The sequence below is a fragment of the Camellia sinensis genome, chromosome 13 (assembly GCF_055761805.1).
Source record: "Camellia sinensis isolate YWXY chromosome 13, ASM5576180v1, whole genome shotgun sequence".
NCBI classification, from domain to species: Eukaryota; Viridiplantae; Streptophyta; class Magnoliopsida; order Ericales; family Theaceae; genus Camellia; species Camellia sinensis.
Window position 1 is genome coordinate 66,541,954 of NC_138973.1, and position 72,089 is coordinate 66,614,042.

Sequence of the window (72,089 nt, forward strand, 5' to 3'; positions counted from 1 at the left end):
TAATTACGAACAGGATAGCGTAAACGCTTTGAATTAATTATACTAAAAAATATTATAAATTATTTTGGTGAAAAAAATTATGTATAAGTGTTTGGTTTGAGTTTTTTAGATTAAATTTTTAAAAAAATGAATTTTTTTTTTTAGTGTTTTTTTTTAGTGAATATTTTTAAAATTTGAAGCATTTTTTTTTACTTTTTCAGATGCACTTTACTTAGATGTATCTAAACAGCAAAAAATTTCTGAAAAAATATTTTAAAAAAATAATAAATACATAAAAATACGAAAAATATACTAAATTCTTTTTTTTGTATTTTTAGTATTTAGTGAATTTTTAAAAGATTTTTTTTCATAAAAATTATACTTTTTATGTGTATTTATGTTAGGTGTGTCTAAAAATTAAAAAAAAATTGCTTAAAATATTTTTAAAAATTTAGTAAAAACAAAAAAATATGAAAAATAAGAAAGTATAATTTTTTAAAAAGTGTTTTTGAAAAACAAAAAACAAGCAAAGTGATATTTTTTTTACTATGTGCATTTAAAAGTATATTACTTACAAAAAGTCTCACAATAATAATGTGACAATGACATTTTAGAAATGACAAATTAAATTGTCCTTATACTTTAACCATCGTGCCATTTTAATTTCTGTAATTTCAATTTACTTGATTTTGCTCCTGAACTTTCGATTTTGTCTTAATTTAAGTCTAACTAATTAAAATTGTTAGCATTTTTTAATGTGTTTTTAAAGTTAAATTTACAAACATGATTAGCTCAATGAGTTAACCGCAGCCAACTCAGTGATAATTGTCTATTAAAAACTCTAAAGATATAATCAATTAGCCCCAAAACAACATAAAATTTAAAATTAATTGTTAAAATTGAGTCAATTGAAAATGTAAGAAAATGACACAATAATCAAAGTATATGGAGCACTGATGTAATTAACCCTTTTAAAAATTATACAGCACTTTAATGAAAATTTTTGTTTGAAAATGAATGCACACAAACTTGTTATGCCATTATACATAAATTTTTTTGTATAAATTTTGTATTTATATATCTCTACTCTATTTATTTAATTGAAAAAACGACATGTAACATTAAAACTATTAATTTGATGAAGCCCTTCCAGTTATGGTGATTTTTGTATTTTCTCATAGTTGAGATATTCTTTAAAGTGGCAATCAAACTTTAAAAAAAAATCGTTTAAAATCCGAATTCTCTAATTTGCTTATTTTATTATTATTTTTCTCAATAATTAAGTAAGATGCTCGAATTAATTTACACATATTTTAATTAATCTCATTATATTTCGATTAAAGACAAATCATTCACACAAAATTTAAAAAGTCATGAGAAATAAAGGATCAAAAAGTCACTATCCTGTTTAAGTCATATCATCTTATTTAAATCACATCACCTCTCTACCACATCATTTCAAATTCAAACTATATATCATAAAAACTTAAAAAATACACTTATTTAAAACATCCCAAACCACCCGGTATATGCTTATTGGTCCCTAGAAAAGCAAAGAAAACGAAAGAAAACAGCCAGAGAACAAAAACTGTACCTCGTTTTCTCATTCGCTGGCTACTTCCAATTTGGAGTCTCTCTCTCTCTCATATGGACGACATGTTCGGGTCTTCCCTCTTTATGCAAGTGAAATTTTACCCACAACTGGGTGGTCCAACTCAACAGAACACCATGAAAGAATTTAGTTGCGTTTGATAGAATTTTGTAAATATAATTTGAAAATATGAGTTGTATTTTAAGTTTATGAGTTGTATTTTAAGTTTGTGAGTTGTAGAATTATGATTTGAGTGTAGAAAATTTTTTGACTATGGTTTTTGAATAGAATGTTGAATTAAGTTTTAAATTGAGTATGGAATTAAGTTTTGAAAGTTTGATTTGATATGTAAAGTAAGAAAATTTGTTTAGTTATGAGTTTTAGAAAAAGTTTTCAAAACTTAATTCAAATTATTATAACTCATAACAAAACACACTGCTTTCACACTATTAAAAATTTTGATCAACACTCATAGTCAAATTCTTTTTAAAATTCAATTAAATTTTTTTATTATTAACAAAAAATAACATTAATTAATTTTTTAATTAAAAATACTACAAAGGAAATAATTTTTTTTTCAAAATAAATATTCAAAAAATTTAAATCATAAATATTTAAATAATTTAAATAATCTAAAAAATTTAATAAGTAAAAATTTAAATATTTAAAAAAATTTAAAAATTTAAAATGTTAATATTTTAAATTTAAAAACAACTTTACACTCAAATCGTAACGAAATGCATAAAACAAAGCTCAATTAAGAAATTATTTTTAAAACTCATAACCAAACACATAACTCAAAACTCCATATTATTTTCACAACTTTACACTCAAATCGTAACCAAATACATAACAAAAAAATTAAAATATTAAAAAAAAATTATAAAATAGAGTTTGAATTTATTTTTATAAAATATTTTAAAATTTAAAAAATTAAAATCGTAATATTTTGAAATTAAAATATTTAAAAATATTCAAAAATTAAAAAAATCGCAACATATTTAAATATTTAAAATCTTAACAAAATTAAATTGTTTTTAAAATATTTAAATATTTAAAATATTGATTTGAATTGAGTTTTGAAAAAAAATTTAAATTATGTGTTTATTTATGAGTTTTGAAAAGTAATAATTATGTTTTACATTAAATTTTAAAACATTAATATAAAATTATAATTTAAAAATTTAAAACAAATAATATACTTAAATCCATAGGTGGAACTATAATTACAAAGTCCTACCAAAGGGAGCCTTTGATTTTCGTCCGTGTGTTTCTATTGAGTATGACATATTTGAATTCGAGCGAAGGGTCCACTTCATTAACATATTATTATTAATGTTAGCTTCTATTTATCATACTCAGTCAACTACCAATTTTTATCTTCCTTCGTTTGTTTCGCTTCCATATCTTCCATTTTCATGTCCACTGACTTTTACCCATTCAATTTCTCCCCCAAAAAACCTCTGCCAATCGTCCAAATCTCTCATTCATTCTTCCATTTCAACTGGGTAGTTCTTGCATTTGCATATTAAGGTACCGCCCACCAGGTATTCGATCATTTTCCTCTTCACAAGAAGAGCTACCCCAGATTTTGATCACCATCAAATCAAAATCCAGGTTTTTGTCAAATTGTGATTTTGTTTTCTTTTTAGGTATTTGGAGGAGTAATCTTTTGAGGGGCTGTGGTTGTTTTATCAATTTTCATTAGTGTTAAATACATCTTGTTGGGTAGTTTGAGACACAAGAATAGATAAGGAATTCAATCTTTTTTTTTGTTGGGGGGGGGGGGGGGCGTGAAACTTAGTGAGGAGTGTTCTTATATGGCTCATTCTGTTTATGGTGATTCGTGGTCTGATGAAGGTTCACACCATGGACAGGGTGTACAACAAGTGCCATTTAAGACCTCAAATGCATCTTTAAAGGTTTTAATGTTACATGGAAATTTAGATATTTGTATCAAAGAGGCTGACAACCTCCCTAACATGGATTCGTTGCACAAGAAAGTAGGGGAATTGCTTAGGAAATTCCCGGGAAATGTTAGCAACAAAATTGAAGGGAACGTGAACGTGGCTCGTAAGATGAGACAGCTGATCCATATGTTACAATTTCAATCTCCAATGCCGTTAATGGAAGGACTTTGGTGGTGTTTGGCGTAGCTGTTAAAACAGATTATAGATTATAACTTAACAGATTATAGATTATGACTTTAATCAGAAGCGGTTAATCTGTTTGGTATAGCTGTTGGATTATAGATTTAAGTTGCTGAGTAGTGTTTGTTAAATAAGCTGTGAAGTAGCTTTTTCAATTAATTTTTATTTTTTATTATTCACTATTTGTCTACATTTTTCATAAAAAATAATAATAATATTTAATAGTCCATTTGAGTCTTTTTCTATTTTTAAAAAAATAAAAAATAAAAAAATCTAAGAGTATAACCGTGAATTAACACGTCCACAGCAGAAGCTGATAATCAGAAACAAGGGGTGAGCAGCTTCTCAGAATCAGCTTTTTTGACTTAAAATAAGTTGTTAGAATCAGAAGCTGTTTGAAATAAGTTTAACCAAACAGTCCAAAATAACTTTTTAAAAGCCAGAAGCCATAAGTTGGCTTAAAAAAGCTGCACCAAACACCCCCTTTGTGATTAGTAATAATGAGAACCCAGTTTGGATGCAACATTTTAATGTTCCCGTTGCACATTATGCTGCGGAGGTGCACTTTGTTGTTAAAGACAATGATGTTGTGGGCTCTCAAATTATAGGTGCTGTTGGGATACCAGTGGAGCAACTTTGGTCAGGCACAAAACTTGAAGGTACCTTTCCAGTTGTTAATGAGAGCGGTAAGCCAAGCAAGTCTGGAGTTGTCTTGACTTTATCAATTCAATACATATCAATAGAGAAAATGACACTTAACCATTGTAGGGTAGGGTCACACACTGAAAATCATGGAGTACCTGGTACATATTTTCCCCGTAGGAGAGGTGGAAAGGTTAGACTTTATCAAGATGCCCATGGTGGTTGCCTTCCAAATTTGAGACTTGACCATAACATACAATGCGAGCAAGGGAATTGTTGGCGTGACATTTTTGACGCAATTAGTCAGGCCCGTCGTTTAATATACATTACAGGGTGGTCGTTGTCCTACAATATTAGTCTTGTTCGGGATAATGATAATGCGTCAAAATTCAGTCTAGGGGAACTTCTCAAAACCAAGTCACAAGAAGGTGTGAGGGTACTGCTCCTTGTATGGGATGATTCTACTTCTGGCAGCATTTTGGGTTATCATAAGGTAATAACCAAACTTATTGTGTCATACATATTTGGACTCCATTGGCATGCTAACCATTTTGTAATTTTATCTTTACTGTTAAAACCTACCATCACCTACTCCACCTACTACACCTACCACCACCTACTACACACCTACCACTACCACCTACTCCACCTACTCCACTACATCTCCTATATAAGGAGTCCCTCACCATTTGTAATAGACCTACTACCACCTACTACACACCTACCACTACCACCTACTCCACTACATCTCCTATATAAGGAGACCCTCACCATTTGTAATAGATAACATACAACAATCAATAATACAATCATTTCTCTTTATACATTAAATTTCTACATGGTATCAGAGCTATAAGATTTAGGCCTATATTCCTTTCTTTCCGACGGGCAGCCGGCCGGCAACCATGCCTTCGCTGCCCGCTAGAGTTTTTCAACACCTCCACCTCCACTGCCTCCCATACCAGATCCTATGCCGAATGGCCTCGATTCAAAGCTCTACATGGGTACACATAATATCAGAGCAAACTTACATCAGTCTATGGTTCAGCAGCCTGCTGCACCAAGAATCAACTCGATAAGGTCTGATGCAATCTGTTATCAGGCTCGTGATTGCAGAGATCTTCAGATGCAAACACAGATTCCTGATTCTTTTGGCTCTTGTTCCCATCCACCAATTCAACCTGTTAGTAGTGCTCAACAGACAGATGGTGCCACATTCAGTAATAAGGCTTATCATCTGCGACCGCCACCCCAACCAGCACCATCAAATCAGTTCTCTTACGTTCAAGCAGATCAGCGAATGCAGACACTGAGGGAAGCCCAACCCCCTTCATACCCTAACAGACCCCATTTTGTGCAGAACACAGATTGTGGTAATTTTTACAGTGACCATGATAGAATGGAATCAGCTGTGGATCTGAAGGAGAAGATGAACACCCCATCCAATGAGAAGAAAGACCCTGCAAAGCCACCTGCCAAGGCACAGGTTGTTGGTTGGCCACCAGTTAGGTCATACCGAAAGAACATAATGACTCAGACGACTACCACCGAGGAGGTTTTCTTGGCCGAATCCTTGCGCATCACCTTCTTCGGGTACTTGTTTCCATGATGAGCGTGGTCTTTTGTTAATGGCAGCAGCAGCATCTTCACGAAGGACTCTCTCTCTCTCTCGGGTTCTCTCTCTCCCAAGACCCCTTGTGTGCGTATCCCTCTTAGCCACTGATCCGTGCCTTCTCCCCATCTTGATTATTTTTTATTGATCTCCTCCTTCCACCAAAGAGAGAACCCATCCTGGCAAGAGAGAGCACATGCATATGTGTGTTGTTTTTCTCTCTCCCATGTGACCCACCCACTGTGAAAGGTCACCCAATGCACACCATCATTCAACACGATCCCCGAAGACATCATGTTGTTCCCCACTTTTTTTATTTTATATATATATATATATATATCTCTTTTTATTATATTATATTAAAAAAAAAAAAAACCCAACACAATTTACCAATTTGCACAACAAACCATATTTTATTCATCTCAGGGATCAACCCCGATCACAATTTTACAAAAAAAAAAAAAAAAAAAAACAAACAAACAAACAAACAACACATCCACAGGCGGGATTTTTTCTTATCTACTCTGCCGCCGGTCTCTTCTTCTTGCCTCCGTCCTGCGTGGCCCTTGACGGTGTTGCCTCCGTGCTTCCTAGACCACCAAGCAAGTTGCCTCCTCCCTGCTCCTCCACTACAGCATACGGTGGACCTCCAAATCGGAACATCACGGTGGCCTTCCGCTTCAGCTCCTTATTTTCCGCCTTTAGCACACTTATCTCTGCTCGCGCATCCTTATACATGCGTTGGAGCAGAGCCAGTTGGGCGTTTAACTGTTGCACCTCATTTGTCCTACTCTGAAGCCGGTGCGACAAGTTTGTGACCGCCGTCATGGTCTCCACACTTGACTTCAAAGTATACTGATTGGCCTCAATATCAGTTTGCACCGCCATTTTTTGCTCCACAGACCGCATCGGAAAGTTCAACGGAGCAAAACCAGAGGTGTTTGGTTGAGGTTCACTGGCCACCGCACCAGTTATTTCTCTTGTGGACTCGTTCAGGTCTGGAAAGAGCGTGAGCAGACCACGAGAAGAGGAGGCCATGTTCTGGGTAGCTGGACGGGAAGAAGAGGCCATGTTTTTGGGTTGCTGAGTGTTTCAGCGAAGCAGCGATTTCCGACTGGTACTTTCAGAGAAGGATTGGTTACAGAGTGTTTACAGAGTATTTCAGAATGCAAATGTTCGGCGGTTTCAGACTGGTTTGCACAGCCTCCGCCTCAACCTTGGTTAAATAGCCAAGGCAGACACGCGCATCATGCGTCGCTCGGCGCTCGACGACAACATGGACGCTCCTTTTGATGGCACGCCTTTTGATGGCACGCCTTTTTATAGATTGGGCACGCCTTTTGATAGCACGCTTTTTGACAGATTGGGCACACTTTTTGAGGGTGCGACTTTTTAGGGATCCGACAAGACTCTGTAAACTGTCCCGACATTGATTCCGGTTAGCTCCTTCATGGGTCCGACAAAACTCTGTAAACTGTCCCGACATTGATTCCGGTTAGTTTCTACAAGGGTCCAGCAAGACTCCGTAAACTATCACAACAACTGTCACAACATTTTCTGCTACAACGGTCCGACATGACCTCATAAACTGTCTTCTACACCAGTCCGGCATGACCCCATAAACTGTCTTCTACATCGGTCTGCCATAACCATACAGTCTTCTACAACGGTCTGACACGACCATACAGTGTCTCCTATCCGTTTTTTATTTTTCAGATTATTTTCTTGTTTTGTTACTCTCTCCAAACTCAAGTTGGTTAGTTCCTATCCCCCTTGAGTTTGCGGGGGGCTGTTAAAACCTACCATCACCTACTCCACCTACTACACCTACCACCACCTACTACCACCTACTACACACCTACCACTACCACCTACTCCACCTACTCCACTACATCTCCTATATAAGGAGCCCCTCACCATTTGTAATAGACCTACTACCACCTACTACACATCTACCACTACCACCTACTCCACCTACTCTACTACATCTCCTATATAAGGAGCCCCTCACCATTTGTAATAGACCTACTACCACCTACTACACACCTACCACTACCACCTACTCCACCTACTCCACTACATCTCCTATATAAGGAGCCCCTCACCATTTGTAATAGATAACATACAACAATCAATAATACAATCATTTCTCTTTATACATTAAATTTCTACATTTACTTTGGGAGATTTTCCAGTAGATGATTAACGGATCTTCATCTTTTATGATTCATGTGTCATATTGTTGTTTTAAACACAAGTCAGATAAAGGACTAATTTCCTATGTTGGAGCTTATAGCTCAATTGATTACTTTTGTGGAGCACAAGGTAAGGGTTGCTCATTGTATTTTGTTTAGTTTGGCATCAGTACACTTTAATGTTTTTGTCATAAGGCCTTCAAAATAATTTAATTCATTACTTTATATTTGCATTGATTTTTTCTGTAGGTTTCTTTGATTAAATTTGTTCTCCATGGTTGTTTCTATGGGAGGATTGTCTGCTATCATGTGATGATGTTTGACAGCGAGTTCTTAAATTTTCATTGACTTTTATGTGGATATTTTTTATGACATATATATATATATATATATATTTGGAGCTTAGCTTCTTGTGTACCTCGTGCATTTCTGGGTTGTTTCCTCCTGGTGCTTTGAATGATCTTGTTTAATCATCAAATCTTTTTGAAACCTGAGGTGGAATGTTTTAAATTTTGCTCAAAACATTATCACATTGTGCCACAATTTATTGACACAATGGAGTATGTACTATGGTCTTCATCAAAATTTTCATTCTACTTATCATGGGTGGATGTGGGCTAGTGTAGTAAATAGAGATATGAATCTTCTTAGTTTGACTAACCAAATGGCCTTTAATAGAGTCGAGTGAAGAAGAAGGAATCATGTAGCCGACCCCATTTGATGGGACTTAAGGCTAGGCTTGGTTTGGTTTGGTTACCTATCATGGGTGGATAGCAGTAATATTTATCATATTGGGCCCTATTTTGGGTGGTATAATTTTAATAATTGACAAATTCAAGTCATGGTTTAAGAGTTTGTTTCCATCATTGAGTGAAGTTATGCTTTGAAAGTTTAAAATGGGCTTACAGTTCCTATAAATGAGTGTCCTTGTTCTTCCTTGTTTCCCTCCTCACTTTGTATAATGCTCTTGTTTTTGTTATCTTGGCATTCAGCATTGTTGAAATTATAAGATTGGATTGAAGTCTAACAATCTTGTATGACTTGATGTTTCAATTTGTCAATTGTCATGGTTTCCATGCAAGTGTTTATTAACACCCTATATTGTTATTTATTGTTTAAATAAGTTTATCATACCATATTGTGTTTATAGATCTTATTATTTGTGGATAAACCTTTCTCAGCTGGAGTTGTAGTGTACTAACTGTCTTCTTTCATGACATCTGCTAAGTTCTGTTCCTTAAACGTGGTGTCCACATTAACTTTTTAATCCTACATTGCTCATTAACTTAAGTAAAACATTTTTTACAAGATATTACTTTTTTTTTTATTAGGATGGGATCATGCATACCAGTGATGAGGAGACTCAGAAGTTCTTCAAGCATTCTTCAGTGCAAGTTTTGCTTTGTCCCTGATCTTCTGGAAAAGGAGATAGCTGGGTCAAAAAGCAGGTCAGATCTGCAATCTTTACATCTTACCTTGTTGTGATATGTTTTCTGAAGAATTGGATGCAGCTTTCTTCTAAGTTCCGTGAGATGATGCTAATAAGTTCTAGGAAAGTTGAAAAGAGTTCTTGAATTTGTATTTGTAAAAGTGGTGGTGAAGTAAGGCAATTTGTGTTGCTAAATATTGTCTTCAGAAGAAGACGTGTAAATTTTAACCAATCATGTTAAACTCGAGTTACTAATAGTTAGCATAGTTGAATTTGATGTTATGGAACTGTATTTGTTTTTGTCAGTTACTTTTTCATATTGCTATATTGTAGAGAATCATACCTTTTGTAATGCGTTATTTACAATTGTCTACCAAGGTGTTAGATCAAACAACGATTTAGAATTGCTAAAACCAAAATTTTTAATGATAATCTTGATATACCTTTTCTAGATTCAGGATCTGCTTTTAATGTCTTATTGGTCTGGTTATCAGGAAGCAGGAACAATCTACACCCATCATCAGAAAACTGTGATTGTGGATGCTGATGCAGGTCATTATAAGAGGAAGATCATAGCATTTGTTGGGGTCTTGATTTATGCAATGGGAGATATGACACTCCCTATTAAAACCTATCACCTACTTCACCCACTAAACCTAACCCACTACACCACTACCACCTCACCTACTCCACTAAACCTAACTCACTACACCACTACCACCTCCACTTCACCTACTCCACCTACCACCTCCACTTTACCTACTCCATCTACCACCTACTACCACCTACTCTTCTATATATAGGAATCATTGTAACATTCAATAAATCAATCAATAATACAATCATTTCTCTTTATACATTAAATTTCTACATGGTATCAAAGCGGGTTTAGAACCTAGTATTTTCGCTTCCCCGGCGGGCGGCAACCTCACCTTAGCCGCCCGCCGGACCTCAACCTAGTCCGCTAAAATTTTTGTCTACACATACCCAGACTGTAACTTCTCTTACCTCTCTGTTCTGTCCATTCAAAGCTCAGAAGCGCCGGAAAACCCCTCCGGAATACCACCGCAACAACCGGTGGCGGCCAACTTAACCATCGCAACAGCCAGCGGTTCCTCCAGCTCAAGCGGTAATGGTGCAAATTGCAGTAGCAGCAGTGTGTTTGCAAGTATATTTGCATCATCAACACCGTCAGGAGTTTCACAACCTTCGCACTCACCATCTTCATTCTCCGATATGCTCTGTGCTGTGGCTGGTCCAGAGCACCACCAAACAGATCTCTCCAACAACAATCCACCGTCGACGGAGCTCGATTCACGTCGATTCCCTTCAACAACGATCTCGCGTCGATTCCCTTCAAAGAACACAACACTCTCAATCCTAAGCAAAAGCTGGATTTGGCTCAACGGCTTAAAAAAAAAAAAAAAAAAAAAAGTATGGTGCAGACATTACGGTTGTGGTTCTTGATGAAAAGCTGAAAGAATCCTTGCCAGAGCCTGATACCCAACTCTCCAGCGCATGGGATATATTAGATATATTCGATATATAATATATATACATATACAATTAGATATATATATATACTAGATATATAATATAGTATTAGATATATATACTAAATATATAATAGATATATATATATATTAGATATATAATATATATACCAGCTACTCTTTCTGGTTTTGCGAAACCAATTAAAAATAAAATAAAATAAAAATAAAAATAAAATAAAATAAAATAAAAAAGAGGTTACCCACGTGATCACCAATGCACTTTCCTTCTCTCCCTATTTCTCTCATTGATGGTCTAACTTTTTATTTTTTTATTACTATTATTATTATATCACATAATCCATGCACTCCTGTTCCCACTCCACTTTCTTTTCTTTTTTTTTTATATTTGTTTTAATCCATCTTTTGCAAAGCCACCGAAAGTTTGCACACCCATCATCATTTTCTTTTATTTTATTTTACCCCATCATCCCCCACTTTTTGCACACACTCATACTTCTTTTTATTTTTAAACCAATCTTCTTTCTCGTTTTCATTCCCCCGATAATTTATATATTTTATTAAAAAAAAAAAAAAAAACACCAAAACAAATCACACATTCTCATGTGCTTCCTACCATTCGAGTTTACACAACCCATTTGTTTTATTCATATCAGGGGATCAACCCCGATCACAATTACACAAAAAAAAAAAAAAAAACACAAAAAAAAACAAAAAACACAAAAAAAAAACAAAACAAAACAAAACACAAACCAACAACAACCCACACGATTTGTTTTCTTTTCTGCAGACGGCCACACACCGACATCCCTTCTCTACTCTGCCGCCGGTCTTTTCTTCTTGCCTCCGTCCTGGGCGGCCCTTGCCGGTGTTGCCTCCGTATTTCCCACTCCACTGGGCATGATCACTACTCTCTGCTCCTCCACTGCAGAATATAGCGGACCTCCAAAACGGAACATCACGGTGGCCTTCCGCTTCAGCTCCTTATTTTCCGCCTTTAGCACACTTATCTCTGCTCGCGCATCCTTATACATGCGTTGGAGCAGAGCCAGCTGGGAGTTTAACTGCTGCACCTCATTTGCCCTACTCTGCAGCCGGTTCGACAAGTTTGTAACCGCAGTCATGGTTTCCACACATGACTTCAATGTATACTGATTGGCTTCCACATCCGACTGCACTGCCATTCTTTGCTCCACAGACCGCATCGGAAAGTTCAACGGAGCAAACTCCGGGGCGCTTGGTTGAGGTTCCAGTGCCACCGCACCAGTTCTCTCTCTTGTTGACTCGTTGAGGTCGGGAAAGAGGGTGAGCAGACCGCGGGACGACGAAGCCATTTTCTGGGCAACAGCGTGTTACAGAATATTACCGAGTTTCTCTCTCCGACAACGAAGAGTTTGTTTTTCAGAGTTTTTTCTCAGTTTCTTGTCTCAGCCTCTGCCTCGGCCTCCGCCTCCGTCTTGGTTAAATAGCCGGGGCAGCCACGCGTATCGCGCGCCACTTGACGCCAGACGACAAACGGGCGCGCCAGCCAAGGCACTCACGTGCCTCGCCATCATATCTGGCACACCTTTTTATGGATTGATGGCACGCCTTTTTATGGATTGGACACGCCTTTTGATGGCACGCCTTTTTTGACAGATTGGGCACACCTTTTGAGGGTGCGACTTTTTATGGGTCCGACAAGACTCTGTAAACTGTCCCGACATTGATTCCGGTTAGCTCCTTCATGGGTCCGACAAGACTCTGTAAACTGTCCCGACATTGATTCCGGTTAGCTTCTTTATGGGTCCGACAAGACTCTGTAAACTGTCCCGACATTGATTCCGGTTAGCTCCTTCATGGGTCCGACAAGATTCTGTAAACTGTCCCGACATTGATTCCGGTTAGTTTCTACAAGGGTCCAGCAAGACTCCGTAAACTGTCACAACAACTGTCACAACATTGTCTGCTACAACGGTCCGACATGACCCCATAAACTGTCTTCTACATCGGTCTGACACAATCATCCAGTGTCCTCTACAACGTTATGACACCACCATACAGTGTCTTCACCATCGGTCTGACACGACCATACAGTGTCTCCTATCCTCTTTTATTTTTATGTATTTTCTTGTTTTGTTACTCTCTCCAAACTCAAGTTGGTTAGTTCCTATCCCCCTTGAGTTTGCGGGGCTGTTAAAACCTATCACCTACTTCACCCACTAAACCTAACCCACTACACCACTACCACCTCACCTACTCCACTAAACCTAACCCACTACACCACTACCACCTCCACTTCACCTACTCCACCTACCACCTCCACTTTACCTACTCCATCTACCACCTACTCTTCTATATATATAAATCATTGTAACATTCAATAAATCAATCAATAATACAATCATTTCTCTTTATACATTAAATTTCTACACTCCCAAACATCCTATCTCTCGGACATTACAAACTGTGCACAAAGATGATTATCATAATCCTACTTTCACGGTATTCATTTGATCAACATTCTTTATTGCCATAGGCTTTTATCAAGTTATGGATTTTTATTGTTACTGTTCTCCTTTAGTTATATGTGATTTATCTACTAACATTCCATTTGTTTCAATGAAAACATTTTCCTCCATGGAAAACATTTTCTTTAAAATGACTTGTTTTCCTATGTTTGGTTGCGACAAGCCAGAACACATTTTTCGTTGTTTGGCTTGTACAAAAAATGATCAATATTTCATGGTTCCAAATAATTATATAAACCAAAACTTTCATTCACGAAAAGAAAAGTATAAATAGAGTAAGAAAATCTACCCCAATTTTTTTGGGTCGCTAGAAAAGATAAGAAAAGTAAAATGAGAAAGGAAAAGAATGACGAATATAAATAGAGTAGGACAAGTATCTGGGTTGGTGATACCACTTCCATTTTAACTTGTGATGTTAAAGATTCATTTTCTCTAACCTTTCCTTTTCCCAATATTTGTTGTTACTTGAACAGGGGCCTGTTGCTGGCTGTCCAAGAGAACCGTGGCATGACTTACACTGTCAAATTGATGGTCCAGCAGCATATGACATCTTCACCAACTTTGAGGAGCGTTGGTTAAGGGCTTCAAAGCCTCATGGGCTTCAAAAAATGACAAAGTCGCATGATGATTCATTACTCATAATTGATAGAATTCCCGACATCATTGGAATTACAGATGTGTCTTGCCTAAATGAGGATGGTCCAGAAGCTTGGCATGTCCAGGTATGTTAGTTTATGGAGGCTGTTAAATTAGATATTCAAAATTATTAAACTTTGATACTCAATTTTTATTAACTAACTTATTTAAAAATTATAGGTTTTTCGTTCAATTGATTCCAATTCTGTTAAGGGGTTTCCAAAAGACCCAAAAGATGCCACAAGCAGGGTGGGAGAAAATTTTGGATTGTGATTTGCCCCTTGATTATTTTTCCGTCAATCTTGTTTATGAGGTGTGCTTTTTAATATCTTCCCTTCATTGTAACAGAACCTGGTATGTGGGAAGAATGTCCTGATAGACATGAGTATACATACTGCATATGTAAAGGCAATCCGTGCTGCCCAATATTTCATTTACATTGAGAACCAGTACTTCCTTGGGTCATCACACAATTGGACTAACCACAGAGACTTAGGTGAGGAATTGACATTCAGGGTAAACTGAAAGGGAAAAAATAAGGATATGTTGTTACTATCACATATCAAAAGTTGTACTGTGAAAATTATATATAGGAATCCGGGTATTCAGTAACTCATTTATTGTCATTTGTTGTGGAAATTATGCACTATTATCAGCTGCTTGTAATGGTTAATATCTAACTCATTACCGTAGTTTTCATTTTCTTCATTTTTCGTGCGCTGGTTGATTGCTGAAACAAACATGACAAGGGAAATAAAAGCATTATAATCTTGAGGAAAGATAGGGTGGCTGTTGTGAAATTTCAAATTTTCTAGACGTTGAAAGTGAGCATTTTGAGGATGATATATATGTTTCTTATTATCCACAGGTGCAAACAATTTAATACCTATGGAAATTGCTCTCAAAATTGCAAATAAAATCAGAGAAAAGGAGAGATTTTCTGCATATATTGTCATCCCAATGTGGCCAGGGGGTGTTCCTACAGGTGCTCCGACTCAAAGGATTCTTCTGTGGCAGGTAAACTCCAACTGCTGTGTCTAACATTGCCTTAAGCATCTATCGTTTGCTGAAACCATATTAAAGAGTGATCATGCTGCATCAAAAAGATTTAATGTTGAGAAATTGTAATGTAATTTCTTATTTTTGTGGTATAATTATATATGACTGAAAGGATTCCTTGTCCCCCCCCACAAATTGGATCACCCCATATGTTCTATATATATATATCCCTTTTGTTGTAATTGAGAATGGCACCATTATATAGATGTTAGTAGAGATCAAAATGGTATCACTTTGTCACTTGTGGAATCCTAAACTGATTCCTGCTTATGTGATATATACCTTCACGCGCTGTAAAAGAGAACAGTTCACAACTGTTGTGAAGTATAAGTGTAAACTGTTATGTGAAGTGTACATAAATTTTTTATTTGAGATTCATGAAAATTTTGCAACAAGCTTTGTTTTTGTATTTGGAAGAAACCATTTACATATATTGAGCTCAATAAATTCCATAATTTGGTCAGAATTTGAGAAGGAAGAAAGTGGAGGTGAAGATTATATTGCCCCTCGTAAAAATATTTATAAGGGGGCAAAAGATATAAGGTTAACAAATAAAACTTAGAGAAAATTTTTAAAAAGTCCAACCTAAGGAGGGTATAAGGCATCATTAGGTTGAGTGGATGTTTTATGTTGGTGAGAGAAGTCCACCATTTTTGAAATAGTTTGGTGAGAAGTCATCTTATTTGTTTTGAAAGACATTTTATTTCTAATTTTATCCCTTAATTTATCTGTTCACTTTTTTTTTTTTTACTATCTGTTCAAATTATTTTGACTATCGGTTCAAATTTATATTTATTTGTTTAATTTTTTTTCTATCTTTTCAATTTTTTCCCTATTTGTTTAATTTTATGATTTTTTTAGGTCAAATTTTATTCCTATCTGTTCAATTTTTTTCCTTGAATTTTATTTGTTGAAATTTTACGTGCTCAATTTTTTTTTTTTTTTCTATCTGTTGAAATATCAAGCCAAACCAAATCCTATTTGTTCAAAAAAATTTATCTGTTCAAATATTTCTTCTCTTTATTTGTCTCTTTGTCTCTCTCTATCTCTGTCTCACCCATCTGTTCAAAATCATCATCGACAACAACAAATCTTATTTGTTCATCATCAACAACAACAAATTATCAAATCCTATCTGTTCATCATCATCGTCAACAATAACAATATCAAAAAATAAGAAAAATAAAAAAATAGATTTGTATGTGCCTCTTCCAAGTACTTCTTCGACCTCTTCGCCACACTTTTCGTCTCTCGAAATTACAACCAAATAGAGAGAAGAAAAGCAACCCAATGAGGAGAGAAAGAAGAACATACCTACCTGTACATGGTTATTGGAGACTAGAGAGAGAACAAAAGATGTATTGGTTCATCCTCAAATTACAACATTATTAGAATGCCTTTAACCCAATTGATTTTGTTATATAAATATATGAAAAATTGTGAAAAATGTCACCACTACCTGTTGTGATTAGATAAGGGAAAAAAAAAATTCCTAACCATGTACAGGTAGATTTTCCCTACTTCTAATATATAAAACCATATATAGGTAGATTTTGCCTACTTCTAATACATAAAACCATACTTATATATCTCTGTCTATATTATTGATTTGGTTTTGAGACTAGTTTCTCTCATTCAGTTGATGTCAAACCCTAGAAAACCAAAGGCGAGATGGAACCACCGCCATTATCGCCGCCTCAAATCATCCAAACGATCACCGTTGTGGTTGATGATGATCGCGATTTCATTCAGAGTTGTGGTTGATGTTGGACTGTGGTGACAATCTGTTTGCAAATCAAAACCCTAACCCGAGAGAGAGAAAGACGATGAGTGTGTGTGTGTGTGTGTGTGTGTGAGAGAGAGAGAGGGGGGAGGGAGGGAGGGAGGGAGGGAGGAGGAGGGGGGGAGTGCGAAACCATAACCCTCTCGATCTGCCGGATCTCAGCCAAAGCCATCGATCTCTATGGTAGAAGGAGGTGCAGGATCTCAGATCTGACGGACAACAACAAATCTGACAGACCTATTTTGCACAGCACAACATAACACATAGCAAAATGTTACCGAAAAAACAAAAAAGCTTCAAAGAGAACAACAATGACTACCTCTTCCAAGATCTTGACACTATGCTTCATCACCACTCTAATCTTCTTCTCATCATTTTCATCTTCATTGTACGATGTTGTTGCGAGTGTGGATATGGTGCGGTGGAGGAAGAAGAACAGAGAGATCTGAAGTAGATCGAGTGGTAAAATGACCTAATCATCGCCATTTTCTCTCAATTTCTCTTGATGCCTTACACACTCTTTTGCTTGAGCTCGTCGACGGTGATGACGCTGTCATTCGCGTTGATGCGCCGGCGCCGACAGCTGCGACTCTGGCGGCAAAACCTTTGCTCATCCCTCCTTCTTCGCTCATTTATCTGGGTTTCAAGAACGAAATAGATAGAGGGAGAGAGAAGTGATTTAGAGAGAGAGAGAGAGGGTTTCATTATTGAGAGGAACAACACGCATGATCTATATATGGGTAATTTGGTATTTTTTCAAGAGCGTGTCCTTATGGACATAGTAATTTACAGTATAGACTTTTAGACTGAAGAAAATAAAAATTGGACTTCTGGACCGAAAGCCCTAAAACTTATTCCTTTTCTTTTCATCTTTAATTAATGTTGTATGCTTGTAATATGTATAACCAAATGCTAATGTATTAAATTTTTTAACAACTTATGATTGGTTGTTTTAAAGTCACTTTGAAGTACTTAGAACTTGTGTATGTTATTCTAAAATGGTTTATTTTTTTATTCTTTTATAATAACAAATGTCTTTTAACACGGTTTAGATACGTACTAGTGTTGGATAACATATTTATGTTCTAAAATGGTTTAGTGTTGAACAATACCTGATATAGGCAATGCCACATTTTCTCCATCAAATTCTGTAAGTTTATATATAACATTTGTAGTGATAAATTCAAAACACTAAGCTGAATGCACTGGCATCAGTACGTACTGTATTAATGGCAAACACGGTATGCTGACCGGTATGGGATTGATGACTATGCTTATAAAACTCATTACTTTGTTGCACGCTGTACCTAAACCTGGTTTGGTATGAATTCCTTTCTAAATGAAGGGTTTTCTATTTCTTTTCTTTTTCTTTTTCTTTTTTCCTTTTCAATTTTCAATTTTCTCCGGACAATATACATGTGATGTGACACAAATTTATCTTGAAGTCAATTATAATCTATTTGTGAGAAGAAGTATAAGAGGATATGAAATTTTTTTAGATAATACTACATAATGTTTGGGCTTTTTGCTACATCCATCTCATGAACCTGCTGATATTGTTGAGTATGCAGCATAACACAATGCAAATGATGTATGAAGAAATTTACAAGGCTTTGGAAGAGGTAGGGCTTGAGAAGAAATATGAACCTCAAGATTATTTGAATTTCTTCTGTCTTGGCAATCGTGAGGCTCGAGATAGGGAAGACACTTCAGATGCAGGAAATGCTACTACCAAAAACCATTCTCAAGTAAATCTCTCTCTACTCCTACCTATATTTTCATATAAAACAACGCCCAATTAGTACACAATAATGCGTGTTTGGGAAGGGAAAGATTGGGTACCTATATTTTAATCTCTCTCCAAATATTATGCTTCCTGTTTTTCCAATCATCTTTGTCCATGATCCCCTTCCATTTGAATGTGTCCTGTTGATACTCAGGAACTGACCCGAAAAAACCGACGCTTTATGATCTACGTCCATTCAAAAGGAATGATAGTCGATGATGAGTACGTGATACTTGCGTCTGCAAACATCAATCAACGTTCCTTGGAAAGCACTAGAGACACGGAGATTGCGATGGGTGCGTATCAGCCTCACTATACTTGGGCAAGCAAACACTATACTCCACGTGGGCAGGTATGCTTTCACCAGAATGAATTTCGTGCAATTATTTTGCTTTGACGTTGGTGGCTTTCAAAAGACAACACTTTGTCTCATGTCAGATAAATCAAACATAATACCATCCTACTTTATATTAAATGTCTATTATTATTAGGTGAAATAATTTGAGTTAACATAAATTCAAAGAATGATACAATCTTTTATAATTATAAAAAAAAAAAAAAAAAATGAGCCTACAATTTTGTGGATTTGAACTCATGAGCATTGAAGAATATTTATGTTGTGGACATCCTGAGATTGCTAGACTTGCTTGAAGTGTGTCTTGAATCTGTGTCTACTCTTTCTTTCCTTTTGTTTTATTTATTGGGTAAATGTTTTCATTTCAAATTTGGCTTTTGTCTCTTTGACCAAAATAACCAAGTTGAAGCTGAAGTTGACATATGTTCTCTCTAATTATGCTTGCATATCAAAGTTTTGGGGGTAATATTGAGTCACACACCTCAATACTCGTGCTTTTGAGACATTTTTCTGATACAGTTTTGAAAAGTTCAGATTTGTGACTAGACTGAGCTTGCTTACATATTATGGTCCGCAATCTATGGACTTTATCTTTTTGTTTTTATTTTTATAGGTAGTGTTGGTATTCAGTCATGAACTTTTATGCAAGTTGGTATTCATTTATGCATGTTTAGCGACATGAATTTGTGACCAGCTGCTATTTTTGTCTGATTGCAGGTCCATGGGTATAGAATGTCACTGTGGGCAGAGCATATCGGTGCTCTTGAGGAATGTTTTAAGCATCCTGAGAGCCTTGAATGCGTAAGGAGGGTAAGATCACTGAGCGAGTTGAACTGGAAACAATATGCTGCCGATGAAGTTACAGACATGAAGGGTCACCTTCTCAAGTACCCGGTTGAAGTTGATCAAATGGGAAAGGTGAAGCCTATTCCTGGTTGCGAAACATTTCCAGATGTGGGTGGGAACATCATTGGGAGTCTTGGGCCTATTAACATAAAAGAAAATCTCACAATCTGATCAAATCAAGCTTTCCCTAGCCACCTCCCTTTTATCAGTCATCCACTTTGTAGAAGAATCTAATATAAGACTAAACTTCACTAGATGTGTATCTATTCCAGATCTGATTGAATCATAATTTTGTTTGAAATTTTTGTTTTATCAAATTTCACAGTTTCATAATTTTTGTTTGAAATTTGTGAAATTCACATTTTCATAATTTTTCCATGTAAAATTTCAATATATATATTTTTAATTTGGGAAAAAAAAGTTGTAAAATTTCACTTTTTATTTTTATTTTTTATAATAACGCATTTCAAATTGATTATGGATCTTCTCAAATAGATTTCAAAAATAAAAATTTTATGAAAACAGTTGCGTAGAATGAAAGTTATGAGATTTCAATTTTTTAAAAAAAGGTACTAATGTTACACGTGCATAATTTGTGTTTTAACAAATGGGTTATTACCAGAAAGGACTATGTATGAGACTCTTTTTTGATCGGCAAACAACAAAAATTTTATTGATGACGATGAAAGGTATAAGATGTACACACAAACATCAATAAAGAAAGGAGGGTGCACCACGCATCACAATGGGTTAGATCATTCCAACTACGTTTACACTAAAAAACCCATCCTATCATATCCTAAGCATCTCCGATAGAAAGCAACAAACAAAAAAGAACAAAGAGAACAATCAGCAATACCAGGCTCTAACAAAAGCCAAAGAACAGACCAAAGTGCCACAATTTCAAAAAAACAGATCAGCAATAACAAACTCCATCAGCCATACCTTAAACCATTTTGTAGTCTAGATAATACTAGATCAGCACAGGCAAACAGGGCACAACTAGATCAAACCTCCATAACAAATCACTATAGCACAGAGCAAATCAGCACAGACTCTAGAAAATATCAGTAATCACAGGCTCAAATGAAAACATAAGCAAAAGATTAGCCCAAGTCGTCACAGATACAGAATAGACAGAGCCACAATACAGCAGCAGCAACAAAGTCCTGATCGGCCTAAGATTGAAATAAATCACCAGGACATTGCAGAGTATATACCAGACCCCTGAGGGTTGCTGCTGCTCTCCATGGACAAAGTTGCTCCTACTAACCTATACACCTAAAATCAACAGAGGGCATAGCAGATTGGTCACCCCAACAGCAGCCAAAAACAAAAAGGGCAATATGTTCAAACTCTCTTAAGCTTAATAAAATTCACACTAGCCAAAAATACAATAAAATTGATTTAAACCACATTGCAATTTTCATCTTCCTAAACCAATAGACTTTCTCACCTGCTGCAAATTATCCACAAAATCATGAACAGAATAAAACTTGCCCAAAGAGTGATTCTTCATCCATATTGCTACCCTTATCTTGATAAGATCAGCCAAGACCATATAAGTTGGTTGAGCACCATTGAAAATTATGTCATTTCTATGCTTCCAAACTGACCACAATACTGCACATGGCAAAGCTTTCCAAATCTGCAGTTCACCCTTCTTGAATTTCCATCCATTCCACCAATTTAGCAACCTTATAATGGATTCAGGAGTTACCCATTGACACCCCCACCAGTTAAGTATCTCATCTATATTTTCCAAACAAAAGGGCAGTTAAGCATTATATGATCTACTGTTTCTAGTTCAGACTTACAAAAAGCACAGGCTACATCTACACCATTATGTAGGACACCAAGTCTTTGAAGCCACACTGAGGTTTTTAATCTGCCCTTCCAAACCAGCCAAGTGAAGAATTGTCCCTTTGAAGGGGCATGATTATTCCAAATAAGGGGAGGTAAGGCTAAATCTGAACCCCAAAGTGATTCACACTAGTTGAACATTGATTTGACTTTAAAAATAAGTGAGTCCTTTGCTCTAGGAAGCAACACTGGGCTTGATCCCAACATACTACATAATCTTGCAACTTCCTCCTCCTCCCATGCCAAAAGTTGTCTCCTAAACCTTAGGTTCCAGTTGCATGAACTTAGTTTATTATTGGCAAAAAACTTCAGTGATTCATTCTTGTCTAAAGACAGATTGAAGAGTCTAGGGAAATGCTTTAGCAATCTTATTTCCCTACACCAAATGTCTCCCCAAAATGAAATTCTATTTCCATCCCCTATTATAATTTTAATATTCTCCCTGAAATAGCTTAAGAGGCCATTAATAGAGGGTAGTACAACAATGATATCGCTCCAAATATTTGATATGGATGCATTTACAACCTGGTTAGGGAACCATTGACCCCCTTCAGTCGTGTATTTGCTGCTATAAGATTTTTCCACAACACATTCTTCTCAAAACCAAACCTCCACCACCATTTCATCAATATGCAAGAGTTAACAGTTTTGATATCACGGATGCCTAGTCCACCTTTAGATTTATTTATTGCTAACTCTTTCCACTTGACAAGGTGAACTTTTTTTTCGTACTTCTGTGTCTCCCCACAAAAAAGCAGCTTCAACCTTCTCTATTTCTTTAGCAACCTCCACAGGTATTCTAAAAATGGACATATAATAAATAGGAAGATTGGATATCACAGCTTTAATCATTGTTATCCTCCCAGCAAAAGATAATACGTTTCTTTTCCAACCAGCAAGCTTCACCCTATATTTATCCAAAATTGGTTTCCAAAAAGCTTTCCTTCTTAGGTTGGCACCCAATGGAAATCCTAGGTACTTCAATGGTAAATTTTGATTCGAACAATGTGGTTTTGTGGCAAATTCTTCAACTAGCTCAATTGGAACCCCAATATCACTGACTACACTCTTATGAAAATTTATCTCCAAGCCAGACATCACCTCAAAACATCTAAGAATTCTCTTTATGTTTACAATTTCCTCCCATGCAGCTTCACAAAAAATAATAGTGTCATCAGCAAACTGAAGGTGTGATATGTTAAAGTCATTCTCCCCAATTTTTGTTCATTTCACTAGGCCCAAGTCTTTAGCTCTTGTTAACAGAATGTTCAAAACTTCTGCAACAATATTAAATAAAAAAATAGAGAGGGGATCACCTTGCCTTAAACCTTTTTGTGGAGAAAATTCTTTTGTTGGAGACCTATTTACTAGAACTGAAATTCTGGCTGTAGAGACACATGTCTTCATCCATTCCACCAATTTTGCTCCAAATCCAAATTTACACAGCATATCAAATAAAAAATTCCAATTCACAGTGTCATATGCTTTTTCAAAATCCAATTTCAAAACTAAACCTTTTTTGTTGGTCTTCTTCCACCAATCCACTACCTCGTTAGCAATCGATATGCCATCCATTACATTTCTGCCCCCCCAGAAAAGCTGTTTGGGTTTCACTAATGATCTCCGAAAGTACCTTCTTCAATCTATTAGCTAGGATCTTTGAAAGAATTTTATAAATAGAGCTAATGAGACTGATTGGTCTGTACTTATTAAGACTGGTTGGCTTGTCCTGCGTAGGGATCAATGCTACAACAGAACAATTTAAGGCACTTACCAGTTTGCCATTCTCATGGAACTCCTTCAAAAAACATAACAACTCAGACTTCATTACTTGCCAGCCCTTTTGAATACAAGTTAGATTGAAACCATCCGGGCCTGCGGCCTTATTCCCATGACATTCTTTTACCACTTTCCAAACTTCTGCAAACTCTTTTTCTAATAATTTTGAGCTGTGACATTATGGGATGACATTGAAAATTCTAGTTATTTTGGGTCTGTCCCTCCAATATTCTTTGTAGACTTCTTTGAAATGGTTATACACCACATGTCTTATCTCCTTTAGATCATCCACTGCTATTCCATTCACATTTAAAGTGTCCAACATGGTACTATTATGTCTCTTATTAGCTACAATATGAAAAAAACTTTGTATTCCTATCACCTTTTAAAGCCCAATTCATCCTGGCTTTTTGAAACCATAAGCTTTTCTCAATTTTTCTGAGTTTCCAAACCTCACCTTTTAGCTCTCTTCTTCTCTTAATTTCAAATACTTGCAACAATCTAGATTCTGCAGCCAAGTCCCACGAATGAAGTTTCTCTTCGGCAGATTTCAATTTAGACCCTATATTCCCAAAAACCTCCACATTCCACCTCTTTAGTTCAATCTTGAGTGATTACAGCTTCTTGAAGACTTTATACCCTGCAAACCCAGACACTTGTGTTTCTTCCCAAGTATGTTTAACAACGACCAAAAAAGTAGGGTGAGTACACCAAGCATTGATGAATCTAAATGGTTTTGGACCCCAATTCCTTTCATCTTCCATCAACAGTATTGGACAATGATCTGATACAAGTCTAGGTAATCCCCACAACTTGAAGTTAAACCATTCCATCCATTCAACATTTAACAGAAATCTGTCTAACCTACTCCATTTATCTTCATCCTGAGCATTACACCAAGTGTACCTCCTCCCTATTATTGGCATATCTACCATTTCCAAATTATCTATAAATCTGAGGTCTTTCATGCCTCTATCTCTTCTTAAGCAACCAATTCTTTCAGATAACAAAGTAATGTCGTTAAAATCACCATCGATACACCAAGGTTTTGGAAAATCTTTTTTGACAGTAAGTAAGCATTTCCATAAGCTTCTCCTATTGATAATATCATTTGGTGCATAAATATTACCAATAACATATTCTAAACTACGGTGAATCATACCTAAAAGAATGATAAAGTTTCAATTACTGCAGCAATCAACAACTTGAAATATCTCTGGATTCCAGATGCAAAGTAAGCCTCCAGCACTATCATCCGAATCAACTTCTAGATAGTCCATTGAGTCACTATACCATAATGACTGTACAAATTGAGCTGATAATCGCGATCTCTTCGTTTCTTGAAATAACACCAAATCTACCCTTTTCTCTTTAAGTATATCTTTCACTTTTCTTCTTTTTTCAGGTCTATTCAACCCTCTTACATTGCAAGATATAATCTTCATGATAACCAATCAAAACACCTCTGCCACCCATAAATGTTGCCTTATTGCTTAGCATTTGTCTCCGTAATTCCCATCTTTCCGTATCTTTCTCCTTCATTTCCATGATTTTGTTAGCCATATTTGAATCTTTCGCTTCATAGTCAATCCCTAATGATTTCCCCATCTGTATCATAGCCATAGCTTCACTAACCAGGTTTCTTTTACGAAGTGAATTACTGGAGTGTGAAATTGAAGAAGAGAGTGTAGCTACGGCTGCCTTAAAGATCGCACCTCTTTGAAAACCCACTCTTGTCCAATTTTCTTGCTTTCCCCTTCTTCCATTCTTCGGCCTTCCTCTGGTTTCTGAAACACAAAAGGACTTGGTGACCCCTCTAAGCTGGCCCTGGGAAGTACAAAACTTGTTAGACGATGAGCCCAATACAACATGCCTAAACTTTTGCGATTGGTGGCCTGAGTTAGAGGACATAGTTATGTTGATCCAATTTTGTTTAGATGTTTGGGCTTCACACACCTTACCTGGCCCATAATTAACCAACATGGGCTTGCTTGAATTTAAATTACTGTCCAACACAACTTCAAGATTGATGTTGGGCCTATCTATGGCTGGTCCATTTAAGCTCTCTATAAATCCAGGTGTACTTAAGCAGTCATCAACTCCACATTTGCCTGCATCTGACCCACATAATGATTCCTCCACCACGCATGCGCTGTTGTTTGCTGTATTCTTCCAATTTCCCATGCTCATATGCATCTCATTGACCTTGGAAACCGAGATTAGGGTAAAGGATTTGACAGCTTCTAGATTTTCCAATCTACCTTGTATCACCTTGGACTCCACCTTGTCGCCGGCGGCCACAATCTGGTCTTCTCCTTCGTCATGGAACTGGTTCATCACTTCTTTGTTAATAGAGAGATCCTCCCTAAATCTATTTTCTTCACGTGAACATACACAATTGCAAGCTATAGTTACAATTTTCTGTGTCTACTCTTTCTTTCCTTTTGTTTTATTTATTGAAGTGTGTCTAAATCTGTGTCTACTCTTTCTTTCCTTTTGTTTTATTTATTGGGTAAATGTTTTCATTTCAAATTTGTCTTTTGTCTCTTTGACCAAAATAACCGAGTTGAAGCTGAAGTTGACATATGTTCTCTCTAATTATGCTTGCATATCAAAGTTTTGGGGGTAATATTGAGTCACACACCTCAATACCCGTGCTTTTGAGACATTTTTCTGATACATTTTTGAAAAGTTCAGATTTGTGACTAAACTGAGCTTGCTTACATATTATGGTCCGCAATCTATGGACTTTATCTTTTTGTTTTTATTTTTATAGGTAGTCTTGGTATTCAGTCATGAACTTTTATTCAAGTTGGTATTCATTTATGCATGTTTAGCGACATGAATTTGTGACCAGCTGCTATTTTTGTCTGATTGCAGGTCCATGGGTATAGAATGTCACTGTGGTCAGAGCATATCGGTGCTCTTGAGGAATGTTTTAAGCATCCTGAGAGCCTTGAATGCGTAAGGAGGGTAAGATCACTGAGCGAGTTGAACTGGAATCAATATGCTGCCAATGAAGTTACAGACATGAAGGGTCACCTTCTCAAGTACCCGGTTGAAAAGTTGATCAAATGGGAAAGGTGAAGCCTATTCCTGGTTGCGAAACATTTCCAGATGTGGGTGGGAACATCATTGGGAGTCTTGGGCCTATTAACATAAAAGAAAATCTCACAATCTGATCAAATCAAGCTTTCCCTAGCCACCTCCCTTTTATCAGTCATCCACTTTGTAGAAGAATCTAATATAAGACTAAACTTCACTAGATGTGTGTCTATTCCGGATCTGATTGAATCATAATTTTGTTTGAAATTTTTGTTTTATCAAATTTCACAGTTTCATAATTTTTGTTTGAAATTTGTGAAATTCACATTTTCATAATTTTTCCATGTAAAATTTCAATATATATATTTTTAATTTGGGAAAAAAAAGTTGTAAAATTTCACTTTTTATTTTTATTTTTTATAATAACGCATTTCAAATTGATTATGGATCTTCTCATATAGATTTCAAAAATAAAAATTTTATGAAAACAGCTGCATAGAATGAAAGTTATGAGATTTCAATTTTTTAAAAAAAGGTACTAATGTTACACGTGCATAATTTGTGTTTTAACGAATGGGTTATTACCAGAAAGGACTATGTATGAGACTCTTTTTTGATCGGCAAACAACAAAAATTTTATTGATGACGATGAAAGGTATAAGATGTACACACAAACATCAATAAAGAAAGGAAGGTGCACCACGCATCACAATGGGTTAGATCATTCCAACTAAGTTTACACTAAAAAACCCATCCTATCATATACTAAGCATCTCCGATAGAAAGCGACAAACAAAAAAGAACAAATAGAACAATCAGCAATACCAGGCTCTAACAAAAGCCAAAGAACAGACCAAAGTGCCACAATTTCAAAAAAACAGATCAACAATAACAAACTCCATCAGCCATACCTTAAACCATTTTGTAGTCTAGATAATACTAGATCAGCACAGGCAAACAGGGCATAACTAGATCAAACCTCCGTAACAGATCACTATAGCACAGAGCAAATCAGCACAGACTCTAGAAAATATCAGTAATCACAGGCTCAAATGAAAACATAAGCAAAAGATTAACCCAAGTCGTCACAGATACAGAATAGACAGAGCCACAATACAGCAGCAGCAACAAAGTCCTGATCGGCCTAAGATTGAAATAAATCACCAGGACATTGCAGAGTATATACCAGACCACTGAGGATTGCTGCTGCTCTCCATAGACAAAGTTGCTCCTACTAACCTATACACCTAAAATCAACAGAGGGCATAGCAGATTGGTCACCCCAACAGCAGCCAAAAACAAAAAGGGCAATATGTTCAAACTCTCTTAAGCTTAATAAAATTCACACTAGCCAAAAATACAATAAAATTGATTTAAACCACATTGCAATTTTCATCTTCCTAAACCAATAGACTTTCTCACCTGCTGCAAATTATCCACAAAATCATGAACAGAATAAAACTTGCCCAAAGAGTGATTCTTCATCCATATTGCTACCCTTATCTTGATAAGATCAGCCAAGACCATATAAGTTGGTTGAGCACCATTGAAAATTATGTCATTTCTATGCTTCCAAACTGACCACAATATTGCACATGGCAAAGCTTTCCAAATCTGCAGTTCACCCTTCTTGAATTTCCATCCATTCCACCAATTTAGCAACCTTATAATGGATTCAGGAGTTACCCATTGACACCCCCACCAGTTAAGTATCTCAATCTATATTTTCCAAACAAAAGGGCAGTTAAGCATTATATGATCTACTGTTTCTGGTTCAGACTTACAAAAAGCACAGGCTACATCTACACCATTATGTAGGACACCAAGTCTTTGAAGCCACACTGAGGTTTTTAATCTGCCCTTCCAAACCAGCCAAGTAAAGAATTGTCCCTTTGAAGGGGCATGATTATTCCAAATAAGGGGAGGTAAGGCTAAATCTGAACCCCAAAGTGATTCACACTAGTTGAACATTGATTTGACTTTAAAAATAAGTGAGTCCTTTGCTCTAGGAAACAACACTGGGCTTAATCCCAACATACTACGTAATCTTGCAACTTCCTCCTCCTCCCATGCCAAAAGTTGTCTCCTAAACCTTAGGTTGCAGTTGCATGAACTTTGTTTATTATTGGCAAAAAACTTCAGTGATTCATTCTTGTTTAAAGACAGACTGAAGAGTCTAGGGAAATGCTTTGGCAATCTTATTTCCCTACACCAAATGTCTCCCCAAAATGAAATTCTATTTCCATCCCCTATTATAATTTTAATATTCTCCCTGAAATAGCTTAAGAGGCCATTAATAGAGGGTAGTACAACAATGATATCACTCCAAATATTTGATATGGATGCATTTACAACCTGGTTGGGGAACCATTGACCCCCTTCAGTCGTGTATTTGCTGCTATAAGATTTTTCCACAACACATTCTTCTCAAAACCAAACCTCCACCACCATTTCATTAATATGCAAGAGTTAACAGTTTTGATATCACGGATGCCTAGTCCACCTTTAGATTTATTTATTGCTAACTCTTTCCACTTGACAAGGTGAACTTTTTTTCGTACTTCTGTCTCCCCACAAAAAAGCAGCTTCAACCCTCTCTATTTCTTTAGCAACCTCCACAAGTATTCTAAAAATGGACATATAATAAATAGGAAGATTGGATATCACAACTTTAATCATTGTTATCCTCCCAGCAAAAGATAATACGCTTCTTTTCCAACCAGCAAGCTTCACCCTATATTTATCCAAAATTGGTTTCCAAAAAGCTTTCCTTCTTAGGTTGGCACCCAATGGAAATCCTAGGTACTTCAATGGTAAATTTTGATTCGAACAATGTGGCTTCGTGGCAAATTCTTCAACTAGCTCAATTGGAACCCCAATATCACTGGCTACACTCTTATGAAAATTTATCTCCAAGCCAGACATCACCTCAAAACATCTAAGAATTCTCTTTATGTTTACAATTTCCTCCCATGCAGCTTCACAAAAAATAATAGTGTCATCAGCAAACTGAAGGTGTGATATGTTAAAGTCATTCTCCCCAATTTTTGTTCATTTCACTAGGCCCAAGTCTTTAGCTCTTGTTAACAGAATGTTCAAAGCTTCTGCAACAATATTAAATAAAAAAATAGAGAGGGGATCACCTTGCCTTAAACCTTTTTGTGGAGAAAATTCTTTTGTTGGAGACCCATTTACTAGAACTGAAATTCTGGCTGTAGAGACACATGTCTTCATCCATTCCACCAATTTTGCTCCAAATCCAAATTTACACAGCATATCAAATAAAAAATTCCAATTCACAGTGTCATATGCTTTTTCAAAATCCAATTTCAAAACTAAACCTTTTTTGTTGGTCTTCTTCCACCAATCCACTACCTCATTAGCAATCGATATGCCATCCATTACATTTCTGCCCCCCCAGAAAAGCTGTTTGGGTTTCACTAATGATCTCCGAAAGTACCTTCTTCAATCTATTAGCTAGGATCTTTGAAAGAATTTTATAAATAGAGCTAATGAGACTGATTGGTCTGTACTTATTAAGACTAGTTGGCTTGTCCTGCGTAGGGATCAATGCTACAACAGGACAATTTAAGGCACTTACCAGTTTTCCATTCTCATGGAACTCCTTCAAAAAACATAACAACTCAGACTTCATTACTTGCCAGCCCTTTTGAATACAAGTTAGATTGAAACCATCCGGGCCTGCGGCCTTATTCCAATGACATTCTTTTACCACTTTCCAAACTTCTGCAAACTCTTTTTCTAATAATTTTGAGCTGTGACATTATGGGATGACATTGAAAATTTTAGTTATTTTGGGTCTGTCCCTCCAATATTCTTTGTAGACTTCTTTGAAATGGTTATACACCACATGTCTTATCTCCTTTAGATCATCCACTGCTATTCCATTCACATTTAAAGTGTCCAACATGGTACTATTATGTCTCTTATTAGCTACAATATGAAAAAAACTTTGTATTCCTATCACCTTTTAAAGCCCAATTCATCCTGGCTTTTTGAAACCATAAGCTTTTCTCCATTTTTCTGAGTTTCCAAACCTCACCTTTTAGCTCTCTTCTTCTCTTAGTTTCAAATACTTGCAACAATCTAGATTCTGCAGCCAAGTCCCACGAATGAAGTTTCTCTTCGGCAGATTTCAATTTAGACCCTATATTCCCAAAAACCTCCACATTCCACCTCTTTAGTTCAATCTTGAGTGATTGCAGCTTCTTGAAGACTTTATACCCTGCCAACCCAGACACTTGTGTTTCTTCCCAAGTATGTTTAACAACGACCAAAAAAGTAGGGTGAGTACACCAAGCATTGATGAATCTAAATGGTTTTGGACCCCAATTCCTTTCATCTTCCATCAACAGTATTGGACAATGATCTGATACAAATCTAGGTAATCCCCACAACTTGAAGTTAAACCATTCCATCCATTCAACATTTAACAGAAATCTGTCTAACCTACTCCATTTATCTCCATCCTGAGCATTACACCAAGTGTACCTCCTCCCTATTATTGGCATATCTACCATTTCCATTTTATCTATAAAATCTGAGGTCTTTCATGCCTCTATCTCTTCTTAAGCAACCAATTCTTTCAGATAACAAAGTAATGTCGTTAAAATCACCATCGATACACCAAGGTTTTGGAAAATCTTTTTTGACAGTAAGTAAGCATTTCCATAAGCTTCTCCTATTGATAATATCATTTGGTGCATAAATATTACCAATAACATATTCTAAACTACGGTGAATCATACCTAAAAGAATGATAAAGTTTCAATTACTGCAGCAATCAACAACTTGAAATATCTCTGGATTCCAGATGCAAAGTAAGCCTCCAGCACTACCATCCGAATCAACTTCTAGATAGTCCATTAAGTCACTATACCATAATGACTGTACAAATTGAGCTGATAATCGCGATCTCTTCGTTTCTTGAAATAACACCAAATCTACCCTTTTCTCTTTAAGTATATCTTTCACTTTTCTTTTTCTTTTTTTCAGGTCTATTCAACCCTCTTACATTGCAAGATATAATCTTCATGATAACTAATCAAAACACCTCTGCCACCCATAAATGTTGCCTTATTGCTTAGCATTTGTCTCCGTAATTCCCATCTTTCCGTATCTTTCTCCTTCATTTTCATGATTTTGTTAGCCATATTTGAATCTTTCGCTTCATAGTCAATCCCTAATGATTTCCCCATCTGTATCGTAGCCATAGCTTCACTAACCAGGTTTCTTTTACGAAGTGAATTACTGGAGTGTGAAATTGAAGAAGAGAGTGTAGCTACAGCTGCCTTAAAGATCGCACCTCTTTGAAAACCCACTCTTGTCCAATTTTCTTGCTTTCCCCTTCTTCCATTCTTCGGCCTTCCTCTGGTTTCTGAAACACAAAAGAACTTGGTGACTCCTCTAAGCTGGCCCTGGGAAGTACAAAACTTGTTAGACGATGAGCCCAATACAACATGCCTAAACTTTTGCGATTGGTGGCCTGAGTTAGAGGACATAGTTATGTTGATCCAATTTTGTTTAGATGTTTGGGCTTCACACACCTTACCTGGCCCATAATTAACCAACATGGGCTTGCTTGAATTTAAATTGCTGTCCAACACAACTTCAAGATTGATGTTGGGCTTATCTATGGCTGGTCCATTTAAGCTCTCTATAAATCCAGGTGTACTTAAGCAGTCATCAACTCCACATTTGCCTGCATCTGACCCACATAATGATTCCTCCACCACGCATGCGCTGTTGTTTGCTGTATTCTTTCAATTTCCCATGCTCATATGCATCTCATTGACCTTGGAAACCGAGATTAGGGTAAAGGATTTGACAGCTTCTAGATTTTCCAATCTACCTTGTATCACCTTGGACTCCACCTTGTCGCCGGCAGCCACAATCTGGTCTTCTCCTTCGTTATGGAACTGGTTCATCACTTCTTTGTTAATAGAGAGATCCTCCCTAAATTTATTTTCTTCACGTGAACATACACCATTGCAAGCTATAGTTACAATTTTCTGTTCTTCGCATACTCGGATTGGAAATAAACACCCATTGCACTCCAAATTTATAACTTTATTAATCAGATCCATATATGATGTTGCAATACGAATCTTTCCACATATTAAAGATGTCATAGCTGATGTGCTCTCATCAATGGTTGTCACTACACCCCAGATTTCATCAATTCTGGTAAATGTGATGTTGTTCCACAGATTTAGGGGTACCCCGTAACAGTTTAGCCATATATGAAATGACCCTAATTTTTTTTTTAAAATAGCCGTGCATAATTTAATTGAGCAAATTTTCGAATTTGATTGCCGTGTAAATTTTGTGCAAAAATAATTCGATTTTGTATTTTTTAAAAATAGTTCCCAATCTCAGAAAATTATGAAATTTTTATATGTGGTTCCCATATGAGTCTAGCACGTTGGATAAAAATTTTAGAATTTAATGATGAGTATTTATTTTATGAAAATTCACGGACTGATTGGTGTTCAGTTTAATTTATAGCAGAATTTAAAATTGAGTTTTGGATGTTCGGACCATGATTTAAGATAAATTTGGTAGGTCTATTTTGGTATATAATTGGACCATATTTGACTTATGGATGAGACCCATGGCTTAGATTTAATTTAAATTGAGTTTGTTTAATAACTCACGTTTAACTGTTTGATCCTTTTAAAATATGATTGGTAATAACCACCTTGGAAGTTGTTATTATTTATTATATAGGATTATAATAAATATTTGATAGTTGATTTTATGGTGTGTACCATTAAACGAAATATATTTTGTGGTGAGAAAATATTATATCTTTTTGTCATTAATGATATTAAAATATACTTTTAATTGATATATATATATATATATATATATACATATGTAGATTCATAAATGTTTTAATATAATAAAATAAAGTATAATAATGATGAGAGAGCCCACGTGGGGCTACCCCATTCCCCCTTACTTTTAATTGTTTCCTCTTTGTTCTTGGCAGAGAACATATATATATATATATATATATATCTCTTTCCCTCTCTTTCTTTCGACTCTCTCATTTCTCTCATCTTTTTCTAAACACCACCACAAACCCTTAATTCTTTTCTTGATCTAGCAAGATCCATTGAGTTTTTTACCCTAGTTCTTGAGGCCAAAATGAAGAGCTTGGCGAGAGTAACATTTTGATCGGTGGAGATCAAAATTCAACAAAATTGAAAATTTAGATTTTTGCTTGTTTCCTCTTCTAGCTTAAGGTAGGGATTTTTCCTACACTTCTTTATACACTTTTACTTGATTATAGGGAGCTTAGAGTTGTATATAATTTAATTAGAATTTTTGAAAAATTTGTGATTTATTTGCCTAAAAGAGAAATTTTGAGAAAAATAAAAAGATAATGCCCAAATTGGCCCTGTTTGGTAGGACTTATTTCCAGCTTATTTTAGTTTTTAGCTTAATTTAAGCTATTTTGATGTGTTTAGTTCAGCTTAACAATACAGCTTATAGCTTTTTGTAAGTCAAAAATCAACTTATTCTTTGAGTGAGGGAGGAGAAGCTTAATTTATAAGTCAAAAATTAGCTTATGTTTACAGCTATAAGTTATAAGCTATTAGGCTATAAGTTATAATCACTTTCCCACAGCTCTACCAAACGGGGCCATTGTGAAAGTGTAAACTTGGAATATGTTTGTAAGGTTATGAAAGAGTTATACAAAAAACGGATTTCGATTTGATTGGTTTTGAAATTTTAACCGGTTTGTGCCCAAAATAGCATTTTTAAAGAAAACAAAGGAATTACGTTTAACTTTTGGGACTTTTGATCAAAACAGGATGTCATAGTTGAATAATGCTTGGAGAATGAGTTTGGAAAGAAAATGATGTTTTCTTGGGTATTAACGATATTATTTTGTTTAATGTATCCGTTGGAATAAAACCGGCATGGCTAGAAATGGACCTTGAGAGGTTATCGGACATGATTGTGATATGAAAACTAATGTAGTTGTTCATATTTGATGGCATGTGGAATAGATTGTATTTATTAAAATTTTTAGAATTTAATTGTTTAAATATCTGTTTAGAAATATCTGTTTTGGGCTCAGTGGAGGATAGCCATGATGGTTGTAGAAATGCATAAGACTTAGGTGAATTGAACCACATTCCTTATTTGTTGCATTGGACATTGCATTACATTCATTTCATTGGAAATGTATCTCCTTTTGAGAAATGTTTGGAAATGTATCTGTTTGCGAAAAAATGAATACTTGGTGAATTTGGGTAGGGGGTGTAGAACCGCGTGGTTAGGTGTCGAGCCTTCCAGTTTAATGGTAAAAATGACAGTGGTAGTGCATTAGGGCCTACTTGCAGACACTCACCTAGAGATTCACAGAGCATGTATTCATGTAACAGATATGGTTTAAAATGGAAATGGCTTTATATCTATTGTTGCATCTCAGCATTGCATGCTTTATAAAAAGAGAAATAAACTGTTTTATCATGAGCATGGCATGAGCATACTCCTCTTTAATCTTGTCATGGTTCATATGTTGTGTAGTATATCTTTACTGGGTTGTGGCTCACCCTATAAAGGAAAACCATTTCAGGTACAGGTGTTATGCCTCCGCTAAGGCATTGACTTGGGAGGACTCGGAGCTGAGGCTTCATTTTGTTTTATTGTTATTTGTTGAATGTAAGCCCATGATTGTATTTGCATTGAGTTAAAACTCCATTTTGTGTAACCAAGAATGTTATTGGATAAATTTGTAAGCCTATAGAGCACTTATTATCTGTTTGGCTTCCATTTCATATTTATTGTAAAATACATGCTTGGGATTGGAACTTGGGCATTGAGATGTGAATAACATGCATTTGGCATTTGTGATTAAATGGAAATGGATGTGTGGAATAGTTAGCCATAAATATGTGTTTGTTTATCAGGTGGGTTTGTTGTATAAATAGATATACCCTGCCCAAATTTTTGGGGCGTTACAATATATGCCCTTCTTGTTCCATTTGAAGGCCTTTCTTCCATTCTATTATAGACTCGCACCAGTCATTCATCCAATCCCCCAAGATGTGGCTTCTATTTTTCATGTCATCAATTGAATTAAAAGTTACAATGGCCTCCCTGTCTCTTCTTCACGTAGCTGAATATTCTTTAGATTTCTGTCCTAAAACTCCTTCCTGAATTTCATGAAGAAACAGTGAGCCTTAAGTTTGACAATTATGCTCTGGTACGGCCAGCTATTACTGACTTCAATGGCTTTAATTGCAACATTTGTTTTATTATTTCTTTCACCTTTTACCACCTCTGCATATGATCTTCTTCTCATAGGCTTTGAACCATTTACCATCCTCAATGATCGTGGTCCGTGTGGCATTTGCTCCTTTACAGCTTTCTCCTGAGTCTTATCAAACTCTGCTTTCTTGACGATTAGTGATCGGTCATCACACCAAATCCCATTTTCTTTTTGGATAGCTACTTAAGCTGCCACCATGCAATCATACCTAACAAACCCAAACCTTGACTGCGTTGTTTTCCTTCTTTTGTTCGGTATGAAAGCATCCTTAACGATTCCAAAATTGGTAAAAAGATTATAGAGCCCTTTAGGATCCATTGATTCTGGGATGTTATCTACGAACAAGGTGTGCATACCTGACCTGACATTACTCCTTCACAACTGTCTTCTTTGTAAAACCAGTGTCTGCCCTTCCTCTCTTTGCCACTCTTCTATTTAAACTTTACTTTTGCAATAAACCTTTTTCACTACGTATGAGACTTGATGAATTAATGAATTTTTTTGGGACTTATGTGCCATGTTTTTTCTAATATTTGGTATGATGAAAACAAAAATCAAGAAAAACTGTTTTGCAATCATTGGTGATGCTAGCCTAGTAGAGAAGACGTCTTTTTCTATAAGCGTGACTCAGCTTTGACTCTTGGGGGAGCAAAATGCTAGATAATTTCAGTGGTTCTCTGCAGAGATCTCGCTCTGTACTCCGCTGGTGTCTTGGTGGTAGATTCCTTCTTATGGGTTGAGTTAAATTAAGCTAGTAACCGGTTACTCCGGGGTCTGGGCCGGTGGTAGGTCTCTTCCTATAGGTTGAGTTAAATCAGGCTGGTAAGCAATTATCGAGGGGCCTGAGCCCACGGATGCCGTGATGACACCTTAGAGCATTATTTTCTGTGATAAAAAAAAAAAAGTAAAAAATAAAAAATAAAAACTGTTTTGCAATTAATAAAAAATGAGTTGATTTGAGTGAATTTCATCTTTGAAAAAAATATATACTTTCACTTTTATTATCAAAATAAGTTTTCATTAGGACAAATTACACCAATAGTCCTTATATTTTATTTATTGTGTCATTTTAATCTCTACACTTTTAATTTGTTTAATTTTGACCATTAATTTTAGATTTTTTGTCACTTTAATCTAATTAATAATGCCGTTAGTATTTTTTATGACTAATTATCATTAAATTAGTTAAAGTTAACTCACTGAGTTGAACACGTTTATAATTTTACCTTGAAAAACATAACACATATCACGTATGTGCATATTTTTCATTAAAAAATGTTAACAATTATAAGCAAGGGCATGGCTTCTGTCCAGTCCTTAATCGAACTGGACCGTGCTGTTGGCCCTATGGGGGCCCACCACGGGTCCCGTTTTGATAATCTGAACCGTTCAATATGTAGAAATCGTCGAGTACTATATGCTTGGAAAAAATCACGTTAATCGAATATCGATAACTATGTGATCAAATCAGTTTTGTATAAAAAAAAATGGACGGTGAATAAATTAACGGTTGACAAAAATCTATTTTGATCACATAGCTATCGATATCCGATCAACGTGATTTTTTTCAAGCATATAGTACTCGACGAGTTCTACACATTGAACGGTTCAGATTATCAAAACGGGACCCGTGGTGGGTCTCCACTGGCCCAACAGCACGGTCCAGTCCGATTAAGGACTGGACAGAAGCCATTCCCTATAAGCAATTAGATTAAATTGAGACAAAATCATAAATTCATGATCAAAATCGAGTAAATTAAAATTATAGGACCAAAATAACACAAAGACGAAAATATATGAACTATAAGCATAATTTGCCCTTTTCATTGGGGGTGTTTAGTGTGGCTTTTTTAAGGCAACTCATAGATTCCAACTTTGGAAAAGTTATTTCGGACTATTTGATTAAACTTATTTCAAACAGTCTTTGAAATGGACTGTGGACTAATTTTTTGTTTGTTTGTTTGTTTTTGTTTTTATTTTATGGAAATATATGAACTAGTAATTAATAACAAAAAATAAAAATTAATTCAATTTATAGATAAAAAGGACACATCAAAAAGTTATTTCACAACTTATTTACTACATACTACTCAACAACTTAAATCTACAATTTAATAACTGCACAAAATAAATTAACAATTTCTGATTGAAATCATAATCTATAATTTGTTAAGTTATAATTTATAATTTATTTTAACAACTATATTAATCATCCCGTTATCTCTTTCCTTCCTCCCTCCTCCACATCCAACAACTTTTAAGGGTGGTTCGGAATGTTCTAAATAAGTGTATTTTTTGATTTTTTATTAAAAAAATATATAAAAAATTAGAAAAAATTAATAAAAAAATAAAGAGAAGATATTGATAAATATTAATTGATATAACCCAAATAAATAAATAAATATATATATATATATAAAATATACTTTTTTAGTATATATCAAATACCTACTCAATTTCCCACCATGGTGATCACTACCCCCAACAACCCACCAAACTTATTTTCATTTTTTTTAATCAACTCAGAATTATATGACTAGACTTTGAATGTTTTTTTTTTTTTTTTTTTTTTTTTTTTTTTTTTTTTTTTTTTTGAATGTGTTATTAAACATTAAAAGTCGGCCACATGCTAGAATTTTCTCATAATCAGCCTACCCTCAGTGGACAACACGTTTTAAGACATAGGTAAGACATAGGTATGCAAATAATTATTGTAATTACGAACAGCATAGCGTAAATGTTTTGAATCAATTGTAATTACGAACAGGATAGCGTAAATGTTTTGAATCAATTATACTAAATTGAGCAATGGCAGAGGGCTCAAATTCTGTGGCTCAAATGTGGCTCAAATGTGGCTCAAATGGCCAAAACGACGTCGTTTTGGCCATTTGAGCCACATTTAAGCCACAGAATTAGGGCCCCCAAACATTTTTCTACTAAAAAATATTATAAATTATTTTGATGAAAAAAATTAAAATAGTATTTTTGTTACCAAGTGCATTTAAAAGTATATTACTTACAAAAAGTCTCACAATAATGATATGACCGTAACATTTTAGAAATGACAAATTACACGATAGTCCTTATACTTTAACTATTGTACCATTTTAATTCTTGTAATTTCAATTTATTTGATTTTGCTCTTGATTTTTTAATTTTATCTCAATTTGATCTAACTAATTAAAGTTGTTAGCATGTTTCAATGTGTTTTTGAAGGTAAATTTATAAACATGATCAGTTCAATGAGTTAATTTTAATCAACTTAGTGATAATTGTCTATTAAAAACTCTAATGACATTATCAATTGGACCAAAGTAATACAAAATTTAAAATTAAATATCGAAATTAAATCAATTGAAAATGTAAGAATCAAAATAATATAATAGTCAACGTATATGGAGCACTAATGTAATTAACCATTTAAAAAATTATAAAGCACTTTAACGAAAATTTTTGATTGAAAATAAATGAACACAAACTTGTTATGTCATTATATATAAATTTTTTTGTATAAATTTTTTATTTATATATCTGTACTCTATTTATTTAATCGAAAACAAGACATGTAACATTAAAACTATTAATTTGACGAAGCCCTTCCAGTTAGGGTGATTTTTGTATTTTCTCATTGTTGAGATGTTCTTTAAAGTGGTTATAAATATTATTATATTATTAATTTTTATAAAATTAAATCTCAAGTAAACTTTAAAAAACATCAAATTTAAGTAAGATATTTGGATTAATTTACATATATTTTGATTAATCTCTTTTATATTTCGATTAAAGACAAATCATTCACCAAAAATTTAAAAATTCATTATTTTCTCACCTATCTTATAATCTAAGACCATCTCCAACGGTTAAGTAAATCTAGTATCAAATTTGAAATTTGGTGAAAAATGTACTTTTTGGAGCTCCAACGGTTTTATCAAATTGGTATCAAAATGAGAATTGAACAAAAAAATCATCAAACTGATAACAAAATAATGTTTTACCAAATTACTGTGCGTGACTATTGGAGGAGACCAACCGGTCAACCAGCCGATTGACCATCTGGTTGACTGGTTCTCTTTTAAATAGGTAAGTTCAAACCGGTCAAAAAAGATTCAAATAGGTAATAAATAAAAAAAAAAATTATCTTTACTGGTCGGCTGACTGGTCGACCAATTGGTTGACCACTTTCAATTCTGCTTTCATGCTCACCATTGGAAGAAGAAATATCAAATTAAAAAAATAATTTATTTCTTACTCAGACTTGGTGAAAAAAAAGAAATGAACGGTTGTAAATGCTTTGACAATCCACAAAAAATGCAACCTCACTTTACAGCAAGTATGCTTATTGGTCGCCCAGAAAAGCAAAGAAAACGAAAGAACAAAAACGAAGAAAGAGCAAATTACGAGTCTGTACCTCGTTTTCTCATTCGCTGGCTGCTTCCAATTTGGAGTCTCTCTCTCTCTCTTTCTCTCTCTCTCTCTCTCTCTCATATGGACGACTTGTTTGGGTCTTCTCTCCTTATGCAAGTATTATTTTACCCACAACTGGGTGGTCCAACTCAACAGAACACCATGAAAGAATTTGATTTTCATCCGTGTGTTTCTATTGAGTATGTCATATTTGAATTCGAGCAAAGGGTCCACTTCATTAACATATTATTATTAATGTTAACTTCCAACTATTTATCATACTCAGTCAACTACCAATTTTTATCTTCCTTCGTTTGTTTCGCTTCCATATCTTCCATTTTCATGTCCGCTGACTTTTACCCATTCAATTTCTCCCCCAAAAAACCTCTGCCAATCGTCCAAATCTCTCATTCATTCTTCCATTTCAACTGGGTAGTTCTTGCATTTGCATGTTAAGGTACCACCCACCAGGTATTCGATCATTTTCCTCTTCACAGGAAGAGCTACCCCAGATTTTGATCACCATCAAATCAAAATCCAGGTTTTTGTCAATTTTTGATTTTGTTTTCTTTTTATGTATTTGGAGGAGTAATCTTTTGATGGGCTGTGGTTGTTTTATCAATTTTCATTACTGTTAAATACATCTTGTTGGGTAGTTTGAGACACAAGAGTAGATAAGGAATTCAATCTGTTTTTTTGGGGGGGAAATTTACTGAGGAGTGTTCTTATATGGCTTATTCTGTTTATGGTGATTCGTGGTCTGATGAAGGTTCACACCATGGACAGGGTGTACAACAAGTGCCATTTAAGACCTCAAATGCATCTTTAAAGGTTTTAATGCTACATGGAAATTTAGATATTTGTATCAAAGAGGCTAACAACCTCCCTAACATGGATTCGTTGCACAAGAAAGTAGGGGAATTGTTTAGGAAATTCCCGGGAAATGTTAGCAACAAAATTGAAGGGAATGTGAGTCGTAAGATGACAACTGATCCATATGTCACAATTTCAATCTCCAATGCTGTTATTGGAAGGACTTTTGTGATTAGTAATAATGAGAACCCGGTTTGGATGCAACATTTTAATGTTCCCGTTGCACATTATGCTGCGGAGGTGCACTTTGTTGTTAAAGACAATGATGTTGTGGGCTCTCAAATTATAGGTGCTGTTGGGATACCAGTGGAGCAACTTTGGTCGGGCACAAAACTTGAAGGTACCTTTCCAGTTGTTAATGAGAGCGGTAAGCCATGCAAGTCTGGAGCTGTCTTGACTTTATCAATTCAATACATATCAATAGAGAAAATCACACTTTACCATAGTACGGTAGGGTCACACACTGAAAATCATGGAGTACCTGGTACATATTTTCCCCTTAGGAGAGGTGGAAAGGTTAGACTTTATCAAGATGCCCATGGTGGTTGCCTTCCAAATTTGAGACTTGACCATAACATAAAATACGAGCAAGGGAATTGTTGGCGTGACATTTTTGATGCAATTAGTCAGGCCCGTCGGTTAATATACATTACAGGGTGGTCTTTGTCCTACAATATTAGTCTTGTTCGGGATAATGATAATGCATCAAAATTCAGTCTAGGGGAACTTCTCAAAACCAAGTCACAAGAAGGTGTGAGGGTACTGCTCCTTGTATGGGATGATCCTACTTCTCAGAGCATTTTGGGTTATCATAAGGTAATAACCAAACTTATTGTGTCATATTTGGACTCCGTTGACATGCTATCCATTTTGTAATTTTATCTTTACTTTGGGAGATTTTCCAATAGATGATTAATGGATCTTCATCTTTTATAATTCATGTGTTATATTGTTGTTTTAAACACAAGTCAGATAAAGGACTAATTTCCTATGTTGGAGCTTATAGCTCAATTGATTACTTTTGTGGAGCTCAAGGTGGTTGCTCATTGTATTTTGTTTAGTTTGGCATCAGTACATTCTATTGTTTTTGTCATAAGGCCTTCAAAATAATTTAATTCATTACTTTATATTTGTGTTGATTTTTTCTGTAGGTTTTTTTAATTAAAATTTGTTCTCCATGGTTGTTTCTATGGGAGGATTGTCTACTATCATTTGATGATGTTTGACAGTGAGTTCTTAAATTTTCATTGACTTTTATGTGGATATTTTTTATGACATATATATATATATATATATATATTTTTGGAGCTTAGCTTCTTGTGTACCTCATGCATTTCTGGGTTGTTTCCTCCTGGTGCTTTGAGTGATCTTGTTTAATCATCAAATCTTTTTGAAACCTGAGGTGGAATGTTTTAAATTTTGCTCAAAATATTATCATGTTGTGCCACTATTTACAGTTAGTGACACAATCGAGTATGTACTATGGTCTTCATCAAAATTTTCATTCTACTTATCATGGGTGGATGTGGGCTAGTGTAGTAAGTAGAGATATGAATGTCCTTAGTTTGACTAACCAAATGGCCTTTGATAGAGTCGAGTGATGAAGAATGATTCATGTAGCCGACCCCATTTGATGGGACTTAAGGCTTGGTTTGGTTTGGTTTGGTTACTTATCATGGGTGGATAGCAGTGATATTTATCATATTGGGCCCTATTTTGGGTGGTATAATTTTAATTATTGACAAATTCAAGTCATGGTTTAAGAGTTTGTTTCCATCATTGAGTGAAGTTATGCTTTGAAAGTTTAAAAGGCATACAGTTCCTATAAATGAGTGTCCTTGTTCTTCCTTGTTTCCCTCCTCACTTTGTATAATGCTCTTGTTTTTGTTATCTTGGCATTCAGCATTGTTGAAATTATAAGATTGGATTGAAGTCTAACAATCTTGTATGACTTGATGTTTCAATTTGTCAATTGTCATGGTTTCCATGCAAGTGTTTATTAACACCCTATATTGTTATTCATTGTTTAAATAAGTTTATCATACCATATTGTGTTTATAGATCTTATTATCTGTGGATAAAGCTTTCTCAGCTGGAGTTGTAGTGTACTAACTGTCTTCTTTCATGACATCTGCTAAGTTATGTTCCTTAAACGTGGTGTCCACATTAACTTTTTAATCCTACATTGCTCATTAGCTTAAGTAAAACATTTTTTACAAGATATTACTTTTTTTATTAGGATGGGGTAATGCATACCGGTGATGAGGAGACTCGGAAGTTCTTCAAGCATTCTTCAGTGCAAGTTTTGCTTTGTCCCCGATCTTCTGGAAAAGGATATAGCTGGGTCAAAAAGCAGGTCAGATCTGCAATCTTTACATCTTACCTTGTTGTTGATATGTTTTCTGAAGAATTGGATGCAGCTTTCTTCTAAGTTCTGTGAGATGATGCTAATAAGTTATAGGAAAATTGAAAAGAGTTCTTGAATTTGTAAAAGTGGTGGTGAAGTAAGGCAATTTGTGTTGCTAAATGTTTTGTCTTCAGAAGCCGTGTAAATTTTAACCAATCATGTTAAACTTGAGTTACTAATAGTTAGCATAGCTGAATTTGATGTTATGGAACGATATTTTGTTTATGTGTCAGTTACTTTTTCATATTGCTATATTGTAGAGAATCATACCTTTCGTAATGCGTTATTTACAGTTGTCTACCAAGGTGTTAGATCAAACAAAGATTTGGAATTGCCAAAACCAAATTTTTTAATGATAATCTTGATATACCTTTTCTAGATTCAGGATCTGCTTTTAATGTCTTATTGGTCTGGTTATCAGGAAGCAGGAACAATCTACACCCATCATCAGAAAACTGTGATTGTGGATGCTGATGCAGGTCATTATAAGAGGAAGATCATAGCATTTGTTGGGGGTCTTGATTTATGCAATGGGAGATATGACACTCCCAAACATCCTATCTTTCGGACATTACAAACTGTGCACAAAGATGACTATCATAATCCTACTTTCACGGTATTCATTCAATCAACATTCTATATTGCCATATCAAGTTATGGATTTTTATTGTTACTGCTCTCCTTTAGTTATATGTGATTTATCTACTAACGTTCCATTTGTTTCAATGAAAACATTTTCCATGGAAAACATTGTCTTTAAAATGACTTGTTTTCCTATGTTTGGTTGCGACAAGCCAGAACACATGTTTTGTTGTTTGGCTTGTACAAAATTGATCAATATTTCATGGTTCCAAATAATTATATAAACCAAAACTTTCATTCACGAAAAGAAAAGTACAAATAGAGTAACAAAATCAACCCCAATTTTTTGGTTTTGCTAGAAAAGATGAGAAAAGTATAATGAGAAAGGAAAAGAATGACAAATATAAATAGAGTAAGACAAGTATATGGGTTGGTGATACCGCCGTCATTTTAACATGTGATGTTAAAGATTCCTTTTCTCTGACTTTTCCTTTTCCCGATATTTGTTGTTACTTGAACAGGGGCCTGTTGCTGGTTGTCCAAGAGAACCGTGGCATGACTTACACTGTCAAATTGATGGTCCAGCAGCATATGACATCCTCACCAACTTTGAGGAGCGTTGGTTAAGGGCTTCAAAGCCTCATGGGCTTCAAAAAATGACAAAGTCGCATGATGATTCATTACTCATAATTGATAGAATTCCCGACATCATTGGAATTACAGATGTGTCTTGCCTAAATGAGGATGGTCCAGAAGCTTGGCATGTCCAGGTATGTTAGTTTATGAAGGCTGTTAAAATAGATATTCAAAATTATTAAACTTTGATACTCAATTTTTATTAACTAACTTATTTAAAAATTATAGGTTTTTCGTTCAATTGATTCCAATTCTGTTAAGGGGTTTCCAAAAGACCCAAAAGACGCCACAAGCAGGGTGAGAGAAAATTTTGGATTGTGATTTTCCCCTTGATTATTTTTCCGTCAATCTTGTTTATGATGTGTGCTTCTTAATATCTTCCCTTCATCGTAACAGAACCTGGTATGTGGGAAGAATGTCCTGATAGACATGAGTATACATACTGCATATGTAAAGGCAATCCGTGCTGCCCAACATTTCATTTACATTGAGAACCAGTACTTCCTTGGGTCATCATACAATTGGACTAACCACAGAGACTTAGGTGAGGAATTGACATTCAGGGTAAACTGAAAGGGAAAAAATTAGGATATGTTGTTACTATCACATATCAAAAGTTGTAATGTGAAAATTATATATAGGAATCCGAGTATACAGTAACTCATTTATTTTCATTTGTTGTGGAAATTATGCACTATCAGCTGCTTGTAATGGTTAATAGCTAACTCATTACCCTAGTTTTCATTTTCTTCATTTTTCATGCTCTGGTTGATTGCTGAAACAAACGTGACAAGGGAAATAAAAACATTATAATCGTAAGGAAAGATAGGGTGGCTGTTGTGAAATTACAAATTTTCTAGACAGTGAAAGTGAGCATTTTGAGGATGATATATATGTTTGTTATTATCCACAGGTGCAAACAATTTAATACCAATGGAAATTGCTCTCAAAATTGCAAATAAAATCAGAGCAAAGGAGAGATTTTCTGCATATATTGTCATCCCAATGTGGCCGGAGGGTGTCCCTACAGGTGCTCCGACTCAAAGGATTCTTCTGTGGCAGGTAAACTCCAACTGCTGCCTAACATTGCCTTAAACAACTATCGTTTGCTGAAACCATATTAAAGAGCTATCATGCCGCATCAAAAAAATTTAATGTTGAGAAATTGTAATGTAATTTCTTATTTTTGTGGTATAATTATATATGACTGAAAGGATTCCTTGTCCCCCACAAATTGAATCGCCCCATATGTTCTCTATATATATATCCCTTTTGTTGTAATTGAGAATCGCACCATTATATATGGATGTTAGTAGAGGTCAAAATGGTATCACTTTGTAACTTGTGGAATCCTAAACTGATTCCTGCTTATGTGATATATACCTTCACGTGCTGTAAAAGAGAACAGTTCACAACTGTTGTGAAGTTTAAGTGTAAACTGTTATGTGAAGTGTACATAAATTTTTTATGTGAGATTCATGAAAATTTTGCAACAAGCTTTATTTATGTATTTGGAAGAAACCATTTACATATATTGAGCTAAACAAATTCCAAAATTTGGTCAGAATTTGATAAGGAAGGCAGGGAAAGATTATTTTGCCCCTCGTAAAAATATTTATAAGGGGGCAAAAGATATAAGGTCAATAAATAAAACTTAGCGAAAATTGTTGGAAAGTCCCAACCTAAGGAGGGTATAAGGCATCATTAGGTCCAGTGGATATTTTTTGTTGGTGAGAAGTCCACCTTTTGTGAAATAGTTTGGTGAGAAGTCCTTTTATTTGTATTGAAGGATATTTTATTTTCAATTTTACCCCTTAATTTATCTGTGGACTCTTTTTAACTATCTATTCAAATTATTTTGACTATCAATTCAAATTTATATCTATCTGTTTAATTTTTTTCCTATCTTTTCAATTTTTTCCCTATCTGTTCAATTTTTTGGCCCTATCTATTTAATTTTATGATTTTTTCTGGTCAAATTTTATTCCTATCTGCTCAATTTTTTCCTTGGATTTTATATGTTGAAATTTTACCTATTAAATTTTTATTTATTTTTTATTTTTTCTATCTGTTGAAATATCAAGCCAAACCAAATCCTATCTATTCAAATATTTCTTCTCTCTATCTGTCTTTTTCTGTTCATCAACAACAACAAATTATCAAATCATATTTGTTCATCATCATTATCAACAACAACAATATCAAAAAATAAGAAAAATAAAAAAACAGATTTTTATGTGCCTCTTCCAAGTACTTCACCACACTCTTCGTCTCTTGAAATTACAGCCAAATGGATAGAAGAAAAGCAACCCAATGAGGAGAGAAAGAAGAACATACCTACCTGTACATGGTTATTGGAGACTAGAGAGAGAACAAAAGATGTATTGGTTCATCCTCAAATTACAACATTGTTAGAATGCCTTTAACCCAATTGATTTTGTTATATAAATATATGAAAAATTGTGAAAAATGTCACCGCTATCCGTTGTGATTAGATAAGGGAAAAAAAAAACCCTAACCATTTATAGGTAGATTTTGCCTACTTCTAATACATAAAACCATACTTATATATCTCTGTGTATATTATTGATTTGGTTTTGAGACTAGTTTCTCTCATTCAATTGATGTCAAAACCTTAGAAAACCAGAGGCAATGGAACCACCGCCACCATTGCCATTATCACCGCCTCAAGTCATCCAAACGATCACCGTTGTAGTTGATGATGATCGCGATTTCATTCGGAGCTATGGTTGATGTTGGACTGCGATGACAATCTATTCGAGAATCGAAACCCTAACCCTAGAGAGGGAAAGATGAGGAGTGTGTGTGTGTGTGAGAGAGAGAGAGAGAGAGAATGCGAAGCCATAACCCTCTGGATTTGCCGGATCTCAGCCAGCGCCATCAATCTCTATAGTGGAAGGAGGTGCCGACAGAGGATCTCAGATCTGACAGAGAACAACAAATCTGACGGATCTATTCCAAACGATCACCGTTGTGGTTGATGATGATCGCGATTTCATTCGGAGTTGTGGTTGATGTTGGACTGCGGTGACAATCTATTCGCGAATCGAAACACGAACCCTAGAGAGAAAGATGAGGAGTGTGTGTGTGTGTGAGAGAGAGAGAGAGAGAGAGGGGGGGGGGAGTGCAAAACCATAACCCTCTGGATCCGCAGGATCTTAGCTAGAGCCATCAATCTTTATGGTGGAAGGAGGTGCCGACAGAGGATCTCAGATCTGACGGAGAACAACAAATCTGATAGATCTATTCCGCACAACACAACACATAGCAAAATGTTACCAAAAAAACAAAAAGCTTCAAAGAGAACAATGACTAGCTCTTCCAAGATCTTGACACTATGCTTCATCACCACTCTAATCTTCTTCTCATCATCTTCATCTTCATTGTACGATATTGTTGGGAGTGTGGATCATTTTGATGGTGTGGTGGCGGAAGAAGAACAGAGAGATCTGAAGTAGATTGAGTGGTACAACGACCTAATCATTGCCATTTTCTCTTGATTTCTCTCTATGCCTTACACACTCTTTTGTTTGAGCTCGTCAACGGTGATGACGCTTTCATTCGGGTCGGAGACAGAGGATACTTTGCGGCGCGCGCCGACAGCTGCGACTGCAGCAGCAAAGCCTCTGCTCATCCCTTCGTTTTTGCTCATTTATATGGGTTTCAAGAGCGAAACAAATAGAGGGAGAGAGAAGTGATTTAGAGAGAGAGAGAGAGAGAGAGAGAGAGACGGTTTGATTATTGAGAGGAACAACACGCGTGATTAATAAATGGGTAATTTGGTATTTTTTCAAGAGCATGTCCTTATGGACATAGTAATTTAGAGTATGAACTTTTAGGCTGAAGAAAATAAAAATTGGACTTTTGGACCAAAAGCTGTAAAACTTAGTCCTTTTCTTTTCATCTTTAATGAATGTTGCATGCTTGTAATATGTATAACCAAATGCTAATATATTAAATTTTGTAACAACTTATGATTGGTTGTTTTAAAGTCTCTTTGAAGTATGTTATTCTAAAATGATTTATTTTTTTATTCTTTTGTAATAAAAAATGTCTTTTAACTCTGTTTAGATATGTACTGGTGTTGGATAACATATTTATGTTCTAAAATGGTTTGGTGTTGAACAATACCTGATATAGGCAATGCCACATTTTCTCCATCAAATTCTGTAAGTTTATATATGACATTTGTAGTGATAAATTCAAAATACTAAGCTGAATGCACTGGTATCGGTACGTACTGTATTAATGGCAAACACAGTATGCTGACCAGTATGGGATTGATGACTATGCTTATAAAACTCATTACTTTGTTGCATGCTGTACCTAAACCTTGTTTGGTATGAATTACTTACTAAATGAAGGGGTTTCTATTTCTTTTCTTTTTTTTTTCTTTTTCTTTTTTCTTTTTTCTTTTTCAATTTTCTCCAGACGATATACATGTGATGTGACACAAATTTATCTTGAAGTTAATTATAATCTATTTTCCAGAAGAAGTATAAGAGGGATATGAATTTTTTATAGATAATACTGCATATTGTTTGGGCTTTTTGCTACATACATCTCGTGAACCTGGTGATATTGTTGATTATGCAGCATAATACAATGCAAATGATGTATGAAGAAATTTACAAGGCTTTGGAAGAGGTAGGGCTTGAGAAGAAATATGAACCTCAAGATTATTTGAATTTCTTCTGCCTTGGCAATCGTGAGGCTCAAGATAGGGAAGACAGTTCAGATGCAGGAAATGCTACTACCAAAAACCATTCTCAAGTAAATCTCTCTCTACTCCTACCTATATTTTCATATAAAACAACGCCCAATTAGTACACAATAATATGTGTTTGGAAGGGGAAAGATTGGGTACCTATATTTTAATCTCTCTCCAAATATTATGCTTCCCGTTTTTCCAGTCATCTTTGTCCATGATCCCCTCCATTTGAATGTGTCCTGTTGATACTCAGGAACTGACACGAAAAAACCGACGCTTTATGATCTACGTCCATTCAAAAGGAATGATTGTTGATGATGAGTATGTGATACTCGGGTCTGCAAACATCAATCAACGTTCCTTGGAGGGCACTAGAGACACGGAGATTGCGATGGGTGCGTATCAGCCTCACTATACTTGGGCAAGCAAACACTCTACTCCACGTGGGCAGGTATGCTTTCACCAGAATGAATTTTGTGCAATTATTGTGCTTTGACGTTGGTGGCTTTCAAAAGACAACACTTTGTCTCATGTCAGATAAATCAAACATAATATCATCCTATTTTATATTAAATGTCTATTATTATTAGGTGAAATAATTTGAGGAGTTAACATAAATTCAAAGAACGATACAATCTTTTATAAGTAAAAAAAAAATGAGCCTACAATTTTGTGTATTTGAACTCATGAGCATTGAAGAGCATTTATGTTGTGGACATCCTGAGATTGCTAGACTTGTTTGAAGTGTGTCTAAATCTGTGTCTACTCTTTCTTTCCTTTTGTTTTATTTATTGGGTAAAATTGTCTTTTGTCTCTTTGACCAAAATAACCGAGTTGAAGCTGAAGTTGACATATGTTCTCTCTAATTATGCTTGCATATCAAAGTTTTGGGGGTAATATTGAGTCACACACCTCAATACTTGTGCTTTTGAGACATTTTTCTGATACATTTTTGAAAAGTTCAGATTTGTGACTAAACTGAGCTTGCTTACATATTATGGTCCGCAATCTTTGGACTTTGTCTTTCTGTTTTTATTTTTATAGGTAGTCTTGGTATTCTGTCATGGACTTTTATGCTAGTTGGTATTCATTTATGCATGTTTAGCGACATGAATTTGTGACCAGCTGCTATTTTTGTCTGATTGCAGGTCCATGGGTATAGAATGTCACTGTGGGCAGAGCATATCGGTGCTCTTGAGGAATTTTTTAAGCATCCTGAGAGCCTTGAATGCGTAAGGAGGGTAAGATCACTGAGCGAGTTGAACTGGAAACAATATGCTGCCGATGAAGTTACAGAAATGAAGGGTCACCTTCTCAAGTACCCGGTTGAAGTTGATCAAATGGGAAAGGTGAAGCCTATTCCTGGTTGCGAAACATTTCCAGATGTGGGTGGGAACATCGTTGGGAGTCTTGGGCCTATTAACATAAAAGAAAATCTCACAATCTGATCAAATCAAGCTTTCCCTAGCCACCTACCTTTTATCAGTCATCCACTTTGTATAAGAATCTAATATAGACTAAACTTCACTAGACGTGTGTCTAATCCAGATCTGATTGAATTGTTAGTTTTTGTTTTTAGTTTTATTTTTTGTTTGGGGGGGGGGGGGGGGGGGAAGTGAAATGACCAAGAAAGACATTTTGGAAGTGAATTTTACACTGATTATAGCTCTATAATTCATGTATTCCAGTCAATTTTATTGTAATGTGTGCAGATCTTCATCGATTTTTGTACTCAAATTTAGTACTATGTGGAATAAATATTTATTTCAGCTTCCTGGAACACATTTTGGTGAAAAAGCAAAATTGAGCATGGATTTGGGGGAATTTAGGAGAAATGACTCGATTCAACTAGCAAGGATGGTTCATTGGTATTACTTTCTAGTTCAACATTGTGAAATGAATAATATGAATGGTACTGAATATTGATTGACTTTCCCAATATTTGCATAAAATGACTATCCCTCAACTCAACTCAAAATCAAATTCTCATCCTTGTTAATACTAATTTTTACTATGAGATTTCTTGGACTTATTAAACAAGTTAGAAAGTGATAAAATAAAGGGAGAGAATCCTCTGCCTAAAATAAAAACACAGGGATCTAAGTCAACAACAATCACTATTAGACAGTAAAAATATATATATATATATATATATATATTTTGCAACTTGTTAGAGAATTTTTTTTTTTTTTTTTTTCCAACTTGCATTAGATCACTATCACAAAACTTTGAGCCCCTTTTTGTTTTTATTTTTTTCATTATATGTGTTTTTTAGAGTTTTCTGTGTCAGAAAGGTGTAGTTAAAACACTTATTAATTGATAGAGCTCCAAATAAAATATGTTCCCTTCACATGCTCTCGGCTAGCTTAACTAGAGCCCAGTCCAAAGAAGAAGAAAAATGAATTGAGAATTATTTATGAACTTGGTTCGGGGTCTGGGCTTGATTTTTTAAGTCCAAATTGAAGTTTGGTTGGATTTGGACAACCCAAATAATATGAAGCTCAATTTATAATAGGATAAATTACACTTTACCCCTTTCAATTAATGTCCTATATCACTATACCCCCTCAACTAAAAATTGTAGCAATGAACCCCCTCATCGACTATTTTTATTTTTTAATTTGGACCTTTATGACTAAAATATACTTTCATCAATTAGATAAATTACACTTTATACCCTTTTAAACTGTCACCTCATATCGCTTTACTCCCTTGAACTATCACCTAATATCATTTTCAATTTGGACTTTTAATTTTTTTTTTCATTTTATCACTAAATTAATTTTTAGTTTGTTAAAAAAAATACTGATATTTATGAAAAAAATCTAAAAAAATGTTCACAAACAAGAAATATAAAAATATATCAGTTTTTTGTTTTATGTTTTTTAATTTTTTTTTAAAGTTTGGTTAATTTTTTTAAAAAAATTCTTCACAAATATTTAACTTTTTTTTTTTTTGGTTAAAAGAGGAGGCAAAGCCTCACGACTACACAGAAAAATGGGGGAAATGCTACATCCCTGACCATCCTTGACTAAAGGTCCGTTTGGCAAGTAAGGTTGGGGCTAAAATAGCCACAAAAGACAAAATAGGCTATTTTAGCCACAACAAACAAAACATCACATCCAACTCATAATCATTACACTCTTCTCTCACAAAAAAAGTCAAAAAAACTAAAAAGTCAAAAAGTCCTTCCCAAACCAAACTTTTTAGCCCAGACTAAAATAGCCACAAAAGACAAAATAAGCTATTTTAACCATAACAAACAAAACATCACATCTAACCCATAATCAAAAAAGTCAAAAAGCCAACCCACTTCCTAAACGGAGGCTAACAAAGGTTGCATAAAGGAGGACGAGTCGCGAAGAACAACTCTTGAAGCAACCTGATGAACAACAGTCTTGGCCAAAGAGTCCGCACATTCATTAGCTACACGACGAATAGCTTGAAGATGGCGTTGCCAATCCCTTGACATGAGGTCCCTAATTTCTTGACAAATATTGAAATTAGGATCCATTTGATCAATTATCCCAACAGCTTTGATAGCGTCCAAGGAGCCTGTTTCAACTACAACGGCTCGAAATCCTCCATCACATGTCAGCTGAAGACTAATCCATAATGCCCACAGTTCTGCCGCAACAACAGTGGTACACCCAATGAAGTGTTGGAAACCGAATACCCATTTACCATCAGCTGTCCGAATGATACCCCTAGCACCAGCTTTGTTCTCTTGCCCTTGAACTGAGCCATCCATACTCAGTTTAACCCAATGAGGCGGAGGATGGTGCCATTGATTTATCTCAGCAGTAGTTGTGTTAAGGCCAACATGATTCTTCCTCAAGTCATTGGCTTGGAGAACTTCAACAACTCGTGTTTTAATCACATCAACTGGGCGGGACGGGGGGAGCAAAGCCATTATCATGAGTTTGCTTGCTATGCTAATACCAAATTAATGATAAGGCCCCCATAAAGAATAAAGACCAAGGACAGTCCATTGAGCTAGGCCATGGAGGAGCTTTCAGATTAACATCAATCTAAGCTTGAAGGGGCACTGAGAAAAATAAAAGCCCGTGTGAGGGAGGAATCAGTTCATGCCACACCTTTTTTGGAAACTCACAATCTCCCAAAGCATGGAGAGTAGTCTCATTATGGCTATCACAAATGGGGCAGTTGGCACAAAGATACCACGGCAAAACTTCAACGCATTGGTCAAAATGTGGTCGCGACGAACAAGCCAAATAAAGTGCTTCCATATATTCGGCCCATCAGATTTCCATAAATTCTTCCAGCCACTAATCAATCTATTGTCTCCAGCCAGAGGGATAAGTCTGTGATATGCTGTTATGGTAGAAAAATGCCCTTTGGGCAAGTGTTTCCAGATTTGACAATCATCGTTCCCAAGTGCATTATTAATAACTACCCTCTTGAGTAGATTTAAGATGTGGGGCGGTAGCCAAGTCATTAAGCGCGTACAATCCCAACCAACTCCGTCTATCCAATATTCAAAGACTCTTTTATGAATTTCTGAATCGGGAATCACATTAAGAGTCGAATGAAGAAAAACCACATCACCTATCCAATGATCCATCCAGAGGCTAATGGACCTCCCATTGCCAACTCTTCACTTGAAGCTACTAATAAGAAGTTGAGACCCTTTATTAATGCTACGACAAGTATAGGATGCACTGGATGGAGGAGGACCCCACACTTGTTTCCCATGATGGAAATATTTAGCATGAAGACTGATAGCCTAGGGAGAGGTGGTATCTTGAGTTAAACGCCAACCCAATTTAGAAAGAAGAGCTAGATTCATGTTTTGCATCTTACGAAGCCCCAATCCCCAATCCCCCATCCTCTCTATCTTTACAGATATCCTCCCAAGCCACAAGAGATGATCTTGTCTTAGTTTGATCACAACTCTAGAGGAACCGTTTATGTAGGCTATCAATAGCAGAACAAAGTGAAGCCGGGAGAAGAGTAGTCTGTATAGAGTAAGCTGGGATAGCCACGGTAACGGATTGGATAAGAGTGACTCTATTCGCTAGGGAAAGTAGTTGAGTTTTCCACCCAGCTAACCGAGCTTGCACTCGATCAAGAACATGTCTATACATCGTCTTGGACATTTTCCCATGAATGAGAGCAACCCCAAGATATTTGCCCAAGTCTTATGTCATAAAAATACTAGTAGCTAAACTCAAGGATAAAACTCTGTCCCTTGGAACGGCATAAGGTTTGGATTTTTGAAAGTTGATACGCTGCCCAAATACATGATAGAAATTTTGCATCACAGATTGCATAATTTGGATTTCTGCCTCCGTAGCTTCCCCAAAAAGTAGCATGTCGTCTGCAAAAAACAAATGTGAGAAATAGGACCCCTTTCAGGAAAGTTTGATAGGTTTCCATAAGCCCTGAGCCACAATGTGATCAATGCTACGACCTAATTTTTCAATACAAGGGAGAAATAGATAAGGGGAGAGGGGGTCTCCCTGCCAAAGGCCGCGAGATGGTTGAAATTCTGGAGTAACTTTTTCATTCCAAAGCAACGACAACTGGGAAGTGGTCACACAACTCATAATCAAGGAAATCTAATTATTTGGGAGTTTAATTTTTTCCAATACACTTCTAAGAAAACTCCATTCAATCCAGTCATAAGCTTTCTCCAAATCGATCTTGATGGCTACCATCCCTTTTTGATGCTTGGTTTTCTTCATAGTATAAAGAAGCTCTTGGACAATAACTATATTGTCTGTCGATTGTCGCCCCGGTATGACGCTACCGTGATAAGGAGATATCAAAGTTGGAAGAAAGTGTTACAAACGGGTGACCAAGACCTTGGAGATAATCCTCATAGTGACATTACACAACGATATTGGCCTAAAGTGACTCATAGCGTCCGGATGAGGTACTTTCGGAATTAAGGTAATCAAGGTTCTATTCAAATCAGCTGGAACTTGGTCCTCCCGAAAAGCTTGTTACACGACGGAACATATAGGAGAGCCAACCTTATCCCAACACTTCTAATAAAAGAAAGGTTGAATACCATCTAGACTTGGAGCCTTGCAGAGACCCATAGCAAAAACCGTAGACTTGACTTCCAAACAAGAGATTGGGGCAGCAAGAATAGATTGTTCCGATTTAGAGAGATGGGGCAATGGAGGGCTAACTTGAGAGTAAATACCAGAAGAAGTTTCAGACCTGAACAATTCCTTAAAAAACTGGATTGCTCGTTGTTGAAATGCTATCTGATCCACACACCGCGAGCCATCAGTATTCTTTAAGGGCATGATCTCATTCTATCGCCTTCGGATAATCGTTGATGTATGGAAAAAATTGAGTCTTGCAGTCCCCAAACATAAGCCAATTCATCCGTGATTTTTGAAACCATAGAGGTTCTTCTTAAAGAAGGATCTCATTATATTCCATAATCAACTTCTCCTCGAGATTATCAAGAAAACAATTTGGCTGGAGAGACAGAGCTTTTTGAAAACCTGCAAGTTGCGCCAGAGTTTTGCGTTTCCTGTGGAAAATGTTACCAAAAGTCTCTCGATTCCAGAGTTTGATTTGCTCCACAAACCTCTGGATAGGTAAAGCCATATCTTTTTTATGGAAATCCCACGCCTGTTGGACAAAAGGAGCAAAAGATGTGTAAATCAAAACAAAAAACATGCAGCGGAATAAAATGTTTAGATCATACCTCATTTGAACTAAAACCTCGTGGATAAATCACGTGCTTCCAGAATCTAATCAATCAATCCCAGCAGTGGGGTGATATTACAATGGTGAATATCACCCACACAAACCACAGTGCAAATGACTTGATCGTTGTTTCTTGGGAGAGAGTAAGTTTATGGGTTGAAACAAAACATACGTTGTTTCTCTCTTGGTTACCCATAACCATATATCAGATATATATTATATTATTATTATTTATCCATATCAGTTAAAACTGATAATATCTATATCCTGAGTGGTTATCCTAAATAGGTTTGAATTTAATTCAAAACCTATTTGGATAAGATCCAAATTATGTTCAAATGATCATGCCACATGGGCGCCCCATTACTAACATCTCCCACTCGCACATGAGTTGGCATGACACTGCCACATCACTGTCTCAATCTCCCAAAAATAAACAATCTCATACTAGCCACTGCACCGTACGACTGCTGAGAACACCTGCATGTGGGAGCTCTATACTAGAAACTCAAAATGAGCCAGCATAGAGACATCAACCCAAAAAGAACAGAAATAGCGTCTCATATACCCCAGACCCATCTAATTACACCGGTCCAAAAAACATCTCTAATCCCTCAAAAAAGAGCATGTTTGACCCTCTCAATTCTTGCAATATATTCACACTCAATTCGCCTCTCATACAGAGCGATGTGAGTTGCCGACAGTGAATATACAACAGTGGTGTAATACTAGATGATCTTCCCTTTGCACTCATGCCATTTAGTTTAGGATTGACCGCTTTCCCAGTGATGTCCCTTAAGGCCGAATCATGCATGACCGCATGCAACATACCAAAGTAGCAGAACATCAACCCCTTACCTTATGACATAGTCAAAAGTCACAAAAGGGTACATAAATGAAAGTCATATCAATAATGACACGTAAGACTCACACGGTGAGGAAGCAGGGATCCATTCTCTCACCTCATTACTCGGTCGCCAAGCACATATAGTATGAATACATGCAACGGTGGAGTAACTCTTCCATAAAGAGTGATGTCATACTCGATACACCGTACATATATTAGTCTAGTCGCTTTCTAGCGCCTAACCCGAATTCTCTATTTGCTCGCCTTCTAGGCGCCAAATGAGATCTCGAATCTGGCTAATCATAACAGGCATAACATGGAAAGTGGGAACTAACATCCATGTTTGGTCCTTAACACGACCTCATCTTGGTTATAACCAAGGTGACATACATAGTGGATGATTTAAGCCTCTCTTGGCTCCAAATAAAAATAAACCACCAGTCTCATCCTTGCTCGCTCCCAAGCGCCAAGGGCGATTGCTCGTGTGAGTGAGCCAATCTTGGCTGCTGACATCATCATTTGCTAATCATTATGACACAAACCGTAATAGTGTCAACATCCCATCATCTCAAAATAAGTGATCGATTTAAAAAAAAATTGACCACAGCTTGCGCAATTATAGATTCCAAACATAAGCCTTCTCAGCACCTCTTGCGATAAGTATATACAACGGAATCCACCATGTGCGCCTCACATGAAATGATTTAAGATCACTACCTCTTGCGCAATAACCTCTCTAAAGATATTTTTGGTGACCAATTTGCGTTCATTCTTAATGCGCCCAACTAGCGTAGATGCGCCCAACCAGCGCATTGAATTTTACAATGAGCAAATTAATATGCTTCTAATAAAGCATTTTATCCACAGTCTAATGAGCAAGGTCAAAGTCTGAACAACTCAGTTAACCATTTATCAAAGATAACACTTATCATGCCGAATACGCCCACATAGCGTACTTTAGGCTCCCACAACAAAGAAAAGATCAAGGAACATAGGTCATCTGTTTCTCCCAAAGACAATCTGAGGATTCACTCAATAGCTAAGGCTCTGGCTTTTACTGATAGGTAAGTCAATGGATTTGTAATTTTGCATCTAGAATCATTCTAAGATATTCTCTATGTAAGTCATCGAAGACAGACCGAGAATTTTCCTAAAACAATCCCTAAGGATCGTACATCCGAGCATATAAATTACATCACCCATGTCCATCATATCTAAAATAGAGGACTGCCCACCCTAGGTGGCGACAACCTTATAAATTCCTGGCTCATAATGACTAAGTAAGGAAAAACTTCTTTTGGACCATTGATCATGCCTCAGTGGTCTTCATTGATCATCGTTGGCCTATCATGGCTTGACGAAATCTAAGAACCACTGTTTGGATAACTGCTTTAGGTTGTAAAAGATTTATTGGAACCAGCAACCTTTTTGCGCTCCTAACTTTTCACCATAAAAGCAGAAGGTAAATCCTTACGGATCTACTTATCCAATTCTCTAATGAAAAATCGGGTCACAATGTCCACAAATCAATGTTCCGAACTTATGTCAATCATAGCCTAAGTCAAAATAACCTCACTCCCCAGGAGGAAGTCTTCTCATGATCTACACTTTCCTCAATGGTGCGACCATTTGGTATCTAGCGAGCCTTATGCCTCAACAATGACTATCCAAATTACGCATAACTTTATAACAGTTTTGCGTCATAATGGAAAGTCAACCAAATTATAAAAATGGTTAATCCTCAAAGACTTTGTCTTAAACTGCGCAACATTGATCCACTTTCTAAAAACAGGGGACTAGAGCCTTTGGCATTATCCTAGGCTCTTTATCATCTTGCGGAGCAATCATGAATGTTTCCCTCTCAATCACCCAGTGATGACGTGGAAAATTTTCACATTTGCTACCACGCAACTAAGAATGTAGAGTATTCTGCTCTAATGGAGTAATCCATTAGTAGGCACATCGCTCCCACTGTCCCTAGGATATTAGAAATTTCTTTCCATTCTCAACTAGGCTACATAGAGCGCTATGCTTGGAATTCTCCATCTTATAGAGTTCCAAAAACTCTATTCACGTCACCTTTACTAATAAAACTTTATGTGACTTAGTTACACTACCACAAAGTTGCTTACCTATATGCACATGACCCGGAGGGTTTGCATGACCGCATACAATAATGCGCCACACGACCCTTTGTGTTTACAAGACAGCATACAATAATGCGCTATAGAACCCTAGGTCTTAACTTCACAATCTTATGAGAAGTAACATAAAGATAAGCTGCTTAACGGTTATAGATTGCCCATAGATGGCTCTCCACTAACCTATTACTCAAAATTGGAGTGTAAAATCTGATATGGAGGGCTCTTAGTTAGGGATATAGGCAACAAACTAGTGCAATTTTCAATTGGGAAATATTTTGCGCCATTATCCACCTAACATTAACAATATTTAATTCCTTATCTCTACTACACAATTGTGTTGTTGAGTACTAGGAATAATCAATTTTCTAAGCATCCATCTCTCTTCACAGAGTTTTCTAAAAATAACTCAAATAGATACTCGCCACCTTGGTCAAAACTAAAAACATGAAAGCTGTTATCTAATTGATCTCGACCTCATATGTGCAATGTCAAAAATCGTCTCAAAACTTTTGACTTATGGGAGATCAAATAGTCTTGACTCAGATGCGTATCGTAATCTATAAATGTGTCGAGATTGAGGCTTAGCTATCATACCCTCACACATATCTAGTCACAAATAACATAGTGGACTAAATGCACAAATACAAATGACCTTCTACGGCTTTCCTACTTACTTGTGCACACCCATTGCGAACAAAATTACACATTACATGAGAGCAGGATGTCATAAGCGAGTGGGCCCGAGAAGGCCTACTCAAACCATCGTGTCATCATCTCATTAATGTGATTAAGTATAATAAGCCACTGGTTCATGACCAATGTCATAAACTAATTCCAATCATCTTAATGTGTGAGTTCTCAAAGACAAGTTTTAAAGGTTTAGGCCCAACTAGGTAATGACTCACGACAAAGTCATATTCACTAGATCATAAAAGGGATGTCATGGAGATATCAAGTGCGCCTAAGTCGCAAATTTAACTAGTAAGTGCTAATCCCCTGCACCTTCAAGTCAATTTTATTCTCCATACACTTTACTGCATCTAGTTGAAAGATGACGATACTCCTCTTGCCATATCTATTTCTCGCTTCATAGTTACTTGCAATTAATTCTACTATCCACAAGAAGGAGAGAATAAGCTATCAACTATGACAGCTCCAAAGTAACTTAAGCGCGAATTAGGCTAAAGAGTCTAATTCAACACAATGCTCTCACAAGCGATGCGTCAAATTCTTAGAGTCATTACAACCTTGTCGGCCTTGACCTTTTCATTACTATGCTGCAAAGTTTGCACTTAGTGGTAAATGTTATTCAAAACGTTAGCCTAGCTAAGGAATTATACAAAGAAGCCCCTCCTCATGTCTCACACTCAAGTGTAGAAACAGTAAGTGTCCAAACTTAGACAAGTTGGCAATGCTAATAGATTTTGCAGCCACTAAGCGCTAATCTTTTCACGTAGTGTTAATAGATTTTGTAGCTTCTAAGCGCTGATCTTTTCACTTCACGTGATATTTCTACGCACACTATTATAGTGCATGAAATTTCGCTCAATCCACTCCCAATAATTGGGTAGAGAGCAAAACACTGCTCATACTGGCTACTCGTCTTACACTTAATGACTAATTTATTTAAGCTCGCATTTCTTGGATGACGTGACTCTTGAATGTTACTTCATCCAATGATGTAACATTATTTACAAATCAAATTACAAAGTCAATCCGCGCAGCTCATTAGTCAAGATCACATACTGATCTATTGAGGGCTTACTAATTTCATAACTCCAAAACTCGCCAACCAAAACTATATAGCGTGCCGCTAACTATAGCGCACACATTAGTTTTTATTGTGCCGAACAAGGCAACAAAACCACGGTGACTTTGAGTCATGTTTCCTTACTTTGGCTCAATTAAGGTTTGGCCTAAAGTCTCCAAGACTTTTGCTCATCTAAAGAATGAGATTAGTTTGTTCACCTTTGAACATCTCTACTAAGTCTAGGTCAACCAAATTAACTTCCATAAGCTAAATCAATTTAGAGAGAAATTCGCATTGGGATTAATTTGATTAGCATAATATAATTTTGCCGCAAAAATATAAATTAAATAGTGACAATATTACACAAGTCGCAAGATCGAAAATCCGTTATGCTCGTAATCATCTCTTGCGCCACAGGTGACAATTATCCAAAATTTAATTTAATTTATGCGCAAAATATTGGTTTTCGGGAGTTAATCTACAAAGATTTCTCTCAACCGAATAACCTCCCACTGACTATGGCATATACAAAGCATGATAAATTCCATACAATAGCATCTTAATATAAATTTACAAATAACTCATGCTATATTCATTTAATAATGGAATTCTAATAAATAAATAAATAAATAATCATGCTCCTCTAATTAAAACATATTACAAACTCTAAAAAAATATGCTGTATTAAATATTTAAATTATGCCATAACAGAAAGTACATCATCCTGAAATTTTCTGGAATTTTCTGGTATTTTCTGGAATTTTCTGGAATTTTAAATAACTAATAAACACACATAAAATCAGAAATAAATATTCCAGAATTTGATAAAATGCTATAAATATACCAGTAAATAGTAAATTATATCAATAGTCTACAATAAAAAATTCAGCTCCAGAAATTTAATCATGCAACACCAGATGCATTTTAAAGCAAAAATAATGCATTATTATTTTAGGAAAAATATTTTTTATTTTCATAAAATTTTCAAAATTTTACAGAATGTAGAAAAAATAATTCTGAGTCTAACGGTACCAACCATGCTTAAAACAAAGCTATAACGAATAAATTATGGCCAATTAACGCAATTCAGAATTAAAAACAAACAAACAGAGCCTTAGAGCCAAGCCAGCGCGGAAAAACGGCTCGGCTCGGCTCGGCGCCGCTTAGCGCAACTCGACGCGAGTCAACGCGGCGCGGCGCATGGCGCGCGTGTGTCGCACACGTGGCGCAGTTGGAAGCGGCGCGGCTAACGCGCGCGTGTGGAAGGGAGGGGACAGATCGCACGTGTGGCGCGTGGGGGGCGCGTGCCTAGCGCGTGGCAGCGCGTGGTGGCGCATGGTGCTGCTGCTCGGCGTCATACAGCGCGTGAATCACACGCGCCGCCTTCCCGGGTGTTTTCCGGTCCGATTTTTGTACTGTCGGACTCCATTTTCCAAAATAAAATCATTTATGCTCTTAAAAATGACATTAATGATCATAAAAAAGAAATATTTTGGATCTCCACATCTTTTATAAATATACACATGATAAAAGAAAGCACGAAAATATCCATCAATGGCTCTGATACCAATGTAAATCAAAACAAAAAACATGCAGCGGAATAAAATGTTTAGATCATACCTCATTTGAACTAAAACCTCGTGGATAAATCACGTGCTTCCAGAATCTAATCAATCAATCCCAGCAGTGGGGTGATATTACAATGGTGAATATCACCCACACAAACCACAGTGCAAATGACTTGATCGTTGTTTCTTGGGAGAGAGTAAGTTTATGGGTTAAAACAAAACATATGTTGTTTCTCTCTTGGTTACCCATAACCATATATCAGATATATATTATATTATTATTATTTATCCATATCAGTTAAAACTGATAATATCTATATCCTGAGTGATTATCCTAAATAGGTTTGAATTTAATTCAAAACCTATTTGGATAAGATCCAAATTATGTTCAAATGGTCATGCCACATGGGCGCCCCATTACTAACAAGATGTATGAGTTAGACAAGTCGTTTCCATCTTGAAATGACGATTGTTGATTGCTGGGATGATACCGTATAGAGAAATGAGGATAGGGAAATGACCTGAACTAGTTTTGGGAAGGTGTTGCACCCAAGCTTCATCATAACAGTGTCTTCAACTATAATTACAAAGCACTCCATCCAACCTCTCCTTGATATTAGCATTGCCTTTTCTACCATTTGTCCAAGTAAACCGAGGTCCTGCAAAGCCTAAATTAATAAGTTGACAAGCATCAATGCATTGGTTAAAGTTGGTACACCTTTAACTTACTGGAACACCACCTTGCTTTTCGAACCAGAGGTTATATCATTGAAATCGCCTGCCACTAGCCAAGGTAAAGGAAGGCTCTGAGCGAGCCTAGCTAGATAATCCCATAACTCTGCATGGGAGCTGGGATTAGGGCTAGCATATAAGGCTGTAAAGAACCAATCAACTTTATTCTTCCATCGAATTATAACACTGAGAGCCTGGGCATAAGGGAGGGAAATCTCAACTTTCATGAGGTCATCCCTCCAGAATAACCAAATACCACCAAAAACACCTGTTGCTTCCACTTTAGACACAGCTGAAAAAAGGGTGCGGCGTAAGATAGGTTTATCTCACATACTCTGAACTTGAGTTTCCAACAACACCAAAATAACATGGTCATGGGACCAAACCAAATCACAAATGCTCCTCACCATTTCTATTTTACCAGCTTCTTTACAATTCCAAACAAGGATCTTCATGGGGTCAATAAGGAGATTGGTGCCAAAAACTTGGCTAGAGGTCCATCTCGGTTGCCTCGCATCGAGCAACCCATGATCTGTAACTGATTCATCTCCCTCATAGTCAAAGGTGGTGGAGAGGCTCTCATTTCGAACTTCGACTCCAATGGCTCTTAAGCCTGAGTCTGCATCACTTAAAGGTTGACTTGATCCGCTCTGTAGTTGGGAATGATTAGATGAGGTCTCATCATCGGGTGCTCAACCGAAAAAACCACTGGTAGGGTTATGAAGTAATCCACAAATGGAAATGTGGAGAGGTTGGTTGGTGAAGATAGGAGATAAGAGAGGGGTTTAGATGCCGCAGTTTTTCCATTAGGCTTAGGGGGGTCGACGTTCTAGCCGAAAAGGGGTTAGGGTTCAGGAAAATGGAAGTGGAAGTCTGCGTCTTTTGGGCTAGGTTTTTAGTCTGAACTGGGTGTTTAGGGTGACTTATCTTTATGGGCCGTTTGTCCAGAGATCCAGAACTGTGGCCTTTAAAGTTAAAAACATAGGCTTCAGTGCTAAGCCCAGTAGTAGCATGCATGTCCATTACCTTAGATTAGATGAAGAGATTGACCCAATATCATTAGATGGGCTTGACTCTGGGTCATAAATCCAAAATCAGGTACCATTACGACTGTCCTTTCCAACTGTCCTTCCTCTAGAAGATGGAGGTCGTGAGAAAGTGCCCTTTGTCGCATGATTCAGTTCTTAACCAGGCAGTGTACGACCTAACCATTCATTACCACGAAAAGGTCTACCCATTCCCTTAGACCGGGTCTTGGCAATCATCCAGGCACCAAACCAGTCTAACGAGGGTATCTGCTCTGGTTCAGTATCCGCCAATTTTCCCAGATTCGTCGACTTTGAAGATGAAGGTTCGGGGTCTGAAACACGCCGAAGTGTTGGGTACTCTTTCGTCTTATGGCCATAGAAACCACATTCAAAGCAAATTGAGTGGAGACCTTCATATTCAACTGCATAATCTCTGGAATTGAGTCCCACTTTAGCTACTAAAGTAACACGTAGATCAATCTCCAAGCAAACTCGTGCAAATCGATCTCGAGTCACTTTCGCAGTGTTCCTATTTGTTTTCACAGCTCAGCCAATTAAGTTCCCTAGTCGCATAAAGATGTTCTGTTGAAAGTATTCAATGGGTATACCTGGAAAATCGGACCCATACCAAGGTGGTAGGAGTGGCAATCTCCGCCGGTCGAAATTCTGGTCGCCATTTACTCACTGCTAGATAATGGTTAAGAAAGACCCAAGGACCATCCAGTAGAACATGAGTGTAATCTTCCTCACAAGGAAAACGCACAAGGTAATAACCATCCCCTACATCAACAATCTCAAAGTGACTCTGTAATTGCCAGACCTGTTTCATTCTTTAAACGAGTAGGTTGTAACCCACCGAACGACCAAGTTGCTTAACAATGAGTGCCTTCCTTCAAGGGCCCCTGAGCTTTTGAAGTTCATCTTGGGGGACTATGACTCTGTGCCAAGAAGTCACCTTCAGGGAGGCGGAATAATTAAGTTCATCAGAAATAGAGTTCGTGGCAATCTCATCTTCTTCTCTCTAATTCCATGTTCTGGAATGATCTCCAGTGAGTGTTTCTTTGAATGAAGAAGAAAACGGGGTTTCCTTATTCCACATAAAAGAATTTGGTGGCTCCTCAAAATCCATATGAGCACTATCACCACCGTCATCCTCTTCCCCGTCCTCCGAATCAAAACCCTCAGCATGTCGCCGTTTCACTTTTTTCTTACTACTGTTAGCTGTATAATTATAGATGTATATTATTATAGCTGTATATCTTATCTCTATCTCCTTCTATGCTTATCTCTATTTTTTCTGTATCTATCTAGGTTTCCTTTTCTGTACCTCTCTAGGTTTCCTTTCTGCCTATATATACAGGCTTCTCCTCTTGTATTATTCATTCAATTCAATATAGAGTTTCTCTTTTCTTTTCTTTCTCTATTTTCATAACATGGTATCAGAGCCTAGGTTCTCTCCTAGCCTCATTTTTTTTCTCGTTCTGTCCCCGATTGGTTTCTGCTGGCTTCTGCGTATCTAGTTTCTCTCTGTTTCAACGATTGGACTACTTCACACTCTTCGTCTCTTCAAGAGGAAGCAAACGCCACCAGAATCACCCTCATCGGTCATCACACGCGCCTTTACGCGCCACCCAAATATCGGCGTGTCGGCTTGCTTCGGTTCTACTCTCGATACGCTCCCACACGCGTCGTCTCAGCCGACTTCCCTCGGCTTCTGCTCTTCGGCTTCCGCATCAGCCTCGGCTCACCTTCGGCTTCTGCATCAACCTCGGCTCGCCCATCGGCTTCCTCCTCAGTCGATCTCCCTTCAGCTTCTGCCTCAGTTGATTTCCCCTCGGCTTTCTCTCTGCCGCATGCCTTGTTTGGTTTAGCCGCTGACGTTAGCTCTATTTAGCCACTGACGTCAGCCTCTCTCAACCCCTGGCTGGCTGCTGACATCATCACAGCACAGTGCTGACGTCAGCCTTATTCAGCCGTTGACGTCAGCCTCTCTCAGCCCCTGGCTGGCTGCTGACATCATCACAGCACAGTGCTGACGTCAGTCCTACTTATTCCTAAGGTTTTTTTGGGCTTTTAAATCTATTGATGACCTCCGTTTTGGCACTTATGGATCGTACTGACAATATCCAATCTGTTCCTATTATACTTGATGGGTCTAATTATGTTAGTTGAGCCCAAGCTCTCTCTAGCTTCATTAAAGGGAAACACCTTTGGCGGATTATTATTGGTACTCTTTCCAAACCCAACCAAAAGGAAGATGAGACGGACTCTGCATTCGATGACCGTCTTGACGAATGGGAAAGTAAGAATTATCACATGGTTCTGGGCTACCTCAGTTCCTTTCATCAATCTTCAATTTGGACGCTTTTAGGACGATGACTCCATTGCCTTTCTTGCCAAAGCAATTTTGGATTTTTTGAAGGAACATTATCAGACCACTGGCAATGCTCATCAATATCAACTGTTGCAGACTCTTCATCACATGCGCCAAGCACTCGGTCAGTCTCTCAATGACTTCCTATCCCACATGTCGTCCGTTTGGCACTAGCTCGCTTTTTCTGAACCTACATGGGCTCATTCTGATGATGCACAACTATTTATTACTTATCGGAATCATCAGCGACTATTACAGTTTCTTATGGCTCTTCATAGCACTTTTGAGCCCGTGCGTGCTTCTTTGTTTCATCATTTGCCCTTGCCCACTTTAGAGCAAGCCATTACTGAGCTCTTATCAGAGGAGACTCGTTTTGGGAGTCTCAAATCTCACGACATGGATTTTGTTCTTGCTACTCCATCTTCTCAGAGTTCCTCATCTTCACAGCCACTCATTCTCTTGTTCACTACCCGGTTCGCGAATGCATGACTTGTCATAAGACTGCTCTAGGCAATCTCTAAAGCAATTATCCTCAAGCTCCCTCCACTACTTCATCTAAGAAAGGGGCTTCTCGTTCTGGGTCTCAGTCCAAATTTAGCCCCGGTTCTCGCTCTTCTGCTATTGCCTCTAGGGGTTCTTCTGCTCCTTCTTTCTCTATGGATAATGTTGAGTCCATTATCCACCAGGTGCTCAACAAATCGGGTACTCCTCCTTCTACTGCTCTTTTAGTAACCTCAGGTAACTCTTTATGGTATTTTGATTCTGCATGTTGTAATCACATGACTTCTGACTCCACTCTATTTTCTTCTTTGTCATCATCCTCTTCTGCTTCCACTATACACATTACTGATGGTTCTCATATGCCTATTAGTCATATTGGCCAAATCTCTACTTCCACTGTGTCTCTTTCGGATGCTTACCATATTCCTTCTCTTAAAGTGAACCTTATCTCTGTTGGTCAGTTATGTGAACTTGGTCTAACTATTACCTTTTCTGCTAATGGTTGTTTGGTGCAGGACCCTCAGACGAGACAGATCCTTGGGATAGGCCGTAAGCATGGACATCTGTTCGAGCTTATTCATCTTCGCAATCCGCACAAATCATCTCATGTTGCTGATGTATCTACTATGTCTCCTTTTCATCTTTGACATTGTCGCTTAGGACATGTCTCTTTTAGTCGTTTAAAAAATTTAGTTTCTAGTGGTCAGTTAGGTCGTGTCTGTCTTGACGATGTCGATTGTTTATCTTGTCAAATTGCTAAACAACCTGCATTACCTTTTAATAAAAGTAATTCTATTTCTACTGCTCCTTTTGATCTTGTGCATTCAGATATTTGGGGACCTTCCCCCACACTTACCATGGGGGGGTCTACATATTTTGTGATTTTTGTTGATGATTTTTCTCGCTATACTTGGCTTTTTCTTCTCAAAAATCGCTCTGAACTTAAACAGATTTACTATGATTTCTCTGCTATGGTCCATACTCAGTTTTCTTGTACTATTAAGCTTTTTCGTTCTGATAATGTAAGGAGTACTTGGATTCTGATTTTCTTTCTTTTCTTCGGGCTCGTGGTACTCTTTCTCATCGATCTTGTGCAGGCACTTCCCAACAAAATGGACGAGTCGAAAGAAAGCACTGTCATATTCTAGACACTACTCGGGCTCTTCCCCTTTCTTTTTCTTGTCCTGAAAAATTTTGGAGGGAAGTTGCCCTCACTACCATCCATACCATCAATCGAGTCCCTACCCTGTCATAGCTAACACAACTCCTTACGAGCGTTTGTATGGTTCTCCTCCTAATTATACAACTCTTAAAGTTTTTTGTTCTGCTGTTTTGTTCTACTTCAGCCTCATGAACATACTAAACTAGAACCTTGTTCTTGTCTTTGTTGTTTTCTGGGGTGTGGTATTGAACATAAAGGGTATCGTTGTTGGGATCCTATCTTCAAACCTTTTCGTATTTCTCATCATGTGGTCTTTTGGGAACGCAAAATGTTCTCCACTCTTTCCAAGTTTCACCTACCACAGTCCACCCACTCACCGGTCTTCACTGATATTTCTGTAGATTTGTTTTCTGATGACTTTAATACAGATTCTGCCCCCATGCTTCCACAGCCACCTACGCCTATCGTCCATCCTAAGGATCCTGTGTCAGCTGATGACCCTACGCCTTCTCCGGCTCCGGTGGAGGTTCCTTCGGAACCTATTTCCATTGAGGTTCCCCCTCTACCTGAGCGTCATTCTACCCGGGTAAGGCAACCTTCTGTTCTTCTCCGTGATTATATTGTTGGTTCCACTGCTTTTTGCTCTCATGAACCTACTTCTTATTAAGAAGCTTCTTCTAACCCTCTTTGGCAACAAGCTATGACTGATGAACTGCAGGCTTTCGATCAAACTCATACCTGGGATGTGGTTGATCTTTCTCATGGCAAGCGTACTGTTAGTTGCAGATGGGTTTACAAGATCAAAACTTATTCTGATGGTTCCATTGAGCATTACAAAGCTCGCCTTGTTACCCGGGGATTTAGTCAAGAATAAAGGATTGACTATGAGGAAACATTTGCTCATGTTGCCCGTCTTACTTCAGTTCGCAGCTTACTTGCCGTTGCTGCTGCTCACTACTGGTACCTTTCTCAGATGGATGTCAAGAATGCATTTCTCAATGGTGATCTCACTGAGAAAGTTTATATGCAACCTCCTCTTGGTTCTTCTGTTCCCTCAAACAAGGTTTGCAAACTCCGCCATGCTTTATATGGTTTGAAACAAGCTCCACATGCCTGGTTTGCCAAGTTCAGCTCTACCATTCGTGACTTTGGTTTTTCTTCTAGTGCCCATGATTCTGCATTGTTTATCCGTAAGATGGAGCGCAGTACTATTCTCCTTCTCCTCTATGTGGATGATATGATTATCACTGGAGATGACATAGTGGGTATTTCTAGTCTCAAACAGTTTCTCCATCACCAATTTGAGATGAAAGATTTGGGTGCACTTAGCTACTTCTTTGGCTTGGAAATTTCTCAAGATTCCTCTGGTTATTTTCTTACTCAGGCCAAGTATACTTCCGATCTTTTGGCTCGTGCTAGCCTTTCCAATTGCAAGACTGTCCCTACTCCAGTTGATCCTCAAACTCGTCTTACACCTCTTGACGGCGCCCTATTGTCAAATGCAACTATTATATCGTCAGTTAGTTGGTAATCTTGTCTATCTCACAGTTACTCGTCCAGATATTGCTTATGCTGTTCACATTGTCAATCAATTTATGACTGCTCCTCGCTCTCCACACTATGCTGCTCTAGTTCGCATTTTGCGTTATCTCAAAGGAACTTTGTTTCATGGTCTTCACTATTCCCCTTACTCTTCTCTACAGCTGCATGTCTTTTCTGATGCTGATTGGGCAGGGGATCCTATCGATCGTCGTCCCACTACTGGGTTCTACTTCTTCTTGGGCACCTCTCTCATTTCCTGGCGTAGCAAGAAGAAAACCCTTGTTGCTCGTTCTAGTACCGAGGCCGAGTATCGTGCTCTTGCAGACACTACTCAGGAGCTTATGTGGCTTCGTTGGCTTCTTTCTGACATGGGTGTTTCTCATTCAGCTGCCACTAATCTTTATTGTGACAATCAAAGTGTTATTCAGATTGCCCATAATGATGTCTTTCATGATTGCACCAAGCATATTGAGATCGATTGTCACTTCATACGACAACATGTTACTAGTGGCCATGTTGGTCTTCTCTTTGTTACCTTTGCTAATCAGACCGCCGACCTCTTCACCAAAACTCATCTTCCAGGCCGCTTTTCTGATCTTCTCTCCAAGCTCAAATTGATATCTAACTTACCACCTTGAGCTTGAGAGGGGGTGTTAGCTGTATATTATTATAGATGTATATTATTATAGCTGTATATCTTATCTCTATCTCCTTCTATGCTTATCTCTATCTTTTCTATACCTATATAGGTTTCCTTTTCTATACCTATCTAGGTTTCCTTTCTGTCTATATATACAGGTTTTTCCTCTTGTATTATTCATTCAATTCAATATAGAGTTTCTCTTTTCTCTTTTTTCTTTATTTTCATAACAACTACGATGGAACATATCCGCCTTCGTCTTCGTTATCTAGTGATGGTCTCTCTCTTGTGAAGAAAGAGATTAAAGAGAGGAAAGGAACAAATATTAAACTTTTAAATGCATCTAAAAATTTAATTTTTTTAACTAAAATATGAAAAATATTACTAACAATAAAAAAAATAAGAAAATTTTTAATTTTAATTTAATTTTTTAAAAATAAATCTTAATTTTTTTTTTAATTTTTAGTAATTTTTTTCATACTAAAAATCAAACATTTTTAGGGGTAAAGGGTAATTTACCTTTTAAATTAAAAATCAAGCAATTTTTTAGTTGATGGGTAGATTGATATTGAATAATAATTTAACGGATGAAGTGTAATTTACTCCTATAGTTAAAAGGGTATTTTTGTCACTAAATCTCATTTGGCAAGTGCTTGTTTTAGTTTAAAAGTCAAAAAATTATTAAAAAAATCAAAAAGTCTATAATCAATATCAAAAATTTAAAAATTCTCTTTTCTTTCTACTTTTTGCACATCTTTTTGTAAAAAATCAAAATATCATTCTAAACATACTAATTTTTTTATCTCATATTTTAGCCAAAAAGTTAAAAAATTATTAAAATAATATATTCCCAAACATCTAAATTGAAAAAAAAATTAATAAATGATGGGTTGTTACAATTTTTAATTAAGAGAGTAAAGTAAAAGGAGACAATAATTTAGGGAGATAAAATGTAATTAGTCCTTTATAATATATATAATTTATTACATATACTGATAATTATATACATATAACATTACATCACCACCACTAGATTAAAATAATTCATTGTGACGGTATAAAATTCAAGTATATAAACTTTTGTAAAATAATTATATCTTAAAATATTTTTGTACTGAGTTTCAGACTTGCTACTTTGAATTCGGACCATTTGTTTGTTGCCAACGAAAAACCAAGGGGTAAAGTGTAATTTACCCTTTAAAATAAAAGTTAAGTATTTTTTTAATTGAGGGGTAGAGTGATATTGAATAATAATTTAACGGATGAAGTGTAATTTACTCTTATAGTTAAAAAGGTATTTTTGTCACTAAGGTTTAAATTGAAAAAAATTTTAATAGATGATGGGTTAAGTGTTACAATTTTTAATTTAAGAGAGTAAAGTGAAACGAGATAA

General features: G+C 36.4%; 1 protein-coding gene, 2 long non-coding RNA genes and 1 pseudogene across 4 annotated transcripts; 2 read left to right on the plus strand and 2 right to left on the minus strand.

Annotated features, from left to right (window-relative positions):
• Positions 1-3,357: 3,357 nt before the first annotated feature.
• On the minus strand, positions 3,358-41,663 carry LOC145806194 (uncharacterized). The gene is made up of 2 exons (XR_014348943.1): positions 41,523-41,663; positions 3,358-3,705 (listed from the first exon to the last, which is right to left on the minus strand). It is a non-coding gene; the product is annotated as an uncharacterized LOC145806194 (long non-coding RNA).
• On the plus strand, positions 3,391-20,430 carry LOC114264044 (phospholipase D beta 1-like; annotated as a pseudogene). Its single transcript, XR_014348942.1, has 12 exons — positions 3,391-3,705; positions 4,203-4,855; positions 9,501-9,617; positions 10,093-10,212; positions 13,520-13,593; positions 14,093-14,341; positions 14,436-14,504; positions 14,604-14,751; positions 15,124-15,272; positions 18,669-18,845; positions 19,038-19,235; positions 19,956-20,430. The product of XR_014348942.1 is annotated as a phospholipase D beta 1-like (transcript).
• LOC114264045 (uncharacterized) lies at positions 16,411-18,271 on the minus strand. The gene is made up of 2 exons (XR_003629808.2): positions 17,417-18,271; positions 16,411-17,334 (listed from the first exon to the last, which is right to left on the minus strand). It is a non-coding gene; the product is annotated as an uncharacterized LOC114264045 (long non-coding RNA).
• Positions 40,453-51,497, plus strand: LOC114264043 (phospholipase D beta 1). The gene is made up of 10 exons (XM_028204646.2): positions 40,453-42,174; positions 43,598-43,714; positions 44,187-44,381; positions 44,869-45,117; positions 45,212-45,280; positions 45,380-45,527; positions 45,897-46,045; positions 49,601-49,777; positions 49,969-50,166; positions 50,864-51,497. The coding sequence occupies exons 1-10, from the start codon at positions 41,215-41,217 to the stop codon at positions 51,161-51,163; spliced, it is 2,562 nt and encodes an 853-aa protein (XP_028060447.1). The 5' UTR covers positions 40,453-41,214; the 3' UTR covers positions 51,164-51,497.
• Positions 51,498-72,089: the final 20,592 nt, after the last annotated feature.

Excerpts from the sequence above, each read along its gene's own strand:
- LOC114264043 (XM_028204646.2), top strand. The coding sequence starts at position 41,215 with ATGGCTTATTCTGTTTATGGTGATTCGTGGTCTGATGAAGGTTCACAC. Across the intron at positions 46,046-49,600 it reads AAAGGATTCTTCTGTGGCAG|CATAATACAATGCAAATGAT; the intron begins GTAAACTCCAAC and ends TTGATTATGCAG. Across the intron at positions 50,167-50,863 it reads ACTCTACTCCACGTGGGCAG|GTCCATGGGTATAGAATGTC; the intron begins GTATGCTTTCAC and ends GTCTGATTGCAG.